General features: G+C 41.7%; 1 protein-coding gene across 3 annotated transcripts; it reads left to right on the forward strand.

Annotated features, from left to right (window-relative positions):
* The first annotated feature begins 956 nt into the window (after positions 1-956).
* On the forward strand, positions 957-46250 carry LOC111865746 (Krueppel-like factor 2). Of its 3 annotated transcripts, none has more exons than XM_023854012.1 (3): positions 1077-1158; positions 42658-42722; positions 45193-46250. In XM_023854012.1, exons 2-3 carry the CDS (start codon positions 42672-42674, stop codon positions 46147-46149), a joined length of 1008 nt encoding a protein of 335 aa, XP_023709780.1. In that variant the 5' UTR covers positions 1077-1158; positions 42658-42671; the 3' UTR covers positions 46150-46250. The 3 variants fall into 3 exon arrangements, with proteins under 3 accessions (XP_023709779.1, XP_023709780.1, XP_023709781.1); XM_023854013.2 differs by lacking the exon at positions 1077-1158 and adding an exon at positions 41445-41501; XM_023854011.2 differs by lacking the exon at positions 42658-42722 and having other exon boundaries at positions 957-1158.
* Positions 46251-72089: the final 25839 nt, after the last annotated feature.

Consider the following 72089-nt stretch of genomic DNA (forward strand, 5'->3'; position numbering starts at 1 on the left):
AAATGTAAGGAGTAATGAACATTTAACCCCGTACATATCACCACGTTTTGGAAAATGCCGCAGGAAACAATTGGCCTGGAATTTTCTCCTTTTTTTTTTCTGTTCAAAATTAAAATGGATGGCATATTTCTTAGTTGAAGTAGCCCCCCAAAATCAAACGATTATTTAAACAGCTATAATACTCTGCCAGTCGGTCACTGCACTCAAAATGTCTCTCTCTGTTCCTTTCCGAGAGTCCACAGAGCCCATATCCCGTGAAGCCAATAACGTAATTTACTGCTCAGCCTAAACGTCTGTCTGGCCTATCCCGCGGACTCACAACTTTAACACGGCGACTGGAAGACGAATTGAACTGCGGGGTAATTGAAAATTCTCGCTCTGAAACCAGTTTTACGTTACTAACCAAGAGTCTGAAATGGATGCACAGGGCTAAGCAGACTAGGCCAAGTAGTGAAATTCTCAAACTCAAGGCACAATGGTAAATATGAGTACCATCTATATTAACATAAATGAACTCTCAATTCTGCCCACAGTGTATGCTTGCGTGTTTCTTATTATTTTCCGAACAAATGGCGATTATCCCCATAACTGAAGTAACAATTTCGTTCTGTGATGGAGACTCACTGTATTCTGTGACAAAGCAACTGAATTTGTAAATATTATTTAATTAAACTGCAGGTTTCAGAAGGTTAAACAATAGCAAGTGAAGTTACAGATTTATTTACGTCGCCTTGCCTTTCATATATATACTCGTATAGAAGCAACTTTCTGAATGAAATGACAAAAAAATGCGGGCAGGGGGGGGGCTGAATGAGCCGATACTCCTGCCACCTGTTGGCAGCTTAGAGCAACAACGGACAGGTGATGAGGCATCTGATTGGTCGGCGGTGACATCATGCCTCGCTGCCATGTGCGGCAGGCGGGACAGCAGAGGGAGGGCCCCTAGACAGCGTACTCAGATGAAAGATGTTGAGTGGGGGATGCGGCAGTTCAGGGAGACCATGCGAAGTGTTCCTTCATATGTAGTGTTGACAGTTGGTGTGACGGTGTGAACCAGTGTTTGTTCCCATGACGTCGTCGTTGATGGTCGTCGAAGAGAAACTGGCGCTGGCTCTTCCTCTGCCTCGTGCTCGACACATAATGTCCGACTTTACGGATGTAAGTAGATCACTTCCCGCAGTCCCTAGGCCTCGTGCACGGCAACAGGTGTCCGAGAGAGATCGCGCTCGGGTCGCGGGAGATGGAGCGGCGACTTGCCGGTCACGCGACCACCCACACTCGCTGACTGCGTGCACTCCCGCACGAATTACAAACCGTGACAGAAACGCCGCTCTGAAAGTGTTCAACAACTGATAAGACACCAGTCGCTTTAAAGAGTATTCTGTAACCCTGTAATCAAGCAGATGTCACTTAATTACTTCGTTTAGCTGCTACTTCATTCGTTCATCAATGGCTCCACAGCTCTTTGTTGGGCCGTGACCCGTTCTTCAGTTTCGTAACCTTTTTTTACGGTAGGACTCCTTGGACCAGCCTGTCGCAAGGCCTCTACCTACACACAGGGCAACACAAACACAGAATAAACGCACACACAGACATCCATGCATCGAGTGGGATTCGAACCTTTGATCCCACCGTTCAAGCGAGGGAAGACAGTTCATGCCTTAGACCGCGCGGCCACTGTGATCGGCTGTCATGTGATACTAAACGCGACAGTCTTACAAACTGAAACTCATTTGTGACACTAACCTGTGAAGAACATTCCTCAGAGACGTTGGTAACCAACTATCAGACTACACGGTGGCATAACAGATAAGAATCTGCACACTCTTTCTGTAATGGGAAGTTTAATAATATGGCGGTATGGAATTTCCGTTGAGTTTTCAACAGGTTATAATCCCTTTCGTGTCTTTGCTCCTTCATTAATGTATAAGTACATATGTCTGTGTAAATGTCTATTTCTTTAAAGATTTTTCTTTATTTGTTCGATGTTAATGGCGGTTGTCGATTTTAACAGGACAACTCGCGACCTATGCCATAAAAGGCCTGACCGATTGCTAGGCAGAATCTCAAGATTTCGTGTATTTGAAATCCGAATAAATTTTTACAAAATTACATAATTATACTGGGTGATTCTAAATTATTGTCGGAATTTCCGTGGTATATAATTTTCAAAACGCCAGAAAACAAACAAAACTGTTTGCAGAATATGAAAGCGTATCTCAACAGTTTCAATAATTGTAGAATAAATGCTGCACAATGCTAAACAACTTCAACATGCGCCCCTTTTGTGTCACGTAAGATGTCCAAACGGTATTCAATTTCCCTCCAAGTGTTCTCCAGGATTTGCGGTGTAGCTGTTTGGATCGCAGGAAAAATTCCGAGCTTCAGTTCATAGAGGGAGGTCACAGGGATCTTGTAAACGTGTCCTTAACGTATCCTCAGAGGAAGAAACCTAGCGGCTTACTATCGGGTGAGCGCGGAGGCCACGGAACTGGTCCAGCACGTCCAACCCAGCGCCCGGGAAAATACATTTCAAGAAATTTTCTGGCAAACTGTGTGAGGTACGCTTTTGTATTCCGTGAGCTGTTTAATTTTTTTTCCTCAGTTTGAAGAATATAGGACACGGAAACCCCGACAATAATTTAGAATCACTGACATAAAGACTGAAAAGAAAACTTTCAGAATTTTGAGTCACTCGATGACATCTGTTTAACTGAAGAATGTATTGACTAACCCCATTAGAAGCATGAAGTTAATTTAAATAAAATTTAAAATTTTGGTTCATGTTTCACAGGGAACTGAATTCGTTTTCATAACGAAACCGATCAGCGAAATAACCGCCCTTTCTTGTGAGAATCATACACAGTACGTGGGCTAAATGGGAGCAGTCTATATAGCGACAACTTCCTGTAACAGGTGAAGTTACTTTCATGGGCTGAAACCGCTAAGTTAACGCGAAGCACCATGACCCGAAATGTTCTCCTCGTTACAGAAAATTAAAAAAAAAAAAGCACAGATAACTGAAACTTGTTACGAGTTCATGAACCCCTGCCCAATATAATAATAATAATAATAATAATAATAATAATNGACCGAGGGGTCGGAGTTCGAGTCCCGGTAGTGACAAGAATCTTCTGTTCTCCAAATCGTCAAGACCGGCTCTGTGGTACACCAAACTTCCTATCCAATGGGTTCTGGGGGCTCTTTCTCCGGGGATAAAGCGGCCGGTGCGTGAAGCTGACCACTCACCTGCAGCTAATGCCGAGGTCAAGAAAATGTGGATGTATACATCAACTCCACCATACGCCTTCATGGCGTAGTGTTTAATTCGTTGAGCACAGGGACAGCTTTACCTTTACCTTATGTTTTTTTAAAGGTGAGAGTGAAAAGTAAAAACACTATGCCATGAAGCCATAATGAGGGACTGGAGACAGCTCCACCACTCTTGACCTTTGCAGTAGATGGAGATGAATAGCCAGCTTCACTCCCCGGCCGATTTACCCCTTCTAAAGAATCTCCGTTTCCAACTGCATAGGAAGCATGATTTTTTTGTCACGTTTTATAACTTCGAGTGTTGGGATGATTAGTGAATAATAAATCAGAAATGAAGAAAGACGTTGCTCTTGTTGACTAATTAAATATAATATCCTAATATACGAGTGGACGGGCCGTATCAAATCAGAAAAAAAAATCCATTCATTTGAGCCGGCGTCTTGCCCGGAAACTCCTCTTTTAAACATTCGGCCATGAAGATCGCTCTAATTTGTCAAATTACTGCAGTCCATGTACATTCAGACGAGCCAATGCCATATCATGGCGATTATATACATCGGCTGTGAAGGGCTGAAGAGCTTTTCCCCTTGTCAGAAATTGCAGGTATGTAACAAATATGGTTAACCCGCGGAAGTACCATGTAAGCGTAGCCCTGCAAAAGATAAAATTGTTTAACCGGATATGAAGATTTTGAAGTTTACGTTTGGGGCCGCAAATCGGGGCGTGTTTGCAGAGACCAGCTCACGCAGAGTTATGTACCAGAGCTGCTAGAATTTTCTCCTGTTTCTTCCATTCATTTTCTCTTCGATTTCATTGCAAAATGTTATCGATGTCGAGCGAATAAGTCGATTTTATATGCGCATGGCAGCGCCTCTGACATAGCGGTGGACAGTTTGATAATCAACGAATAATGAATTATATATGGCTTGAAGGAAAGCGTGTCCATAATGTGAACGTCGCTAAACAGCAAAATTATACAACAGAAAGGAAACGAAAGTGGTCTGAGGTTAGATGCTGTTCCTAAGTCTGCCTACAGGGAAACCCCCGTTGTGCCTGATTGAATATAACCGGCACTGGGTCGACATGACAATGTGAACATTGTTATATACTAAGTAATCAGTGATAATAAAATACGTTAATTGTTGAAATAATTTCATTATAAAAATAGCAATAACATTGCATAACGATTGGAATACGAGAAATGTAACTCATGGAAGAATTTTGAAGTAACATAAGCGTAATGTATTTGCTTGATGATGGCTTTTTTGAGGACCGAAACATGTAGCAAAAGCATCTCCTAGAGCTACTTACACGTATTACTGATTGTGTTGTGACGTTTTCAGTAAGAAATAATATTAACATAAGCATGTTATTGTGTCTTTCTTGGCACCATCGTGAACGTCTGAAATAATGATTTAAATTATAATGTTAATTATGTTAATTTAATGTTTAAAAAACTGCATATCTTCTCTACAGGATATAGGATAGGGGCCCATATCTCGTATGATTCTCAAAATAGAAAGCGTGACAATTTCTCTAAATATTATCAACTAATTGTTCTTTTTAATGGAAAAGTAATGTGTTTGTTGTGAAATAGAAACTATTTTTTTTTTATTTTATTTTGCAAGGCGTTTACGTTATATGCGGTTAAACCAACCACCAAAAAAAAAAACTCCGTGGATTCGGTCCGTAAGCGAACTATAAACCAACCACCAAATATGAAAATTTATGCCTAATATTCAACGTCGCCAGATCGGAAAACTTGTTGTCTTAACAATCCGTTTGTCTAAAAGTATCTTTATACTGAGCACAGAAAGCGAAAGATTTATCAGAAATTTACCCCTCAAGAGCCCCTCCACTTCTGATATATAGGCCTCACTCACAGTAATTTCTTTTGTTTAATAATGACATGAAAACCGTGCAAATTACATACTTCCTCTTACACAGTCACCTCCACGCTCTGCTTGTCCCATATCTGTCCCACAGTATTTTGTTTTTCAATGTACTATGCGTGTTCCCTTAGCGCAAGGAATTTTATAAAGAGTGAAAAGAGCGGACCAATCACAGGTCTATGACTCAAGTCCTCTAAAAATTTTGCCCAGAGAAAGTAATTTTAAACTGAAAGCACAAAATATCACATATTCTTTGACAATAAACCTATACTGCATCTGTACGTAGGTACATCTAATTTCTGAAACACTGAAAAATAAATAAATTTGTGTGTCCTAGAATCTGACGCCGTGTAGTCTGATAAATATTTGTTTCTAACAGTATGAGTAAAGTGGGACAAAGTCCCTTTGGACTGTGGTTCCAAACGGGCCTGTGGGTCTGGGACGCTGGCGGAATCATAACTGGAAGAAGAAAGTTGAAGTGCTCGGAGAAATGCTTGTTACAGTGAAAGTTTATCCGCCACGAAACTCATACTGGAATTGAACTCTAGCCCCCCCCCCCGCGGTAAGAATTCTGCTGCTAACCGCCAGAGCTATAACACACCCTCGGATAGTGGTTACAAATATTTCGGTGGATACCCTTCCTCAAATTTCCGGGCAAAAGCAGAGGAATTCTACCCGAAATGTGAAGGTAGCAGGTGTTTCCGAAACGTTGGTGTCATGATAAGACCAAGTGAGGTAGGAACTAAGTTAACAGAGAGTTGTCTAGATGAATACTCCCAGTTGCTTTTGTTGTTGAGGGAATCAAATAATACAAGGGTGATCAAGTCAAGGATAGATGGGCGGAGTGCATAGCATGAATAAAGGAGATTAATAATACATATTGATATAAACTTTTGTTATAATCCGTAAGAGAAGTGACCACTTGAGATAAAGTAAAGTAAAGCTATCCCTGTAACAAGCCGTGAAGGCCCATAGGGTTGTGAGACGTTGAGGCTCCCACATTTTCTAGACAATCGGCTCATAGATGGCGGTAAGGTTGTCAGCCCTACTCGTCGGTCGTCCTTTACCCCCAAGAATATTCCTGATACTCATTTCTGTTAGAGGCTGAGTGAACTCTAGGGACAGAGTGCGGCTGGAAGGATTAGATCAATTGAAAAAAATCCAATGACCTCATCGGGACTTCAACCCGCGACCTTCCGGCTTGTAGCACAGCCTTGAGATACATACCCTTATATTTGAGGATAATATTAAAATTAATCTCTGTCGGACCGAGCAAGTTTTCTGAAACGGTATCGATCCTGAAATATTTTGTCACGTGTAAGGGTTTGTTGCGTAATTTATAAGACGGATTTTGGATTGGATGATTGGATTTATTGACACCTTGTTCACACAATACTTGGAACTACTGACAATACAGCGTTATCGCTGCTTTACACCGTTCACCGTTGCACACTCACTAGGGTTCTCATTCTTCACTAGTCGTATCCTGGCAACGGATTTATAAGTGTCACTCTCATTTAAAACCACACATGAAGTAGTCTTGTCGGAACCTAATTCCTTTCTTGCCACCATTCTGCAGCTGCCAATTCCGAAGACTCAACTCAATTCAATTTCTCTGCTCCCGAGCTCATATCCCGGCAGGCTGGCGTCTAGAAACTCGACCCTTCACGGCTGCTCAATTGAATTCCTCTCCATAATCACTTTGCACGGAAACACCTATTTTCTCGTGTTGTTTTGGAGTGCTTACCCCATTACTGCACAACAACGGTCGCGGGGCGGACAACACAACAAACAGCCACTCTATTGTTGAGATGTTCTTACTGCGGACACGTGTTTACCGAATCGTTGCCTAGCAAGAGGTTTACATGTCACAATATTTAGGGAGCGCCTTCTTCGATTCTCTCGGTCTGACTGAAGTTTGTTTCTTGCTTTGGTTTTCCTCAGTGCCGCGAGAAAATCCTTGGACAGTGGCTATTTTCGATCCGCATTCTATATAGTTCATTATTCACTACTATAATATCATTCTACACGGCTCAGCCCGTTTTGCTAGTAGCGTCGTTAAATAAATAAATAAGGTTAGGTGACATTCAAGCTGGGCGACTATCAGCTTTATAATTAGGAGTATGCTCCAAGGAGTTATTATTGTTACGATATACACTGATATGATAAACTTTTCACCTATTAGCCTTAGTGATTACCGATAGACAGCTCAGAAGTGACAGTTGAATGTTAAACTTCCTGCAAACCTTCCCATATCCACAAAGGAAATTACCGACATCAATATTACAGCTCAGCAGTCACTGACATGCAAGCTGTCATGTCCTGATGACATTTTTATCACATTTTGAAGATTCCCCATTATCACTCATGAATGTAGCGGGGAAAATTAAAGATAGTTGCATCTCTTAAATTCTCTGTACTACGTTCAGATAGGCCTATGTCGTTGTGATAAAGGTCCTTCTTCCACTTACGTATTTGCTGAAAGATATAATTGAGAGCAAAACATATCGCTTTTAAGCTATTTGCACCATCCCTCAAAATAAAATTATTCTGTATCATAGAAACATGTAATAAAAGAAGAAATTTAGCTGAAAAAGTCTCAGTATTCAGACGGTTAAGTTACGGTGATGAGTAGAAAGAAGAACATCGCATTGCCTTCAACCGAAACACAATAGAATTTTCAGGTACCAACTTTGCGACACAGAAAGTAGACCTGGTGTAACATGGATCTCCTCCAACAATAGAGATATGTACAACTGAGAATTGTCTATCTTCCCTTATTCTAGAAAGTAGAAAAAACAAAACGTTTCGGAAAATTCATCTGTTTCCGTCCTCAAATGAGCAACTGCTAAACACCTACTCCGTTGGGTCCATTAGAAAGAGCTCACCTCAAACACTGGACAACCCCTGTCACATACACTACAGCTATTTAAACACCTCAGACCAGGCTAATTCGGAGGGAGATAACAAGAAAATATGCAATAAAAATTGTAATAAAGCACACACAAGCGTGGAACTAGGATAGAAAAAGAGGTAGAAATTTTTGCTATAAACCTAGCCAACAAAATCAAGTGCATTAGCACCAATGCATAGAAAAAGAGAAAGTAATTCTGAGCATTGTGCGCCACCGTCAGAATCCTTCAGAATCTTGAGGTACAACTGTTTGTGCACGCCAGTGCGCAGTGGTTACTGGGCAAAGGAATTTCTGTATTTCTGTAAGACTCAGTTTATTTGTTGTGATTCGCATATTTCGTAGTTGGGAGTGGAGTCCAGCTGGGTCCACTCGGCACGTCGGCCACTGATTGGTCTATTGTACCTGCCCCGGGTGATTATGATGATGGAGAATTTCGTGGAATGAAAATTGATAGGTGAAACCGAAGTACTCTGAGAAAACCTGCCCCAGCGCCACTTTGTCCACCACAAATCCCACTTGACCAGACCAGGGCTCGAACCCGGACCACCGCAGTGGGAAGCCAGCGATTAACCGCTTGAGCTATAGCGCGGCCTATTTATTTCATATAATAATAATAATAATAATAATAATAATAATNTGAAGATGGAGGAGATACGTTCCTCCAAAACGTCGGTTAACACCACATCTACACGATGCCACATCGCAGAAGACTGCTTTCTTCAATTGTTACGTAGTCTGAAATTCAAAATATATAAACTGCATAAAACCATGGCACAAATCTAAACAGGCATACTCACTGCAACAAAACTAATTTTAATGTTGCAGTAATTTGCAGTGACTCAAACGCATAGTGGGAATATTTTCCTATGCAGTGCACGTCCAGCCCATGTTGTGTATTCTGTATACAACCGGCGTTCTTTAGATTGAAGCTCATTTTTCAAAACACACCAATAAACGTTGTGCCCTTCTTCATGGGATGAGATGTCACATTTAAAAATGGTGACATTTTAGTTTCCACAAAAACATTGAGAAGAGAAAGTCTTACTTTATAATTACTGGGGAGTACAAATGGACAAGAAATGTTATTTGGGACTTTTAAGGCAAAAGCATGTCCCATTTTCACAACTGAGTTTGAATGAAACGGCAAACTGAATCATGTGTCTAAAGGCGATAACCAGAATTCAGGATTATGATTTTACAACGTTTTGTATTATTATTTTATTATAATTTGTACCCAGGTTATATAATCGTATATCTGTAGCTATTCAATAAAATCTTAAATTTTGTTAAAGCTAATTATATTGACTGACTGCAAATGAAATATAAGGAAATGCCTCCGAGCACTGCGACACTCACTCGTCATGTTGCGCGCACGCGTTGCAGAAGTACAGAATGACATCACAGTATATATATACTTATCACACTTATAAGCGTCACCTTTTACATCACTTACATTCATAAGGGAAATAAAATTGTCTCAAGGGAAATACAAATCCTACAAGCACAAGGAATTACATCTTCTTACTGCAAGGGGAAACACTTGGCACCGAATTCACACAAATTCAGACAGGTAAAGCAGCTAGCTCTGTATTCTAACATACACGACACAGGTGTGAGGGACGAGAAATTCAACTCCACCTGTTTTTTTTATTGCTAGTAGGGTGGGACTAAGTCCCTTGTACTGCGGCCACTTCTGGCCTATTGTACCAGCCCCAGATGATAGGTGAGGGTGATTGTGGAGCAATTGGTGGAATGAAGATTGGCAGGGGAAACCGAAGTACTTGGAGAAAACCTGCTCCAGCGCCACTTTGTCCACGACAAATCCCACTTGACCAGACCCGGACCGCCGCGGTGGGAAGCCAGCGACTAACCGCTTGAGCTAGGGCGTCTGTTGCAAAGATCTCTTATTTTCCCTATATGTACCACTACTTAAACGTGAGCATTGCTTCTCTCCAACACGTTTTGTTTGTGTGTTTCATATATTTCCCAGAATTCACCATACTACAAATCGTCACCTCCAGAAGACAGTCATATTATAGCAACGAATATAATAACATTAACCTGACAATGTTTGAATTAAATATGCGCTGTTTTCTGTAAGGCAGAAACTGAAATAATAACAGTAAAAGCCAGAAATTGAAAAGCGCGTTTCCTCTGATGCAATATTAATTCTGAGTGAATATTCTAAATCACTGATACACACGTTTTATTCTTTTAATGTAGTCCTGGAATTAAACACTGAAATTGTAAGATTTGAGGCTTTCACGGCGGTGACTATGAAGAAAGCAGTCTTCTGGGATTTGGCACCGTGTATATGTGGTGTTAACCGACGTTTCGGAGGAACGTATCGCCCCCATCTTCAGGGTAGAAGAAAAAGTATAAGAAATCTGCAAGCGACAACACCGTGAGAAACGGTAACCGTTTCGGTTTCAAAAGAATCCCTGTCTAGGAGCTCTCAGTGCGTTCTGGCCATTAGTTACTTATGGTGTTTGAATACAAAACTCTACTGCAGTCAGTAAAACTCATTACTTTTTTCTGTTAAAATAATTACATGACTTTTTGTATCAGCACAGCTCTGACATGTGACTTTCGGTAAGTTGCTATAGTGACATACATGCGTATATATTTGGATGGTGTTCATATTTGTACCGTATTTTTTTAAGAATGCTGTCTTCTGGGAAGTGGCGCCATGTAGATCTTATTTGAAGCGACGTTTCGGAGGAACCTCGGTTCAAATAAGATCTACACTGCGCCACATCCCAGAAGACGGCATTTTTCATAGTCACCGACGTGAAAACCTCAAATATTACATATATATTTTTTTTTTCACGACGCCGGCGTAAGTGTCTAGACAACATAGCGTCGATAATTTATAATGAATGCAAGCGGCAAGAAAATGCATTCTGAAAAGTTTCATGTTGTAGCGCCGGGGAATGTCAACATGATAGTCTTCTGAGAAAGGACGCTGCAGAATTCGTTGTGTAGATACAAGCTTTCGGCGGAAGCTGCTGCCTGAATCTTCAGGGTATCTTGTGCCAGTAACTACTTGCCATTCCAGGAAACGATACCTTAAAATATTTTGAATAAATCAGAAACGTTTTGCGGAACTCAATGAGTTCTGTGTAATTTTTTTTTTCAAACAATACATGTTAGCCATACAGTTTTTATCCGTAATAGAATCTGTTATTTGGCTTCCTAATTAGAATAGTTCTAATGTGTAATGTTATTTTATAAAACGCATGAGTTAACAGTTCCATCAATATTAACTCTTGAGTATCATTTTTGCTATGAAGTTCATTGTTTCTGACACATTTTTGAATAGGAAATTCAACTTGCTAGAGTCCGACCTAACAGAAGGGAAATCTACGATGGCCCTAACTAGATTTTCATAAGCAGCGCTGTAAAAGTATGATAATTTAGTAATGATTATCAACAGATATATAATCAGCTCATACGTCCCCATTACAAAAACAAGCCATGTTAATGCAGTTCAGGGAAACAGTGGTCATAAAAAGCATATGATTTTAATGTGTAAAAGAAAATTGCACAGGTTTGAGTGTTAGCTCTGGTGTCGCACGGTGGTACCACTGTTTTAAGTTCTTCTCCTTCTCCTATGCCTGTTGCTTCCACTAGGAACATATAGCAACCGTGAAACCCTTCGTTTCGTTTTAGTTTCTTAATTCCAGACAGTCGGTCCAACTCGTTGGAGGTGGAATCAGCCCGTCGCAGGCAGCTACATAACACAAACACAGAATAAACACAAAAAGATATTCATGCCTTCAGTTGGATTCGAACCCACGATCCCGTGTTCGAGCTGGAAAAGATATTTTATGCCCCAGAAGGGGCGGCCACTGTGATCGGCTTTTTAAGATATTAGTATATCTTAATATATCATCTCATTATACGAAAAATTGAGACAATATAGATCATATGCTCACAGAAAACATATTTTTTAGGATTTCATTGCTTCCAAATAAACTTCGGAGGAATGACAGCATATGAATTCGTTTTGTCACGTTTTACATCTCGCTTTTAAGTAATTTCTTCCCAACGTGGTCTCCATATGTGGCCTATTGGCCTAAGTGAAATAGTAAATGAATTCGCATACAGGTCTAAGTGCATGGGGAAACCCACCCTCTCCAATAACTAACTAACTAAATGAATTCGCAGAAAAAAAGAACCTTCACTAACGACACGACCTGCATAATCTCAGGTTTCAAGTATACGTCTTTATGCATTTTATCCAACCTTACTTGCCTCGTTATTTATTGTCCGCGCCATAGCTCAAGCGGTTAGTCGCTGGCTTCCCACCGCGGCGGCCCGGGTTGGATCCCGGGGTCTGCTCAAGTGGGATTTGTGGTGGACAAAGTGGCGCTGGGGAAGGTTTCCTCCGAGTACTTCGGTTTCCCCTGCCAATCTTCATTCCACCAATTGCTCCACAATCACCCTCACCTATCATCTGGGGCTGGTACAATAGGCCAGACGTGGCCACAGTACAAGGGACTTAGTCCCACCCCACTAGCAATATAAAAAATTGGGTTTATATATCCATAATTTACGGAAAAATATGGGGCTACACACCAAAAATCAGCATTTGCTACTACTGGGCTGTACTACCCTCAGAAACTTGTCTCTTAGCCTCTACGCTAACACTCGGATGCATCTTATTGGCTACTGGCTTTAGGCCTATTTGTTTGTTGTGTTTATTTCATTAAGGAGCAACTTGGGCTTCAGTAAGTGTTAACTACTGCCGTGGTCGCCTCAACCCCACATTTCTCATAAATTCCTGCCGTCATCAACCGCTGTTGCATTGACATAAGCCTTTGGGTTGCTGGCAATTTACTCTAATTTAAATACAATAGCAGCTGCTACTTCAAGCTCGTTATATGTACATGTAGGCCAAGCGTTGTCAACAATCGAATAAATGAAAGATATGTTAATTTAATTGCAGATTGTAACTTTTCTGTTGTATTGTAAAATAATCGATGGAGATTTGGAAGTATTTCCGGGTCATGCACGGCCTCAGTTCTGGTCCTTTCCGTGTTATTCACTTGCTCGTTTAGGATTTCAGCTCATAAAATTAAATAATTAAGTCCTTAAAATCCTTATATTTTTAATTGGTGAAGACATATTCAGTGGTATTAATTATATAAACCAGAAATCATCTATACCCACTCGTTCAATTTTATTGTTTTACATAAATAAAAAGATGAAACTATCCCTGTAACAGGCCGTGGAGGTCCATATTGTTGTGAGACTTCGAGGCTCCCACATTTTCTAGACAATCCGCTCACAGATGTCGCTGAGGTTGTTAATATTAAACACAAGACGTCCTTTACCCCTAGGAAGATTCCTGGTACTCATTTCTGTTAGAGGCTGAGTCGACCCCAGTGCCAAAGTGCGGCTGGAAGGATTAGGCTAATTAAAAAAAATCCAATGACTTCTTTGGGAATCGAACCAGCGGCCTTCCAGCTTGTAACATAGTGCCGCATAACCAAACGCTACCTCGTGCCCTTCTCTTGTTTTACATGCCAAAGAAAAGCCTTTACCAAACTATATGTTTCTGTAGCCGTCTATTAGACTACACGTAAATATTTTTGTTGTCGCACCTACCTCACAAGTTAGCCCGGCAGCCATCTTGTTACTACCGACTTAAGATGCTAAGAAGGGGGACCATATAGTCTCTAGCGCCATGAAGTTAAGATTTTCAAAGAAATGGGTCAGCTGATTCAAAAGTTCAAAACAGTGACACAAACAAAGACCCGCACAGACCTCATGGTGATCTCAGGAGCCTACGTTTTTTTTTTCCTTAAGAAGGGAAAGTAGGCTAAAAAGTGGTCAAGCATAAACAATATATCAGTTTAATGTTCTAGTGTGTTCTGTGATATAAAATTATGGTTCCTCTTTAGTTTGTAGCCTTACAATTAATAAATCCTAGTTGGAACTGTAATAAAAAACCTCGAATGCGGGCAAAGGCTTGGATAAAGCATTTCTGTGGGCGGACAGGATGCCTTTTTATTGGGACGCTCTATTTGTTCGTATTATATCGAACTGAAAACTCCTGCCGTCCTACTGTGTGTCATATTTTAGCTATAGAGCCTTGTCAAAGCAATCTTTAAGTTAAGAGCTTATTTGGACTCAGCTAAGTTCATGTGTCCACAGGAGAACAGGCATCGCCAGCCACTCACAGTCTGGAACTGTGTGTAAATCGCGTCCACATTACTCGTCTTCGTCGGGAGACTCGTCTGGCTTTTACTTGTGCTCGTAAATCTCCGTCCACACTACTTCAGTTGCTTGCAAGGCTTCGACGGGTGAGGATCCGTATATTTACTCGTAGTATGTATAGGCTGTAGTCGTATTTTAATTTATTGGCTATAGTTTTTAAATTAAAAATTTGCTTGTCTCGTGACTTGTCATATCGTCCACATTACTCGCGAGTATAGCGAGTCACACGAGCACGAGTAATGTGGACGCGCCTTTAGCCTCATTTCGCGATTGAAGATTCTGATGAAACAACAGTAAACTGGCTTTTCATTTCAACATTGATGCGCCAAAATCTACGAATACTGCTGTAAACGAGTTTACAGTGACCTGAATCACGATATTCTGGCATGTGACGTCATGTAGTTCCGTACATATCTAGCAATTGTACAGCCTGTTGTCCGACAAGAGAGGGTCACGTTGATGTTCACACCACCTCAAATTACTTTACTGTCAGGAAAATCAGCACCGACGGTTCGAAAATCTTTTAGGCCATCTTTTAAGATCCCTCTACATATTTACACCTCTTACAACTCAGTTAATGAAAAATAGTGAAATTATTATATTTAACAAGCCATCGAGACACACACTTCAAGCCCATCACAGTGAATACTTTTGAAAGAAGCTGCACAGTTTAAAAGTCTCTAAGGCCGCGCCAAGCTCAAGCGGTTAGTCGCTGGCTTCCCACCGCAACGGCCCGGGTTCGATCCCGTGTCTGGTCAAGTGGGATTTGTGGTGGACAAAGTGGCGCTGGGGCGGGTTTTCTCCGAGTACTTCGGTTTCCCCTGCCAATCATCATTCCACCAATTTCTCCATCATCATAATCACCCGGGGCAGGTAAAAGAGGCCATTCAGTGGTCGCCGTAGCGAGTGGACCCAACTGGACTCCACCCCCCCTCCCATCATGCCAATTATTAGAAGTGTCTTGTAATAAACGCTCATGAAGGCAATGACATATTTGTTAATGGAGCACGGTATAGTGTACTTGGTTTAGACACTATGCTACAAGCCGGAAGGTCGCGGGTTCTATTCCCGAGGAGGTCACTGGATTTTTCAATTGACCTAATTCCAGCCGCAGTTTTCCCCTGGGGTCAACTCAGCCTCTATCAGAAATGAGTACCAGGAATCTTCCTGGGGGGTAAAAGGCGACCGGCGCGTAAGGCTGACAACCTCACCGCCATCTGTGAGCCGATTTTCTAGAAATGTGGGAGCCTCGACGTCTCACAAGTTATGGGTCTCCACGGTCTTTATCTTTATCTTTTAATGGCACGCCCATAAAAGTTTAGTCAACCTGTTTATGGAAACGTCTGGAGAGGTTCTGTCCTTAATTTATGTTAAACTTTTCCTTAACCAAGTAATTTGATGCCCTAAATATAATGATGTCATATCAGTGAACAAGTTATTAACTGTGTTAACTGATTAAAATTTAGTTATGTCGGCATGTACATTTTATAGCTCATGAAGATACGTGTCCCAGAAGAGTTTGAAGCATCATGTTCGTGTTTGCTTCCTAGTACTTTGTGCTGTGGAAGTAACTAATAACATTAAAACGAAATCCCCATGTTTATTCGTTGAAAGATTTATATTATAGGGTTAATCGAATATGCCTTTCATTGTTATGTACCTGTGAATTCATGCAGTTCTGTAAGTTGCCGACTGCAAATAAGAAGGGTCCTCTTGGGTTAACCTGTTGTTCCGAGACAACAGCTCTGTGGACACATTGGTATTTAGTTGGAAAATAAGGCTTAAATCCAATATATATCGTCGAATTCACATTCCACGCTAAATATGAAATACATTTTATAATTCGGAATAGCGGAAGATCTGCATCACTCACAGAACAGAAATTACACATTGAAATAAAAACTTTTCCTTCATTTCTGACGTATTAGATTACAGATATTGTTCCAGGAGGAAAGATCACTATTCTGGGAGGCCAAAATATCGGGAATTCTAAAAAAAAAAATGTGTATATGTACATATGTCCTATTCCGAACTGTTTCCGAATGTATATATGTACGTGTGACCTACTCCGAACGATTTCCGAAATGGAGATATTACACTATACAATTCCAAAATTGCTGATAAGAGAAAGATATTACATACTGTTTCTAATACCGGTATTTATTGTTCAAGTGACAAAGTGGGTACAGTATACCTAGTGCAATACAGTTTCGAAAATTCCGCCGTCAACATCAATGCATTTTGCAACTCTTGTGAGGCCATGGCGTGTTGCTTGTCTGTACAGTGTACTGTACAGTGAAATAGCTCTATCTCGGAAACCGTTCGGAATAGGCCATATGTACATATACACTTTTGTGCTTAGAGCGACGAACATTATGATCTCCCAGAATATAGACTCTTCCTCTTGGGATATCCTATATACTCTTACATAATGCTACAAGAAATTCCGTACGTGAATAAAGCTGTTTTCTGAGACGTGGCGCCGTGTAGATATTGTATTGACCGACTTTTGGAAGGAACGTATCGCCTCCATCTTCAGGATAGAAGACAAGAAGAAATCCGCGAGCGAACCAGCATGAACAGGTGCAACCGATTCAGTATGTTCCTCTGAAACGTCGGCTAACACAATATCTGGCACAGCGCCACATCCAAGAAGACTGATTTCTTCTTAGTCACCGCAGTGGAAACCTCAAATCTTACAATTCCGTAAATAAGTTACTTTAATAGTACGTTATTGCGACTTCCGGTAGATCCCGCAAATTGGTCAAATAAGCCCCCCCCCACTCGCCTGACATTTTGTTTACATAACTTTCCAATTAGTGGCAGTCCACCTCTGCGTGTATATCCCCTTATTCATAATTGCAGCCAGCGGAAAACCCCCTACGAATTCTATACAGACATTCCTAGCTTTACGGCAGTCAGCTCATACGAGTTTTATAATAAGTGCATATCCTCCGTTTGATTTTCGTCCTAAAGTCAACTCATTCATTCATTCATCAACGGCTGCACAGCCCTTGTGGACCTAGGCCGCTTTTTCAGACAACCAGAACTTATTCCGTTCGAACAGATGTCCTAACTTTAAATCGCTTCACACACTGATCATGCGCTCTTCCTGTTCAGCAGCCCCATACATACTCGTATTGTCTGTCGAAGTTGCAACACGAACAGAAAGTTCTCAACAGTGCTGTCTGTTCACAGCAATACGAGAACACCAGAAGGGTAAACGTGTTGATAAACACTTTCTGATCCGTCGTGTAAGACGCCATCTTGTTACTCAATTCAGCTTTGCCAACGCCAACAAACAAATTTCCCTTTTGTGAAAGTTACATAACATTGCGTTCAGTTGTACCAACTATACAGTGTCGAATGATAAAAAAACTTTCTATATTGATGCACAACGCCGAGGTTCATTTCGTCTACTACCGTGGCTGCTTCATACTCGAGAGGAAGCCAGTTTGACTTGTGACTAAAATTTTCTGCTCTGGATCAAGGTTTTTATGTGCGTGTGAGATCGGAGCTGACTCGGAGAAAAATACTCCCGTTCCAATTCCCCTCCAGGCGAGGATCAGGAAGGAACACAGAACACTATGTCTGTTTGTTCCGTCCTTCATCCCTCGTCTTTTTTAAATTGCATTTACACTCATTAATTGCCCCTTTGAAGTTAAGAGAGAAAGAGAAGGGGATAGTGAAGGAGAGACTATATTTATTAAGGGGGCAAACCGATACAATATTTTCTGTTCTGAAATATACGAGGCGCTGCCTGAGCGTCCTTCTAGTAAACATAGATCGGAGGGGAGGTAAAGCATTCAGCGTGGACTGTTTCGTGGTGTGCAGCTGAAGAAAGAAATACAGTTGGGTACTTACCGCTTAGGGACTGAATTATATTGGCATTGAGAGCGATATATCACGGCGGAATTTTGATGTTAACATTGTGGAAGGGGGGGTTCAAGAATTTATGTAATGTGACGTGGAATTTTGGTAAAACGTTGGAATTTGCTCTGCGACTAAGAAAACTTTGGTCGAGTTGGCTGGTCGCAGGACTTTACGGACTTCTAACCCGTAGTCCAGCATTGAAATACACGTACAGTAATGGTACTATATCGGGGTGATGTTTATTTGTTTTGAAAGAAAAACAAATTTAAATTACAGAGAACAGTACAACGTATGCAGTAACAGGAGCAAAACCCAACACAGAACATGATACACAAATATATGTAGGAAGAATGCTCACATAAAAGAGGATTGGCGTAATTCGCGTGTTTGAGTGCGACGTAGGAAGAATCCTGAAAAGTTTTATTATTTAGAATTCATCGTCCTATATGACGAATACAGATTTTAGTCATTTTAGAATGAAGACATCATGGCATGCAGTACAATAGTTTAACGTGCATTAAGACACCTGAGGATGGCACATTAATGCTGAAACATGTAGTGTGGAAGTGAAGAATAAGGTGAAAAAGTGTATACACTATAAGACGGTCAGCATAAACCATGGATACAGAGAACCATTTTGTGTCTATTCCTTTCGTTGAGCAACGAACAGCTTTAGGAGAAATTATCTTATTTGTAATACTTAGAAACCTAATTCCTACATCACAGAACACATACAATACAATTCTTAAACAAGTAGTAATGTATAGGGAAATACTTTTGTGAAAATTATAGAAAAATTTGAATAATATACAGATCAATATGTGAAAAAGTACAGAAATGTTTGGTGTTACAATTAAGTAATATATATAGTTGTCATTACGTTTTAAAGAGTTAAACTGAAGTAGTCACTACTTGGCATGATCCGCAGAAAGTAAGGAAACTCTGAAGGCGCTTACCTTCTACCAAAATTGGGGCCAAGTTTCTCTGAATTAATCCAAAATGTTCCCATTGTTTTTTCTTGGATGTAGGATGCCAAATTTACAAAATCCGCATCAAACTGACATCTTAAATCGTATACTTGCTGTTCATAACATGTTTAAATGACATTTATGCATTAAATTCGAAACAATTCACTTGACTATTAACGCACATTAAAGAATATCTACCCGCTGTAAGGTGTATAGATTTGTTTACTAAAGGATGTAGGCCTACAGATTTTTCCTTGTCACATTACACAGGTCTGCATGATCACTAAAAATCACCACACCACTAGAACTTTCCCTCATTTCTGCTCATTTTATAAAAATATTTTCTTTGATTATATATTTGTCAATATTTGTACAATTCTAGTTATTTGACACAATTTAACATTTAAACTGCACAAATCATTTCACAACACACGTAAACATCACAAAGTTCATTCGAAGCTCCAGGTTGTTTAATGCCTTGCTGGAGTTGATCTGTTAGACTGGCATAAATTCTGCTCCGCTATTCGAGTAGGCTAACCTAATCGATAAGAAGAAAGACATGTTATTCCCGCGAAACCTGAAAGCGGGACATTTCATAAAGCGCGTATGAAATTCAGAAACGTGAAATCAAATATATTTAACTTTTTTATCTACAGCCTCATTTAGGCTTGGACTATTTGTGATACCAATTAATACCAAAAGCGAATCCATTTTGCTTTCTACTCAGCCTCTAACAGAAATGAGTACCAGGAATTAATTAAATAATTTTCCTGGGGAGTAAAGCGCAGCCGGCGCGTAAGGCTGACAACCTTACCGCCATCTTTGAGCCGATTGTCTAGATAATGTGGGAGCCTCAACGTCTCACAACCCTATGGGCCTTCACGGCCTGTTACAGGAATAGCTTTACTTTTTTTTAATAAAATTTCGTAACATTTTATACTTATAGACTTTAGACACGTCACATATTTATACATATATTATATACAAGTTATTTTGTGGATGAATTTTGTTCAGGATGCCCTATATACTAGGCATATATGGCTTACATTATCAAGTAATATGTACGAGTATAGACGGAGTTTGGATTGGTGAATAGATTTACTGGCCGCTTACAGGGCGTAACTACAAACGACTATAACAATATCGCTATTTCCACACTTTACAGTATACTAAAGCACATAGTCTAGAGTTCTCACTCTGTTACTAGACGTTTTCTGCTAACGGCTCCAACAGTGGCTATTACTCTGCCTCTGGTTCAAGCCCTCTCTTCGCAGACTCCTGTACAGAACTGAACCAAGTTCCGCTTCTGACATGGAACACGTAGGAAACACAGCTCTTCCGTTGTTTGGGCCAACTCTTTCATTATTAAGAATCTGCTGCTAACAACGGCCTTTGTTCCCATGTTTGTTTATCGGGAACGTGTTTACAAAGCCGTTGCTCAGAAACGGTCCTGGTATATCCGCCCATTTCACGGTCGTTGCCAAGCAACACGCTAAAATTTTTGGCCGTGAGACATGAAAGGCAATAGTTCTGCTGCTACTTATAATAATGAAAATACTAACAATAAAACCAGTTAAATCTATATTTGTACATGTGTCATGTTCTTAATGGGGCCCGTTATGTGCCCCATTAGTATGTATGTTCCCACTAGTCGAGTGTATGTCACCTTATGTTGTCAGTGGGGCACATAAAACTAACAACGATAACAACAGCACTCCGATATTGAGACTGTTGTACAAAACAACAAAAAACAACACGGACACCACAAAAATAAGTTAGCGCAAGAAAAGATATAGGGAGTGACGTTCTCAAGCAAATGAATTTTAATGAGTTACGCTTTGCCCAACTTAGTATCTATTTATTAAAAGACACGGCATCACAATGGATTGGATATTGGATTTATTTACCGCTTGTAGACACCACTAGGAACTAAATTTTACAGACACTGACACACACAAACTAACGCTCTCAGTCTATTACAGTTTCCACTGGCCGTTTCCTTTCAACGGCTTCTACCAGTGGAAATTCTTCATCTTCCCGCGCTCAGGTTCGCTTGTCTCAGCCGCCCGTGCAGAATTCTTGTCAACTGATAAATCAACCAACTGGTTCCCAGGCTGGCGGCCATTTCGCACCAACCTCCTAACCTCCTCCTCACAGGATGACTTTCAACTGAACTCTCTCTCACTATCCAGCTACTTCACGTCACTTCACTTCACTGAACTGCTGAAAACACACTGACAATTCAACTCGCTGTCAGAGTCACATTGCATCTGACGGCCCGTCAAAGTCTTGGTGTCGAGCCCCATCTAGTGCTCATGACCAGATACTTATTACTGTTTGACTGTTACGGTCTTGTTTTCTTGTGGATCACCCTCTCTGACGAGAGGACGGGTCTGTCTTTTGAATATGCTACTGGTCCTTGCCAGCGCAGTCTTTCTAGGGTCCGAGTCCCTTGGGACCCGCGACCACATTTTACTGTCTCAGATTTGAGACTTCCCTTTTCGTCGCCTCCTACGACTCGCAGGGTCACGGTGGAGGTATTCGACCCCGCCTCCACACGGGTTTTCAACTCGTTGGAGAGCAGAGCAGAACAGAAGCTTACTGTCGCCACTCAGCCGGCACAGTTACTCCTGGCATCAGGCCCCGCTGGGACCCATGGCCATATTTTGGTTTAGTATCTATAGACCTTCGTTTTTTCCTCTTCGTTGGTCCTCCTTAATGATAAAAAGGAGGTGTCAACTCGTTACTTCAAACTTCCCTGCTTATAACATCTCGGAACGGACCACATAGAAAACGATGTTTTCTTCGTTATATTCCAGCAATAACTCGACCGTTGCGTGCATATCCGTTGTCGTAGGAATATTTTTATGGAGCTGTTGCCTAGAAATGACTGTTTAATGACTGTTAATCTACATTTTGCATAGCAACGTCTGTACTCGTCCGTTTCGAGGTCTTTGCCCAGCAACGGGTTTCGAGTCACTGGTAAAGCAATGGGACAAGTGTATCAATGTTGGTGGGGACTATGTCTAGAGATAATTTTTTTTCCAGTTTCGAATATGACATGTTTTACGTTTTATATCCATTTGTGACCTATTTACTGACTCTGCCTCGTACAGTCACTAGTTCCAGTTTTGACCTTATATTCCAGTACTTAAGAGGACGATTAAGCATTACGTATTTTAAAAGTAAACATTTTGGGGGTGAGGCATGGCTGTTACGGAACAACCTCCTTTATTATGATGTAATTACCGTGTGATAATTATCGCATGGTTAATGACCGAAACTGAGAAATTTCTAACTCGGTTTCAGCATTAATCTCCGTTCATTTTAAGAATGAATCTACCTGATGTTATCTCGGAGGTTGTTCTTCACTTGACATGCGGTTAGGACATGAAGGAAGGTCGTTAACGTCCTGTCTGCTCGACGTTACTGCGCATGTGCAGCCACCACCAGAAGAAATCACGCTCAGAGCGGTACTTAGCACGTGTGGATACGCAATAATTTAATTGCGGGAAGTGGATGAACCTTAATCTTTAATCTAATAATCAATAATGAATAAGTGTTTATTTATTTCTTTGCTCAGCTCTACAGCAAGGGAGGAATTACAGAGTTATTTTTATTGTTAGTGGGGTGGGACTAAGTCCCTTGTACTGCGGCCACTTCTGGCCTATTGTACACGTCCCAGGTGATAGGTGAGGGTGATTGTGGAGCAATTGATGGAATTAAGATTGGCAGGGGAAACTGAAGTACTCGGAGAAAACTTTCCCCAGCGCCACTTTGTCCACCACAAATCCCACTTGACCAGACCCGGGATCGAACCCGGGCCGCCGCGATGGGAAACCAGCAACTAACCGCTTGAGCTTTGGAGCGGCCAATTACAGAGTTAGTATGAGGACAAAGCAACAGCGTGAACAGAAACAAACACAAAGACAAAAAAGTAATAAAAGAGCTTCATCAGTTAAGGTTATTTAAATCTAAGAATAAGTTTCTAAAAATATCTGTAGATTTATTTGTACAGTCTGCGTTAAAAGCAGTAGTACATCTATCTGAGGGAGAGTCACTGGAGAGGCAACAGAACACAGAACAGTTTGCTTCATTTCAGTTCTTTGCGTATTTTCATACTGAGAGAGGCAACCAATGGCCAGTTACAGAGTCACCAAGAATACGTGAGTAACAGCAATAAGACAACAGAAGAAAAAGACAAACAAACGAAAACAACTGAATCAGTTACAGATTTTTAAATTTAAGCATTTTATAATAATAATAATATCACGGGTAGGGGGTGTGTGTGACTTAAAGAAGGGTTCTGGATTAGATGATTCGATTTATTAACATCTCATATATTGAACTCAGGACTACAGACAGTACAGCGCTATCTCTGATCTTACAGTTCACCGTTGCACACGCACTAGGATTCTCAGTCTTCACTAGTCGTATCCTGGTAACGAATTTATACCAGCCGCACTGTAACATCAACTCAAATATGAAGTCTTCTTGTCGCAGCCTAATTCCTTTCTTGTGTTTACTGTCGACTCAGTTCAACTCCTCTGCTCCCAAGCTCATATCCTGGCAGGCTGACATCTAGAAACTCGACTCAACAGAAATCTTCTTTATAACCACTTTGCACGGACCATGCAGAAAATACAGCCTCTTTATTGTTGAGAAGGCATCTTTACAGCGCCGTTCCATAGCAACGTAAGTTATTCGATTGTTGCGTACCTATTCGTTACCGCGGTAATGTGTTTACCGAGTCGTTATCTAACAATGAGCGTCTATTCTGATTTCACTATTGCAGCTCTCGGAAGTCATGTCACAATAATAATAATATCATCTAGCATGTTGTCAGACATATGTAAAGAGAATGCCCCATTAATACATGCCATACTTTTACAGAATGGTATCTGAATTATTGTTGCTTGATTTCTTATGCAGAATCCGTTAGACATAAGTATAGTGTGGCATGGCGCCCGAAAGCCAGAATAGACGTTTATTACAGAGTAACGATTCGGTAAACTCATTCCCGCGGCAACGAATACGCAAATAACAATCGAATAACTTCCATTGGTATACAACAGTACTGTAAACACGCCTTCCCAACAATAGAGAGGCTGTGTTTTCTGCGTGGTCAGTGCAAAGTAGTTATAAAGATATGTTCACTTGAGAAAAATTAGTCGAGTTTCGAGATGCCAGCCTGCCAGGAAATGAGTTCAATTTTTAGTTGCAGGATAATAACAAGAATGGAGTTAGAATGTGCAAAATAGAAATAACTTTTTTCTTGACAAAATTGAACATATCAGTTCACAGGGTTTTAAGAAAAAAGAAGTAAAAGGTAAAGGTATCCTTGGAGGGCCATAGAGTTTTGAGACGTCAAGGCTCCTAATTATCCAGACAATCGGCTCACAGATAGCGGTATTTTTTTAGCCTTACGCGTCGGCAGCCCTTTACCCCCAGGAATATTCCTGGTACTCATTTCTGTTACAGGCTGAGTCGACCCCAGGGGCCACAGTGCGGCTGGAAGGATTAGGTCAAGTTGTCCTGTGCTTAACTAATTAAGCACTACGCCATGAAGGCGTATGGGGAAGTGGATGTAAAGACCTACATTTTCTTGAACTCGGCACTAGTTGGAGGCGAGTGGTCAGCTTCACGCCTCGGTCGCTTTACTCCCGGGGAAAGAGTCCCCAGTACTCATTGGGTAGGAGGCTGGGTGGGTCCCAGAGCCGGTCTGGACGACGTGGAGAAGAGAAAATTATTAACCCTACTGGGACTCAAACTCCGACCCCTCGGTCGTCCAGCCCGTAGCCAGTCGCTACACCGACTATGCTATCCCGGTATATTGGAAGGATTAGGTCAATTGAAAAATCCAATAACCTCAATAACCCGCGACCTTCAAGCTTGCTTCAACCAACTGCGCTACCGCGTGCCCCCCAAATAAGTAAAAACCGTACTATTAAAAAGAGTAATAATAATAATAAAAAATGCAAAATGTATTGCTTTAAACATAATTTTATGTGAAGAAATCAGTCGTCTGGGATGTGGCACGGTGTAGATGTGGTGTTAACCGACGTTTCGGAGGAACATATTGCCTCCATCTTCAGGGTAGAAGGAAAAATAAGAAAATCTGCAAGCGAAGAGACAGTGAGAATAGGTGCAAGCAGACTGATGTTGGAAATAAACTCAGCTTGCAGATTGTCTTATTTTTTCTTCTACCCTGAAGATGGAAGCGATACGTTCCTCCGAATCCTCGGTTAACACCACATCTACACGGTACCACATCCCAGAAGACTGCTTCCTTCATAGTCACAGCCGTGAAAACCGCAAATCTTACATAATTTCAAGTATTCTCATGGATATCATCAGAAGTAGCAGTTAGGAGATAAATTTTTGAGGACCTGAAAATGAGATGTCTCCTCGTTTCTAAGAAACAGTGTTTGAAGGATCTCGCCTTATATTCGGGCTAGTGCGGTGTATGGACTCGACTTCTAGTCGTGTGATGGGAACGTTCAGTGGCATCGAGCAGAGAGCGTGTTTGTTGAACGCGGGTTGCCTACAAGCAGTGGAAACCAGTTGGTGTCAAACAGGCTTGGGTTTATGGTGACCCGAGTCGCGTGCTCACTGATGGGGCGATGGAAAGACATAAGCAAAACAAAATCCTGAAGTCAAAGCTCAAAATCAAGGGCTGGTGTGACAGGAGAAAGGTTTCGCTGCAGTAAACTGCGGCTAAGAAGCGAGTTCTCATTATCCTAGTACCATACCCGCTTTGCTTCGTAATAAAGCGACACGTACCTGTTCTTGGCCCGGAATGTATCTGTCTCTTTTGTCAGTATCACAATGCACAGCAGTCAGGAGATTAAAGGAAGTAAAAAGTAAAGTAAAGCTATCCCTGTACCAGGCCGCGAAGGCCCATAGGGTTGTGAGACGTTGAGGGTCCCACATTATCTAGACAATCGGCTCACAGATGGCGGTAAGGTTGTCAGCCTTACGCGCCGGCCGCGCTTTACTCCCCAGGAAAATTATTTATTTAATTCCTGGTACTCATTTCTGTTAGAGGCTGTGTCAACCCCACGGCCATAGAGCGAACGGAAGGGTTAGGTCAACTGAAAAGAATCCAGTGACCCCATCGCTATTTGAACCCGCGACCTTCTGACTTGTAGCATAGTGCCTTAACCACTACGCTACCGCGTGCCCAGATTTTTATTGCTAGTAGGGTGGGACTAAGTCCTTGCACTGCGGCCACTTCTGGCCTATTGTACTAGCCCTAGATGATTTGTTGGACATTGACCGCTTTTTCAATATCTTAATCTGTACACAGTCGGTAGGATTCCTTGGATGGGGGATCAGCCAGTCTCAAGGCCGATATCTAACACAGAACAACTCAAACACAGAATAAACGCACACACAAACATCCATGTCGCACGTGGGTTTCGAACCCGCGGTCCCAGTGTTAGAGCGGGAGGAGACGTTTCATGTCTTAGACGGCGCGGACACTCTGATTGGCTGCAATCTTCATGTTACATCCTAACGTCTGTGTATCCACAGTCCGTCAATAATGCAATTAATCTTATAATTAGCGCAAACAGTGGGGCCGATGAACAAAAGCGGCAAAAATATATTACCTCCACAACCCCCCCCCCCCGCAAATCAGTCAAGCGGTTCTCGAATCTTGTTCAGCTTAATAATGGCTTTTATTCATGAAATCCATTAAAGTTACTGAAAATGTATATTGTGCATAAGATGTGTGTTTTATTTCTCTCCTGAATTCTTATTCGACAAGTCTTTCGCTCCGATAAATTTTGTGCAAATTACCGGGTGACATGAACGCAGAAAGTGATGTATTTCTCGTGTAAAATGTCTATCTGTGCCCTTCGATTTAAGCCAGCATCTGAATATACTGACACAACTGAATGTGATCACGCAAAAACATTTATTTTAAAACAAAATTCTACCTGTCAGTAAGGGGCTGCCAACTTTTCAACCCTACTGTCCCACAGCTGCAATGTTAGCCCACACTACTGGGCTATGGTAAGGTCAGCCAGATGGCCGGCCAAACCTGAGCTTGCCCGCAGGACTGAACTGAACAAACGGTAAGGCCCAGACACAGTGCAATGGATGTCAAGGTCACCATTTCATTCAGTCGAAACGATTTCAGAGCGATATGGCTCGCCTGTAGGAAACAGTCGGGTAGTTGCCGCATCATCAGGGAGTCATGACGGTATTATAATTATTATTATTTTTTTCGTTGGGTGAGACTGAGGCCACTTGGTACTGTGGCCACGGTTTGGCTTATTATACCAGACCCAGGTGATGAGTGTGGAGCAGTCGGTGGAATGAGAATTGGCAGGGGAACCCCAAGTACTCGGAGAAAACCTGCCACTTTGTCCACCACAAATCCCACATTACCTCATGCTGGCTCGAACCCTGTTACTGTTGTTGTGTTGTCTAGTTTATGTGGTATGTTTTGCTGCGTGCTCTATACGAAGAGTACAACAAATGTACTTCAAGTATTTTACTTTTTTTTCCCCCTTGGCACTACAGCCCCAGTGGGCCTAGGCCTACCTCCATGAACTTCTCCGTTCACTTCGGTTTTTCTAGATCTTAGACATTCGGTAGGACTCCTTGGGTGGGTGATCAGCTCGTCGCAAGGCCTCTACCTGTACACAAACACAGAAAAACGCACACAAACATCCATGCCCTGAGTGAGATTCGAACCCACGATCCCGGTTTCCGAGCGAGCGAAGGCAGTACATGCCTTAGACCGCTGGGCTACCGTGACCGGCGTATTTTACTTTAAAAACGACATAACTAATTGACAACGCAAAAGCGTTTAATATTATTAGATGCATGATACAAATACGGCAGATGCGAAAAAGACGTGGATATTTGTGTTAAAAATAATGTGAAATATAAATAAAAATTTAACTGCATTAAGAAAATCGTCTTCTGGGATGTGGTACCGTGTAGATATTGTGTTAACGGACGTTTCGGAGGAACGTATCGCTGTCAGCACCTGCTCACGCTGATTCCTCGCTGTGGGTTTTCTTTTTTCTTTTACCCTCAAGATGGAGGGGATACGTTCCTCCTAAACGTCCGTTAATACAATATCTACACGGCACAACATCCCAGAAGATGGTTTGCTTCATAGTCACCGCCTTGAAAACCTCAAATGTTACAGTTAAATGCATGATTGATAGCACTCAAATTTCAGTTTTGTATGCCTAGAAACACAAGGGGCCCGCTTGAGGCTCAGAACCCGAGCGACTGGCCTCCCCAGCGCATCTGTCCCTACACCCGCTGAAAATAAACATTTTAATTGAAGAACAACCATGAAGGCAGTTACAGAACTACACCACAAGAGATGAAAGCTAAGTGCGTGGGAGTGAGCATGACTCAGTCAACATTTCATTATTTTTTCTCTCCTGGAATAGTTCGACTCGCGTAAGGGAAACTTAATTTTACGATGTTTGCTTCAGCATTATTCCGTCACTAATAATTACCTCGCGGTGGAACTCCACACGGAAGCGAAGCGGCGAGGAATCCATTGTTTGCATGTGCTAACTCAATGATGCATGGGCTCCGAGTAACAGACAACGGAAATTTCCCACGAAACAAACCAGTCTTAAATTAAGTTTCTTTCCAGAGGGAGAGGATATTTGAATTTCTTCAATATTCAAAGCTGTGTCTGTCATCTTAAAGCGGACTTTAATGGAGTTTTACATTGTAACGAAATTCAGAACTTAGAACCAAAGTAAACTTGACGTGCTCTTTCCTATTCAAGTTTACCTTGGTTATAAATTTTGTACTTCTCTTCTGGAAGTTTCTGGTCTTCGAGATTCTGCTTGGTATATCAGAGACTCCGCAACGTCCACTACCTGCTCTTCAAGCAAAAAATGTCCTGCGAGGTGTGCTCAAGTTGCTGATGTTTCTGAAGCTATTGCTACGTGTAGTGTTAAGGTATATGTGTTCGTCGATATAAAGTTGTGTAGTCGTTAATACATCCGTAGTCTAGGGGTAACGTTCCCACCTCATGACTCAAGGTACGGGGGTTCAAGCCCGGCGGAGGTCGTGGAATTTTTAAGGGCGGAAAAATTCAGGGAACAAGTCCTCCGGGAGGGACTTTAAGCCGTGTGTCCCGTGTCGTAGATTTACGGCACGTGAAAGAACCTCACGTCTCTAGGAGACCTCTGAGCTAAATTAGGCAACAATTTCCCGCCAAAGTAGTTTTCAATGCCTCTGGTAGATGGGGGAAGTATCAAGGTACCGAGGGCCGACCTCGTTGGCTCAACGGGGCTGGTAGCACGCACCAGTACCGATAGGGTATGGAGACTGGTAGAATATCAAAGGGGAACCTACAATAGATCAACAACTGGTCGCGGTGCATGGGGAAACCTACCCCCTCCAATAATAATAATAATAATAATAAATATTTGTATGGGTGTTATTGTACTTTATTGTACTCAGCTCGATGTATCACTGCCTGATGATGGTCCTATGAGACCGAAACATGTAGCAGGAAATAAATATTAAATTGTAAATTACTGAGTATAAATCACTTTGTTGTGGCGACGGCTAACCTAACTCTATAGGCCTACATAAGTTGAAGAAGTCTTAAAATAGTTCTTTAAAATAACACCAAAAGACCGGAAGAGACCCAGTAAGTTACGTATGTTGATTATGGTGATACCGAGCACATCCAAGCCTATTGCACAAGGTGAAATCAATAGGAATTTTGGGCTTCTACAAAGCTCAGGAACTGATCCAATATAAACGAGGAATTTATAGAAATGACAAAGTGATGTTACAATATGTTATCTAAATCTATAATCATTTATCTTTCACTTTATTATTTGTGTCTTATCTTTCATTAACATTTAAGAGATCTGATACTGCTAAGTTACCGCATATAGAAAAATTTAAAATTAAACGTTTAAATACGCTATCGCAGTTGTATAGTGTCTTCGTGATACGTTACACAATTAAATATACGGTGTTCCATGTTGAAACGTAAAATTCGGAGAAAATAGGATGTTTCGGAGATATATAGTATCATTTCAGGGTGAGGCTTTCTCTGAAGTATACTTCATTAAGACCCAGAAGCTGTATTCTTCATAGTCACTCTGTACCAGCTTGAATTTGGCTTCAAATTCGGGTGGCCTTTGGTGATTCCCGAAGAGAAATAGCCTACGGACTTATGCAATCCGTCCAACAGGAACGTCGTCAGAGGAGAAGAAAACAGTTTCGTCATTCCAACCGCCTTCATAGTTCGCGTCCATCTTAATTGTGTCCCACGTCAGCGATCATGGCGTTTTCTCGAATTGCGCGTGGGCGAGACTGCATCGAGACATGGAGGGAAGCTGTCTATATATCGAATGCTCACGGATAGCCGACAAGGGATGGTCTCCAACTTGTGCTTTAGGCCGCGCCATAGCTCAAGCGGTTAGTCGCTGGCTTCCCACCGCGGCGGCCCGGGTTCTATCCCGGGTCTGGTCAAGTGGGATTTGTGGTGGACAAAGTGGCTCTGGGGTAGGTTTTCTCCGAGTACTTCGGTTTCCCCACTCTCTTCGCTCGCTTGGAAACCGGGATCGTGGGTTCGAATCCCACTCAGGGCATGGATGTTTAGTTTGTGTGTGTGTGCGTTTTTCTGTGTTTGTGTAGAGGCCTTGCGACGAGCTGATCACCCGCCCAAGGAGTCCTACCGAATGTGTAAGATCTAGAAAAACCGAAGTGATCGGAGAAGTTCATGGAGGTAGGCCTAGGCCCACTGGGGCTGTAGTGCCAAGGAAAAAAAACTTCGGTTTCCCCTACCAATCTTCATTCCACCCATTGCTCCACAATCACCCTCACCTATCATCTGGGGTTGGTACAATAGGCAAGAAGTGGCCGCAGTACAAGAGACTTAGTACCACCCCACTAGCAATAAAGAAAACTTGTGCTTTGGGAGTTTGGGTAACACTCCTCACCGTGAAAGAAAAGTGAAACAAAATTACTTAAATATTACACAGAATATGGAAATTTAAGTGGGCTCTTACGAACACGTTAATGAAAGGCTAGGAATTTCTTAATTAGCTAAGGTATTTTTTAGCTTTTTAAGGACTTTGTTGCCGAACATAATGGCCACCGCTCGAACGCTGGGATCGTAGATTCGAATCCCACTCAAGGCATGGATGTCTGTCTATATTTATTCTGAGTTTGTGCTAGGTAGCGGCCTTGCGACGTGCTGATCCCCTGTCCAAGGAGACCTACCAACTATCTTAGATTAAGAAACTGAAGTGAAATGAAACATGTCAAGGATGTCTTATGCTTCAAGTGAGAGAAACAGGAATAAAGGCAGGAGAAGAAGAAGATAAAGAAGGACTCAGCTTCATTGAGTTAGTTAAAGTGTCTGTAGCCGTGATCCTTACGGAGATACGTTTGACGGGTGTTGTCCATTAGGGTCACGAAAGTTAACATAGATAAAGATTGAGAGATGAAACGGCGATTTTATAGGTGGTTACCAGTGTTTCGAAGAAACAAACTGCTTCCATCTTCAGGACCGAATCCATGTATGGCAAGGGATTGAAGTGAAATAATTGTCATATCTCCTACTTTTACAATCTGCGACATGTAAGCATCTTCACTATGCACTGTGTGCTTTATAATGACGTCATGGTTTGCACGTTCGAGTGCAACGGAAGAAGTTGTTCAGAATGGTGATGTCTAGCTCGTTTTAATTGCAAATCGAGCTAGGCAAAGACGCTGATAATATCAGGGGACTTTGTGTCGAGCATGTCAATGTAGCATAGCACAGTGCTATAGGGACCTACACTCCTTAACTCTTTAAAGCACCCTGCCATACGCTACGATGTAGTACAGTTCTTCCATACGGTGTTTTCTATGATTCTCACTGAACAAGCATTGAACAATTTGCCTTTGTGAGGTAAATGCAATGTGCTTTGTGTGTTGTAAGGAAAGGGATTCATCAGAATTATTCAGATGAATTTTAAGCTTCAGAAAGTTTAACATTGTCACGTATTAGGGGTTTGCCTGACTTATGAAACGGGGTTTGGATTTGATGACTGAATTTTTTTTCCCCTTGGCACTACAGCCCCAGTGGGCCTAGGCCTACCTCCATGAACTTATCCGTTCACTTCGGTTTTTCTAGATCTTACACATTCGGTAGGACTCCTTGGGCGGGTGATCAGCTCGTCGCAAGGTCTCTACCTGTACACAAACACAGAAAAACGCACACACACACATCTATGCCCTGAGTGGGATTCGAACCCACGATCCCGACTTCCGAGCGAGCGAAGACGGTGCATGCCTTAGACCGCTCGGCTACCGTGACCGGCGAAGATTGAATTTATTGGACCTTTTTACATCTTGTTACAACATACCACAAATCATTACCTTGGACTGGACACGCTCGACTTCTAACCACACTACACTAATCTACTTCTCTCCACTGAACTACTGAACTGTCAGTTATTGTTGCTTCTCGTTATATATCCATTGCTTAGCAGCGGATGTCCTCTATTGTTGTGTATTCTTTGTCGCGGGATGTGTTTACTTAGTCGTTGCCTATCAATGGATTTATGCGTCCTTATGAAAGGTGAAAGGCAAAGATTTTTTTGTGCTTAATTAATTAAGCACTATTCCATGAAGATATAGGAGTAAGTGGTGGTATAGCTCCACCATTCTTGACCTCGGCACTAGGAAGTGATGAGCGGTCAGCTTTACGCCTCTACCGCCTTACCCCGGGGAAAGGGCCCACGGTACCCATTGGAGATAAGGCTGGGTTTCCTCTGGAACCCGTCTGGACACTGTAGATAAAGGCAAAAAGTCAAAGTTGACCCTGTACTTAACTAATTAAGCACTAAGCCATGAAGACGTATGGGGCAGTGGATGTATAGATCAACGTTTCCTTGACCTCGGCACTAGTTGGAGGTGAGTGGTCAGCTTCACCCCCCGGCCGCTTTATCCCTTTGGAAAGAGTCCCCCTCCTCTTACCCATTGGAGAGGAGGTTAGGTGGACCCCAGAGCCAGTCTCGACGATTTTGAAAAGAGAAAATTCTTGACACTATCGGGATTCGAACTCCAACCCCTCGGTCGTCCAGCCCGTAGCCAGTCGCTATACCGACTCTCTCGGCTACTCTGGACACTGTAAAGTAGAGAAGAATCTCTTTCCTCTACCGGGAATCGAACCCCGACCGTCCAACTCGTCTCTATACTGACTGAGCTACTCAGGCTTCTTGGTTTAATTGTAGGTGTATACCATAAACTTTTATCACATAGTATTTTGCTGAGAGGCATCCAAAGAAAATCAATGTATGCAAGTAGACCGGAGATAAGTTAATGCTATTAGCATAAAGTAGAGGAACCAGTGAAGTCAGGTAATTTGATTGTATCTGACAGGACAATAAACTGCTGCAGCATTTATAAGATTTGTTTCAACATTTGCGGCAAAGAGGCACTGCTAGAGTCAAGCAGTCTGCTCGCAACCTTTTTCTGACACACAGACACACTCTGCTCCGCATTAGAGCGGTCCCGGGTTTGAGTCTTGTCCCGGATTCCATCTGCACGTAGATTCTCTTAGAGCTTTCGAGGAAATATCTGGATAGTCTCTGAGATTATCCTTTCGGATGCATTATTCACTGGTCACACTATCATTCCACGTTGTAGTGTGGGATATCACAGAGTACTGATAGACCAAAAGTAAAGTAAATATCACTATTATGCGTATGTGTGTGATTGCAATCCAGCCACTGCCGACACAAGTTCTATCGTGTCTAGGTGTGATTATGGACCGGAATTTTGGATTGGATATTGGATTTATTGACCACCTATACACACAACTCGGAACTACGACTAACTTCAGCGCCATCACTGATTTCCATAATTTAATAATCACCCCAGCACAGGCTAAGTCTTTTCCAGCCTGCTGTCTTCACGAGCCTTTCACTAGTAACGGCTTCTAACAGTTGAGATTCTTCAGCTTCCGCTTTCAGGTCCTCTCTGAATGGCGTCTCCCTTCTAACTGACTCTTTTCTTCACAGATTCCAATACAGAACTGATTTCGTTGGTGCACAGAGAAAGAAGAAAGAAAGAAAGAAAGAAAGAAAGAAAGAAAGAAAGAAAGAAAGAAAGAGCATCGATTTAAGAAGGTTCCCAGGCTTTGCCGGCTCGTCCTTCCGGTAAGAGTAAAGTGAAAGTGTAGGCGTTAAGATGATTAGAAGCAACGACTTTAGAGAGTTGAGAGAGAGGGGCCGCGGAGCTTTAAATTTCAAAAATTAGAGTTTACGTGTATAATTTGGTAATTTTGACAGCAAGGGATCGTAATTTTGATGAATTTAAATCGGGAGGGCTGCATGAGAAGCATGCAGTAGCAACTTGGAATTTGGGAACCATCTCAGCATTTGCTTATAAGACAGAGGAAAACGAAGAAAACCTGTGTCGAGATGGCCGGTCGCAGGATGCAACTGATTTCGTTGCCGCAATTATCTTCCTTATAACTCATCAACACGGACCACGCAGAGAACACCGTTCATTCTCGCATGTGTTGCCGCGGAAACATGTGGGAGGGCTACATTAAGGCGCGATTTTAATACTAACATGAATTGTGCTTTATGAGAACCACACAGTGCAACGTAGAATTTTACTACAAACTCAGCATTTGCTTTCGGACCGAGGAAAGTCGCGGAATAAACTTCTCGCACAAACGATTGCAGGCTATTGTGGTATCATAGTGACTTCTAGCTAACGCCGCGGCTTTCAAATGGCCGGACTCTGTGCATAGTCCTCAGAGGTGCTGTTGATTTGTTTTAAACCTTACACAAATTATGTATTTAAATTTGCATATTATTTCTTTCTGTCTGTTTCTTTTGACTAGTAACGAACTGTTCTTAGATCCATGCAGAGAGAGACAGTGCAACTGCCAGCAATGTTTATTGATTTTACCGGATTCATATTCATAATATACGAAAATTTAATAAAAAACCTGTAATTCCTATACAATCTGTAGTATTGCAGAGGGTTTGTCCCTTAGGTCAAGATATATCATCAATTAGCACGTAATTTTTGCTTGTTTTAGTTCTCTTAGGGTTCTCGACGCTTCCAGCCCTTGGTGGAGGGAAGTGCTCAATATGACAGCCTAAAGACTGTGCCCTCTGTGAAGCCCTCAGAAATATGTTACTTTGTAACTTCTACGCTACCGCGTGCCCCCATTTTGGCTTTAATACATTTCAAAAATAGCCCGTGGTCCATATTTTATCAGATTCTCTGTATTTTGAAGTAATATCAATGAAGATCTGTGATCAAATTGATTATGATGAGATGGGACGGTCATTTAGCACGAGTGGTGATCAGAAATACCAAAAAATAATGGTTGAAAGAATGAAGTGAGAAAATAGAAGACCAATCTGTATGGGAGAATAATATTAAAATGAATATTAAACAAATAGGGTGGGATATTATGGAATGGATTAATCTGGCTCAGGGCAGAGACAAATGTTCTTATGTACACGATAATCTCAGATTTTCAGAAATTTAGAAACTTTGTGGCAAAACTGAGTTGCGCCCATATTCTCAAGAGGAACCCCGCTCCACAGAAATGGCTAATTAATCCGTTAGTGCATGAAAAGTACGAAGTTGCTGAAGTAAGTTCAAAATTTACTCTGCAGTTAATGTTTCTCTCTTCGAAACCAGCCGCGCTCTCTTTAAAAGAGGAACCATTTTCTTTATTATTAACATAATGGTTGAACGGTCACTAGAAAGCAGTGCAGGCACTGCTGCATAACTTGCAGGAATATACACAGTGACGTGTAAGTGCAAGACAGAACAATGGAAGAGACTTGCGTCCACGCAGCATGGCATCCCGTGGTGATGACAGACAGCCCACATCATGTGACCACGTCAACAGTATAATGTTCGCAATGATGATATTTGTGAAACACCCTGTTTCCCCACCCGTTCTCTTGTTCTTCCACTGATGCATTTAACCCTCAGAATCCTGAAATTCATTACATACTTATAATTCTTCAGCAGCTAAAGCATTGGTAGCTTCTCATGAACAACTCATTTCCATGGAGTGAGTGAATATTTAGAAATTCCGTTATCCTTCCAAAGATCATTGGTAAAGTTTTGTACCTTACTCACTCATGGAGCTGAGCCCTTCTGGAAGAACCGCCAAGTCTGCAGCTACTCAAGAATTTCCCAGCATTTTAAGGAACCCGAAGGTTCTTTACCGTGTTCACAAGAGCCCTCCACTGGTCCCTATCCTAAGCCAGATCAATCCAGTCCATCCTATCTCGCTAAGATCCATTTTAATATTGTCCACCCACCAACGCCTTGGTCTTCCCAGTGGTCTCCTTCCTTCTGGCTTTCCCACCAATATCCTATACGCGTTCGTCTCCCCCATGCATGCTACATGCCCTGCTCACTTAAAAAGTTATGTACCACCTATTAAAATGAATGAATTGTGATTTGTGCTTACAGAGTGTATTCATTTGTTTCATATGCTTCCAGCAATAAGCAATGATTTACTCCTTAAACAAGAGCAATAAATTAGTTTTTTGTGAAAGAGACACATTGTGTTTCCTGTTACGCAAGAAATGAACTTATAAATGTTATGTAGATGCTTTTCAAGCTTCAAAGGAATAAACGTGAGACAAGACATCTTGTATGATCAGGTGGCCTAGGGTTCGAGTGGAAAAGCGTTCCAAGTGCGCATCATTGCGATGCAGACGAGCGCCTGGATGATAGACTGATATGGTCATTGGCGTGAATACAGACACTGCAGCAGAAGAGAATGTGACATGGTAAACACAGCGCTGCTGCAGCATACAAAACAAATGATTTAATATAGACTTAACATTCCTACCAGAACTGACTGATACAACTTCAATCCGTATATGGACAGTTTAGTTTCCTTATTCCCTACTAGCAAAGTACATATTCTTCGCCCTGGATATAGCGTCTGCCCTTATGAATGAAGCTCATCATTTTTCTTTTATTGCTAGTGGGGTGGGACTAAGTCCCTTGTACTGCGGCCACTTCTGGCCTATTGTACCAGCCCCAGATGATAGGTGAGGGTGATTGTGGAGCAGTTGGTGGAATGAAGATTGGCAGGGGAAACCGAAGTACTCGGAGAAAACCTGCCCTAGCACCACTTTGTCCACCACAAATCCCACTTGACCAGACCCGGGATTGAACCTGGGCCGCCGCGGTGGGAAGTCAGCGACTAACCGCTTGAGCTATGGCGCGGCCAACATGGAAAGTTTCCTGATTCCGTACAAGCAAAGTACATATTCTTCGCCCGGGATATAGCGTCTGCCCTTATGAATGAAGCCTAAGTACCAGAGAAGTAATAATTATGCCCAGAAGCTGTAAAGCAGTACTTGACTATCCGCTTGCATCCATTTCTACGGTACAGATTGTCAAAAAGTAGGGGACATTTCGTTTTCAGGCCTACAGCTGCCAATAAGACAATAATACGAAAGTTACATTTCGATAGATGCTAGACTGGGATTAAACTGGTTGAAAGTTTGGTCGAGCAGTTGGTTCTTATAAGCATGCTGATGAAGCTCTGGTGTCCTAGAAAGGGTGAAGAATTTATTCAGTAACTGAACAAGTATTAACTTCTGAAGAGTGACATGCTCCTTGGAGTTTAACTAACACGACAGCCCCGATAGAGTCAAAATTACCATCTACAAGACAACACGGGAATTTTCAATATACCACATGATGACGTCTCCACGGGAGTCCCACTACACCCAACTTGCAACCCGATTAAACGGGACACAACGCATGTGTACATAACAAGATTTCATAACGTCATACTCACCTAGGAAGGAATCTTAATTTCTATATTAATTTAACATTAAACTAGATATACAGTAATTAAAATAATTATACCTAATACCAACACAATTATACTTTAAATTACGACAATACCAAGAGATTAGTTACCAAGCGTAGTGTTATATGTTATATAGTCATATTCAAAATACGAATCCACATTAAAAAAAGACAAGTCCAACATCTAAGCACAAACAATTCAACTGATGATGACCGAATAAGGGTCGAATCATGTCATGGTTCAAAGAATTTTATGTAAATATTTGTATATTTTTATAATTTATATGTCGACTGGTTAATTATATTGGTGGCCATCACTAGGCCACCATCTCCATGAAGCTGGCAGCAAGAAATGTTGATTTTTGCTTGGCTTACTCTTCGATCCTGAAGATATGGTCCAGTGAAATATCATTGGCTACCATCAGATTAGACGGCGTTGTATCACCGAAGATAGAATTTTTCATAATCCTGGCTGTAAGAACCTTCAATCCAACATGAACAAGTTTGTCAACCTGCTGCAGGGTATGAAGCTCTATAGTGGAGAGAAAAGAGTGAGGAAATATGAGTTCTTTTTTTCGTTTCCTTAGAACCGCCTCCCAGGTGCGTCTTTCCCCGAAGGGATGACACTAAGCAAGCAAACCACTGATAACATATAGATAGATCTGTTTACCTGGAGCACGGTACTTTTGAAGACAACCCAAAACATAAGATAAGAAAGCAACATGTAGGTCTATTTTGTTATTTGCATGCAAAATTGAGATATGAAGTGGTTACTGAAGCTAACGCTCTACTTAATTCGTTGAATCATGAAGTTTCCTTGAGAAAATGTTTTTTTTTTTAAATTGCTTGAACCGCGAAGAAAACATACTGCGTCTCAAATACCAAGACTGACTTGTCAGGGCTCTTTAGGGAAAGAAACGCTGTTCATTGTGAACATCGTACGAGACACATTCAGTGGGCTACATGCAGAGATTTCAGTGTTAAAAGAGGCGGTGCATATAGTTACCATTATATTTTAGAGGGTTAAACAAACTTCGTGAAGTAGAGGATAAACATGCTCCACGCCACAGTCAGGGTATTCTCGGCTTCTCTCTCTATCTGATAAACTTTCATCTGTTTATTTGCTTACTTACTCATGGAGTTGAGCCCTTCTTGAGGAGCAGACAATTCTGCAGCTACTTAAGAATTTCCCAGCATTTTATGGAACCCGAAGGTTCATTACGGTGTTAACAAGAGCCCTCCACTGGTCCCTATCCTGAGCCAGATCAATCCAATCCCTACCATCCCATCCTATCTCTGTAAGATCCATTTTAATATTGTCCACCTACCTACGCCTTAGTCTTCCCAGTGGTCTCTTTCCTTCTGACTTTCCCACCAATATCCTATATGCATTTCTCCCCTCCCCATTCGTGCTACATGCCCTGCCCACCTCATCCTCGTTGACTTGATCATTCTAATTATACTTGGAGAAGTGTACAAGTTATGAGCTCCTCATTATGCAATTTTCTCCAACCTCCTGTCAATTCATCTCTCTTCGATCCAAATATTCTCCTCAGCACCCTGTTCTCAAACACCCTCAGTCTATGTTCCTCCCTTAATGACAGAGACTTTGATCTATACGCTGTAAAATATTACATAGTATAGTTAGTTTATTTGAAGAACAGACATTTCAAATTTGGTTTACTTAAAATGATTAATGCGATCCATTTTTATGTGTAAAATTTGTTAGAAAACGCAAAGAACGAATATTTTTAAAAACAAAAAAAAACCGAAACTTCGAGCCTTATTTCAAGAAGCAAGTAGAATTTTAAAAATGGGGGTTTAATATAAATATTAAACGTTTCTGCGCCATGAAACAATTAACTTTTCCATTTAAAAATTTTCGGCATAATTCTTCCTGACACATTTTTTGCCTCTTCATGGGAACTAGTGCTTTTCTCCATACATCATTTCATTAATTGCATGCAACGTTTCAAACTATTGACACGTGATAGGGCAGACTATAGACGCAGTTTGGTTTGATAATCAGATTTATTTGATACTTTTATACATAACTCGTGACTACACTTTGCAAGTCACACACAGACTAGTATTCTCAGTCACTCCCTTCATTTCCTTTGCTTGGTAACGGCTTCCAACATCGAACGTTCCCCTTCTTCTGACTCCCCGAGCTGTCCCGGTCCTCAGCTACCAGCTTCTCATTCTTCACAGCTACAAATCTCAACTGACTGCTTACTGCAGGCTCGCTCTCGGTTCTTCTCCATGCTCTCTACTCGACTCTTCTCGGACTGACTGGTAATAGCAGCTGATCCTCCTTATATAAGCTCGGCACGTACCGCTCAGAAAACACCGCTTCCAACATCTCTCCTATTGTTGCGTGCGTGTCCGTTGCGACCTTCAGGTGACGGCAACAGAGCCATTGTCTAGCAACGGTCGTGTTTAGAGAGCCGTTCCCTAGCTACGGATCTTTCTGCTGGCTTCACAGTTCTTGCTTTCAGCAGCTATGTCACAGTATTTTAAAAAGTCCATTAAGACATTTCGAAGTTTTCAATGAAATTCCAAAAGCAAGTTTTAATATATTTCAGAAGATTCCATTCAAAAGCTTCCCGAACATTTTAAAATATTTATTCCAAAACTATCAAAATGATTCAAAAGATTTTGTTCAGTAGTTCTTTGTTTATATAACACTTTGCTTTATTCTGTTCCGAAGTTTAAAATAATTCATACAAGTTATTTTCTTCTATTGGTTTCCATAGTAGAGTTCAACATATCTTTTACATACTTCAGTGATTTCAAGGAATTTGCAATGCGTCATGACGCCATGTTCTAATCTACCTGCGACCTCAGTCTTGATGCATTCATTCATCCACAACTCACTGCATTTTCCAATCAGATATTCTTAGATATCCTTTTGCTTTTCCTTTTTTTTTTTCTGTGGCGCTACAGCCGCAATTTGGGCCTAGGCCTACCTCCATGAACTTCTCCGTTCACTTCGGTGTTTCTAGATCTTACACATTCGGTAGGACTCCTTGGGCGAGTGATCAGCTCGTCGCAAGGCCTCTACCTGTAGACAAACACAGAAAAACGCACACAAACATCCATGAACTGAGTGGGATTCGAACCCACGATCTCGGCTTCCGAGCGAGCGAAGACAGTGCATGCCTTAGACCGCTCGGCTACCGTGACCGGCTAGATATCCTTTACTAATATAAATCCAAACCCATTGCCTACCCTCGCAACCTTTTCGAAATGGTTTTATTTCTGGTTTAGCAATTGGAGACCTCAGCTGAACGCTTATATATTCTTCTTCTTATCTGGCGTTACAACCCTCTGTGAGCCTTGATCTGCTTGATAACAGCTTTCCAACTATCTCTGTCTTGTACCATTATCCACCAAGCTGTCACGTTCTGAATTTTTATATCTTGCAGTACATCATCCAGCCATATTAATTTTGGTCTTCCTTTCTTTTTGCAGCCTCATAGCTGGAAGAAGGTTAATTTTCTGCAGAGGAAACTTTCATCCATCCTTCTGGTATGCCCTAGGCACTTAACTTGTCTATTTTTATTGATTAAATTATATTTGGTTCTTTGAATAATTTATATAATTCATTATATTGTCATATGTAGGGGGGTACGCGTGACGAAAATAACGGGTTCTAGATGCGTGATTGGATTTATTGGCGCTTCTGTTACAAATTCTTATAATCACACTCACTTATAACACTATCGCTATTCTGTACACTTTCGGTTCACCGTTGCAAACGCACTAGAATTCTCCGTCTGCACTAGTCGTTTCCTGACAACGGATCCCAACGCAGAAACTAGCACTTCAAATCAGTATGAAGTCTTCTTGGCATTTCTTGTTCAGTCACCCTGGAACCCCGGAATCCTACCAAAACTGCGTCTACTACTCACTCCTCCAGCTCACTGTTCGGCTTCGGATTCTGCTTACTTATGTAGCCTCAGAACGGACACGCCTCACAGAAAACACACGTCACGTGATTGCTACCCAGCCAGTCCACTGGTGCGCTGGCTGGACCTACAGAAAACGCATGTCACGTGGTCTGCATCCAGCCAGTACATTGGCATGGTGGCTGGGCCAACAGAAACATCACGTGACCGCTACCCAATCTTGTGTGACGCCACCGCGGACACAAGGAAAACACTGCTTCAACATTGTTGGTCGTGTGTGTGTGTTGCGGGCGCTGCCTAACAATGGATTTACATGTCACAATATTTTATTCTCCAAATATTTAGGCCATAGATCTTCCTTAGAATTTTTCTTTCAAGAACTTTAAGTTTATCTTCATTTACTTTAATGAGTGCCCAGCTCTCACTAACGTAAAGTACAACAGATTCTATATGGGTTTTATATACTTTACATTTAGTATATTTTCTTAAAAGTTTTGATCTCAGTAAATTCTGCATCCCATAATAGCGTTTATTCCACATGTTTATTCTGTGATTAATTTCCACATTAACATTTTTATCACAGGTGACTGTGGATCCAAGATACTGGAATTCATTTACTTTTCTATACTCCTTTGTATATTATAATAGAACGATTATATGTATACGAAAACAATTGACCACTTATATAAAGAAATGTGCATTATCGGTGTCTTATTATTTTCATATGATAATTTCAATTATATTATGAATAAATTTGTTCCGTTTAATTATTGCAGAATATACCTTAAACATGGAATCCGTTCCTGCTTGGTTAACGATCGGAGACTCAAACATCGGGAGTGTAAGTAGAACGCACATATGTAGCGAAGCAAAGAGTGCAAACGTCGATCAACCTCCGCGATGCGTGTCTATCAGACGGGGACTTAATCCAAAAAGAAGTTTGAGCGCAAAAATGGGCCAAACTCTTATTTGCTCTCATGAGGTTGTTCCACATTTGCGCTCACAGCTTCCTTTATTATGATTAAATACTTATATATATTCCATTTTCATTTTTATTCCCGGCGAAATGAAGAAAAACACATTTACGTGTTTATTCCAAAATAAGGTACAGTTACCCAATTTTATGACGTACACAATTCGATTGTAACACACTCTGAATATGTCATGAAATTAAAAGTGTGATTTCTGTGATTTGTAATATAAGTCATTCACGGAAAAATGTAAAAAATTAACTCTGGACAGATGCTTAAATTTGTGGCTGCATTATTGAAACATCTGTAGAGAATCGATAAATCTGTGGGCATACTTCTAATTTCCTGGCTCCATCATGGAGCCATGTATGGAGAATTGCTGTGTACACATATCTACATGGCTGTATTACAGCACGATGTACAGAACTCCGAAAACTAACAGCGAAACGCAGACCTAATTTCGCAAACAAACTGTCTTCTCTTGAAATAGGATAACTATATGACGAAATGTACCATTTTCCACTACGCAATTCGTCTCTATAAGACATGCAATAATCTTCGTTGTTAATTTCTGTGATGCAATGAGTTTCTAATATTCAACTTCACTTACTGATTGAACTCAATTTACGACTGACTGAATTATCATACGAGAATATATATACTTTTTTCACACAATTAATTTTCTTACTATCAGTTGATTCACCTTAGTATGAAAGATGAACCAAAATGAGTTCTAAAGGGTTCTGAAGATGGTGCATAACACTCAGAATAACTGGAGTTTTGAAATTTTTCTATCGTCCGGTATTCTAAAAACCAGAGAACATAAAGTTTCGGAAACTGTCTGCGTTTCCGTCATCAGGTAAAGGAGAGACACCTACTCTGTTGGGTCCCTTATAAAGATCCAGTGATTGAGGTTAACTCTTTATCACCTGAAGACGGAAAAAATCCAGTTTCCGAAACGTGTTCTATAGTTTTTATAATACCGAACGATGTCAAAATCTAAAAAAACAAAACAATAATTTTGAGCAAAATGAATTTATATACAAAACTCAATGAGTGTATTGTGAATACAGTATATTTGAATTTCCACCTGATAGTGACCAAATATGGTCGAAACATACAGTAGAAACAATATTATGAAATATGTATTCGGAACCAACACTTCGTTGGTTAGAGGACAGCAAAATATTTATGCTGACGGTTTTTTTAATAATCATAAATTGATACAGATCGCGACAAATATTTAACGCGGTTAGTCAGTTCATCCACACAGCACACTTGATAAGTAACATACACACCAAAACCGACAATACCCTTGGCGTCGAGGAGGATTTGGATTGACTTCAATTAAAAGCATTATGAATATATATTATCATAATTATCAGCTATTTGTTTGTTTACTTTTACTTTTATTCATTATTATTTCTTCCAAGTACTTACCTGTAATTTGTATTTGACTTTTAATAAGTTTGTCTATAATGTAATTCATTCATCTGCACTGTGCTGTGTCTGTAATTGGCCTTGCGGCTGTTGACTCGGCACATTAATAATAAAGAATTGAATTGAATATGAAACACCGATATCACTAACGCGAAATGCAGTGACGAATATTAAAAGAATTTCATTTTATATCCTGATATTGTTTCATGGTGGTCGATATACAACTGAAAATAAATTCTAACCCTTTACATATTATGTATGAGAATATCGCTTTAAAATTCTCCATTCTGCAACGGGTACGGTACTTGAGAAAACTGTTGAACAAATGTAGTAGAGTGGATGAACCTCTCTGAGGTCACTGGACCTTTTAATTGACCTAATCCTTCCAGCCGCACTATGGCCCTGGGGTCGATTCAACTTCTAACAGAAATGAGTACCAGGAATTAATTAAATAATTTTCCTGGGGGTAAAGGGCGGCCGGCGCGTAAGGCTGCCAACCTTACCGTCATCTGTGAGCCGACTGTCCATACAATGTGGGAGCCTCGACGTCTCACAATCCTATGGGCCTTCACGGCCTGGTACAGGGGTAGCTTTACTTTACTCTCTTTACAATATGGAATAGAAACACAAAGAAAGATTTCGGAAACAAGAATAAATTTATAAAACTTTAACCTAAGTTTATATCTCAATGTCACATCAGTTTATTTTCTTTATAAATTTTAGGTTTCCACAGCGGTGAAAATTCATATGTAGTATTTTGTATTACGATGCTGCGTAGTCTACTCTCCTTAAGATGGAGGCGGTATATCCCTCCGAAACACCAGTAATCACATTCCAGTACACGGGGTGTATGGCCTTACAAGCTGAACAGCAAGTAAAAAGGCGCGTGTTTGATTCCAGATGTGGCAGGATATTGAGAGCGTGTTGCTGGGTGAGGGGCAGAGCTACTGTAATCCCGGGGCACCTCCACCACCGGCGCCATCAGCACCACCGGCACCACCGCCCGCGCCAACAGAATATCTGGACTACAGCTACCATCCTCACTTCAACTCCCACCACCCCATAAAGAGTGAACCACAGGGAGTGCCGGAGGACAATCCAGCTCAGTCGGGTTGCAGTGGATATGGAATGTCTTCATCCTACCTGGGACTGTTGGACGCTAAGCAGGCGATGTACCAGGGAGGCAGCTATACCAGCTACCAGACGCAACCCCCCCACTCTGATGCATACAACGGTACCATGACTATAGTGTCGCCCCCCGCCAGCCCGGACACCCCCCTACCGGTCCTCAGACATAATCAGTTCCCGCCACCAGCAACCCCGAGCCCGAACCACCATCATCACCACCATCCCCCCGAAATGATGCATCACCAGTACCCCATGTCGCAACGTCTTGCCCATCACCACTACTCCAACATCAGAGTGATGACGCCACCCTCATCGCCACACCTTGCCAACCTCCGGCACCATCCACACCACCTTCATACATCCCCCCATGCGCCTCCATCCTCCTTCATGCCGGGGGAGCAACAGGCCCCGCCACTTACAAAGGCAAAGCGGGGGCGCAGACGGTGGGGACGCAAGAAAGTGACCACGCATTCGTGCACATACGCGGGCTGCGTGAAGACCTACACCAAATCGTCGCACCTGAAGGCCCATCTACGCACGCACACGGGCGAGAAACCGTACCAGTGCAGCTGGAAGGGCTGCGGCTGGAAGTTCGCCCGCTCGGACGAGCTGACTCGCCACTACCGTAAGCATACCGGCGACCGGCCGTTCCAGTGCCGGCTCTGCGAGAGGGCGTTCTCGCGTTCCGACCACTTAGCGCTCCATATGAAGCGCCATATCGCCGTATGAACTGTGATAAACTCTCATCGAAATATAGATGGAATTTCATAATTGTATATAATACTGTTATGTGTCGGATGACATATAAAAATTACTATAAATTCAGTAAACAGTGTGATCTTTCTATACTTCCTCCCATATATTTCATCTCACATCCCTTGTATCATCACATTTAGTGCTTCAAAATGTGCATTCTACATACTGTGATATAACTGAACTGCCAATATAGATCCAAGATAACTGAGGAAACCTTCGTTTTTACTGATTCCCTGTCTTCAATCTTACATTATACTTTCTATTCATCTGTTGCCTATTTAACGACGCTACCAACAGGTCAGACGATGCCCAGTCAGGTGATCTTACTGAACAATGAACTAGAACGGCCCACATTAATCTAATTTGTGACAAATCTCTGGGTTGTCCCTAAGAGACTGAGAGAACACACGAAAGACCGCAGTGAGGATGATCTGTTTATACACCTAAATTTGAATCAGGGGGCCTCCCGAACACGAGACAGGAATGATATACATTCAATCATTAAGCTGGGTCATTAATCGATACATCGATTCCCAGTCAGGCTCAGGAAGAGTTTCGTACGTCTGATACAGACGCATACAACGCAGGATGGAATTCTCTTACGAAGGACAACATTTAGCTCAGGACACAGAAACATGTATTTTAAGCAGGATCTGCTACATTACAGATGCATATGGGTTCAGAACTTGGAGTGGTCATGTGACGTTCTCTGACAGACAAAAGGAAGATGGAAAACTTCATCCAGCTAGAGGGAGTAGGAATGTATGTTAAATGAAGTTAATAATTTGGTTTCCAAGATGTCAAAATGTGCCCCAAACTATCAGATGTACAGGGAAATATAATTACGGCATTCTGTGACACAATAGCATGCAATCTGATAGGTAGGCAACCAACCTTTAGCGATCTCTCGCAAGGCAGGAAATGAAAGATGCTTCTAAACCGAACATTGAGGAAGCATGTCATTTGACGCTATACACATGGATACACTAACAGAATCATTAAATAAATTACATTTTCATTGAATTTCAGTCAGCGGCTTCATAATTGAAACATAAAAACACCGGCAGATAATACAGACAAACAGTTACACATTTCATGCATTCACTCTACAATTTAACTTGTCTCACAATTAAAGTGGTAAGAATTTATGCCATGAAGAAATGCACTCTAAAGTACGTAAGTGTACATAATGTGGAAACACAACGAGGACACGTGTATCGATATTCATATTAAAAAAGAATGAAGAGAGGATTGCTTATTGACTGGTGGGTCGAAACAGCCTCTCGTCCTAATTCAATAAAAAGTGTTCCAAACCTCTGAATCTAATGCCACAAATCTATCTATCTATCTATCTATCTATCTATCTATCTATCTATCTATATATATATACGGATGGACGGACAGACAGGCAGATAGATAGACAGATAAGTAGATAGACAGACAGACAAGCATATATAGAGATAAATAGACAGATATATATATTTATCTCTATATATGCCTGTCTGTCTGTCTATCTATTTATCTATCTATTTATCTGTCTGTCTGTCCGTCCATACGTTAATCCGTCCTTCCGTCCATCTGTCTATGGCTCTACAGCCCTTCATTGGACCTTGGCCGCTTTTTTTTTCAGTTTCTTCGTTTTTACACAGTCTGTAGAACTTCTTGGACGAGGAATGAAGCCATCACAAGGCCGCTAACTAACACCTAACAACACAAACAGAATAAACGCACACAGATATACATGCCTAGAGTGGGATTCGAACCCATGATCCCAGTGTTTGAGCGGGTCAAGACTGTTCATACCTTAGACAGGACGGCCATTTTGATTGGCAATGGCCACAAATGGCTACATAACATGTAATTGTGAATTGCTCCTTAATTTATACAGTGATTGTTATCCGTTACTCTGTCGTAAGGGTCTCGTTTCTGAACCGAAATTGATCCTACAATGACGCGTTCTGCTACGTTGCCTTTTGCGATGCAAGGCGGAAGAAACTATGGGCCTTAAAGGCGGAAAATGGACCGAAATCAAAGACCAAGTTCTTGTTTGTTTTCTTTTTGTAAAGATTCTGGGTTTTCGTGAGAAATATCTTTTGTTGCTTTCTTTTAATGAGCGTAAAATTAATTAATTACAGCAAAATATTAATATGTGCATTTTAATTGTCTTTCAACTTTGTGCTCAATTTAATATTGAGTCTCTACTCATGAAATTGAAAGGCCAAAATAAATTAGAGTGTATATTAATCTTCTGCTATGTTCAAAAGAGCACCTCTGAATGTTGAAACGTACGTGCAGGGTAACAGTTCTGCGATCTTCACTCATGTTGTTTTATTTGTTTCGAAAATCTTACAAATTATTAGACGCGTACTGGACATAGAACATGTTTCTAACTTTCCTTTAAACCATGGTCTAAAGCCTGTTTCGCTCCGAAAAATATTTCCTACTTACTGTCAGGATGCCCGAGACAAAACATACAATTTATGGTGTAAAGTTAAGGGTAAAAATGAAGTTGTCCCTGTGCTTAACTAATAAAGGCGTGTAGGGGAGTGGACGTATAGATCCACATTTTCTTGACCTCGGCACTAGCTGAGGTAAGTGGCCAGCTTCACGCTCCAGTCGCTTTACCTCCGGGGGAAAGCCCACAGCATCCATTGGGTAGAAGACAGGGTGGACTCCAGAGCCGGTCTGGACGACGTGAAACAGAGAAATTTCTTGAAACTACTGTGACTCGAACTCCGACCCCTCGGTCGTCCAGTTTTAGCCAGTCGCTATCTCGACTACGTTATCACGGCTCCTAGGAAAGTGAAACTGCAAAACTCTTCGATATCAAATGCAACCAAAATATGGGACAGATGGAGAGACAGACTGAGTGGTACAGGTGTTTTCGTAGTCACTCTCCAGTGGTAGCAGCGCGCATATATATGTACACACAAACATTGCTGCCTAGGAATTGTTAGCCGTTGACCAGTGATGGACGTATTATCGTCCGGCCTTCCTGGCGGCACGTCACAGTATTTTGAAGAAATGTTACATGGAACAACAAAACACTCAATTTATAACCAATATAATTTTTCATTAAATGATATATTTCTAGATATAATTACACAAGAAGTAATTGGAAAAAACTAATCCTCTACTATTCTTCTATAAGACAGGGGCCTCATAGAAAATGATGAGCCGAAAAAAGAAATTTTTCTGTTGTGTCTGTATTCGTTGCCGCGCCAACGTTTTCACCAAACTTTTGCCTAGCAACGAAGGGAATACACCTACAGAAGCACAGACAGATGGGCGGTATTCATGCAGTTGAGATGGGCTCAAGTGCCATGGCATACATACCAAGTTTCGTAAAGATTGACTCAGACTTTCAAAAGTTGATAGGGGAGGTTCACAAAGGCACAGATAACATTGTGATTTCATAACCCTAATTTTATTTTATTTTTCCTTCGAAGTAAGGAAAGTAGGCTAAAATGAGTGAGTGTGTTTAGATGCATTCAAAACGCCGATAATTTTGTGAGCGATTTGTCTGCCACTCGCGACAACCCGTGTTTCAGTTGATCATCTACTCAGCCTTGCTCTTTGTGTGGGAGACTGGAAACCTTGAGCGCCGGCATACAAACCGTTCCTGAATTGATTATTTTCTTTTGAAATTATTCTCCTTTTCTCTCGCTTTATATCTTTTCCCTTATCCTTCAACATTTTCTTCCATCCGTTCCTGTGAATGAAATTAAAATTTTACATCTTGAAGTCGATTTATTAATGTACAGTTACATATGCGGACAGGCTGTGGGCGGAAATCCCCTTTCGTGCGTGGGTTCAAGGCTACTCCCTGCGCAGACGTTAAGAAGCGCGCTCGTAGAGGGATAAATCTGTACATACACAAACAATGACTAAACCCATTCAGAAAACACACCCAAATGTAGAGTTGCCGTTTAATGGAACGTCTATTTGTTCCTCTTGTCCCATGCTTGACCAGTACTATCGCAAACCCGGAAGCAGCCCACAAATTATACTCTTACGTGTATTAGTGACTGTAGACGGGGTTCAGATTGGCTAATAAATTTATTGAACACTCACGTGTTGTAACTACAAATGATTATAAAAGTCTCACTTGATTACACGCTCTAAAGATTACTGTAACTGCAGCACACAAAATAAAATGTTCAGTGTCTTCCTTCGCTGGGAGATGTTTGGTAGCGGATCTTGTGTGGTGAACGCTTCACAACTGAACACTGAAATACTGAGCTGCCTTGTTAATTCCCTTACAAGTCGAGTCGAGTCTTATGTTACGACCGACTCTCAGTCGGTCAGTCTGTCTAGGAATAAAGCACCCATTTGGGGCTAACGACAAGATTTTTATTACTGTCAAACACTTGCGGGTTTGTTGATGTGGTGCGCTCTCTCTGATGAGAAGACGGGTCTCTCGTTTACAATTGCTGCTGATCCTCGCCAGCGCAGTCATTCTCGGGTCCGAATCCCATGGGTCTCACGACCATATTTTACTGTCTCAGAATCGAGACTTCCCTTTTCGTCGCCTCCTACGACTCGCAGGGCTACGGTGGAGGTATTCGAACCCGCTTCCACACGGGAAAGTATTCCCTTACGAATTAATTACAACTCCTTTATAACTTCCAGACCACCCGAATATAGATCACCACCCTGAAAATTTGGTGTTACTCTGTTTTTCCCGTTGCTATGGAAACGTGCTTACCGAACTGTTGCCTAGCAAATGAATTATTCCTTGTCTATTCTTTGCCTCTGGAACGTGCTTACCGAACCGTTGCCTAGCAAATGGATTATTCCTCGTCTACTCTTTGTCTCGGGAACGTGCTTACCGGATAATTGTCTAGCAACGGACTTCCACTCTGGCTCCACTATTCCGGCTTTCAGGCTTCATGTCACAATACCATTCCTGGTATTAAAAATTCTACAAAAATTCTATAAATTTCTTTTATATATCCACTTCATTCCATGAAAAACCTGAAGCGGAGTTGCTTACAAACTGCAAAACACCAACGGAAGGAGGTTCCATGTAAATATGACTTAAAAATTCCAGAATCAGAAATTGAAGAATGGGAAAGAGTAGAAAAGTGTTTAATGAATCAGAATAAAAGTAGAAGAAAAAGTAATTTCCCAATTTTCTGTTCTTATTTATTTAGGAAATACCAGGAAGAGTCAGTAAAAGTCACGAAAGGAAATACAACAGCTGTAATGGATGTTATAGGTTTTCTATATGTATCACTAGGTAGCAGCATCATCCATCCATCTATGGCTCTACAGACCTCTGATGGACCTTGGCCGCCTTTTCAGTTTCTTAATCCTCCTTAATACTCCTTGGACTGTGGATCAGCCAGTCACAAGGTCGCCACCTGCACATAGACATCCATGCCTTGAGTGGGAGTCGAACCCACGTTCCCAACGTTCAAGCGAGCGAAGACAGTTAATGCCTTAGACCGCGCGGTCATTGTAATTGACAATTACATGTAACTATTCTGTGTAAACAAAAAATTAAACTAATAGTGTACTGTATTTTGAAACCTGAAGTTCGTCTGAAAATGTAATTATACTTTTGCTGCTTGTTCACAGACAATACACTGAATCTCAGTTACAATGATAAAGCGCGTAACGAACTCTGTTCACTTTGGGAATCCTTTGGAACTTGTGAATGAAAGAAATTCCTTGGGAAAATGTGTATAGTGTTGATGTGAAATTTGGAATTTGAGTCCCAGTAGGGTTAATAATTTTCACTTCTCCATATCGTCCATACATGCCCTGGGGCCCACCAAACCTATCAGAGGGGTTAAGAGGCCAGGGCGTGAAGCTGACCACTCACCTCTTACTAGTGCCGAGGTCAAGAAATCATGGATCTATACAGCCACTCCTCCATAATTCTTCATGGCGTAATACTTAATTAGTTAAGCACAGGGACAGCTTTACCTTTTTTTTTTATAGATAATGCATATATATGTATATAGGACTATATACTCGTATATGAATATGCTAAAATTTAAGCCGTCTTATTGTTGTAACTGTATGTATTCATGGCGATAAGTATGAAATATCTAAGCATATGCGTCCCACTTGAGGAACACGTTGTTTGCAGCATCCGCCCACCCTGTAAGCCATTGAGTCTCATATAAGCGTTATTAACGATTTCTTAAGCGCTGGTGGGGCTGGACATATATGAAGTATTATTTCAGTTTGAGAACGTAAAGTTGTCTTTAGGACGCAAAGGATTTCCAGTGAAACACATCCCACGCAAGTGTTCAGCGTGTATACAGGATACATGATTAAATTTAAGAATCTTGATAATGTTATGATCAGAAAGCAAAAAGGCAAAGAGTTCCTAGCAGAACTAGAAAAATAAACATGACTCGTTCCTGCTGTATCGATTCACTGTTATACAAATCTTTATGTTTATTTTTATTTAATTTACGCTAGAGAAAAAATTATTAATAAGCGCAGATGTAATGCAGGTTAAATATATAGAACACAATCTTCATACATCTCTCTGACTCCATAATTGTAATTATTGAATTACAATATTATTCCATACCAAAATTCTAAGCGCCTCACACTGGAAAATAAACTGAATTTTCCTGGTAGTTAAGGCGGTCGGCGAATAAGACTAACAACTTCATCGCCATCTGTGAGCCGATTGTTTAAAAAATGTTGCAGCCTTAACGACTCATAACCCTATGGGACTCCAAGGCCTGTTACAGGGATAGCTTTACATTTTTTGTAACTCCCACCATACATAATTTCATGACGCTGAAGTAATTGTATCTCGTCTCTATATTATTAGACGTTTTCGTGTCGTGTCGTGCTGTGTCGCGTTCCTTTTCCTGATTGGGGGAAATTAAAATATACAGTGTGATCTCGTTTACATACCTGCTGTTATAAAGGAAACTACACTAAAGTAGGTGACATATGTTGATAGTCGTGGACTGCAGACATTTCTAACGTAAGAAACTGCTTATGCATTCTTCTGCAGGGTCATCAGACCTAAAAAATTTGTCTTCAATGCAAAACAAATTTAACGGCAACATTCTTATGTGTATAATTTGAATCAACGAACTTCATTGTATAGGGCCCTATTTTAGAAGCTAGTTTTGGAAAAAATGTAAAGGTAAATTTATCTCAGTAACATACCGTGGAGACCCACACGGTTCTTAGACGTCGAGGCTCCCATACTTTCTATACAATTGGCTCACAGATGGCGTCAAGGTTACCAACCTTACAGGCCGGCAATCCTTCACCCCTAGGAAGATTTCTGGTACTTATTTCTGTTAGTGGCTGAGTCGAACTCAAGGCCATATTGTGGCTGGAAGAAATAGGTAAATTGAAAAAGAAATCCAATGAATTAACTGGGAATCGAACCTGCGGCCTTTGTTTCTCATTATCTGTACATCAACAAGTCACAGAGGCTATATATTCTATATATTCCAACCTACCATATTTTTTACCCAATTGTGGAAGTCTGTTTATCTATCTATCTATCTATCTATCTATCTATCTATCTATCTATCTGCCTGCATATTTATCTGTCCATGCGTCTATGCCCATCTCTCTACTACCTATCGACCTACCTATCTAATGCTCTAGAGCCCTTGTGGATCTTGGTCGTTTTTTCTGTTTCATAATCCTATACACAGTTGATAGGACTCCTTGGACGGGGGATCAGGCCATCGTAAGGCCGCTACCTACACACAGAGCAACACAAACACAGAAAAACGCACACATACATCCAAGTCTCGAGTGAGATTCGAACCCACGATCCTGGCGTTTGAGCAGGCGAAGACGGTTCATGCCTTAGAACACTGTGATCAGCCCCAATTGTATAAACATACTGTATCTTAATTAGATACTAATATTTCTTTTTGTTCTGATAATATTTTACTATGATACCTAAAGAATAAATTGGAATCCTATAATACCAGAATTTCCCCTTTCTTTAAAAGACCTGCAATTTGAATAACGTTTAATTAAGAGCCTGCCTGTGGCCTCTTATCATCGTCCCCTTGAATGAAATACACATCTTGACAATCTATTAGTGGCCAATTTTAATATTATCATATCAATACAGCTAGGTGTTAAAACTTGTCTGTTTCCGTCAGATTATCTCACCAGAACTCCGTATGCACTCGATATGCATGTGTTCCAGAAAAAAAATAAGGTGTGCCAACATCTGAACACGAAGTTTAGAAACTGAAATGTACCGTTCGGTGTTCATGCAAGTTAATCTTCTTAGGCCCCTAAGCAGGAACATCTTTCAGCCGAAAGGATTTCCATACAGAAAGGAAGGAGAATGTTGTGACACAGCGGCAGTCACTGTAAATGGAACAGCAGAAGTTTTAAAGTAAATTTCGGTTTATTTTTAAAACCACGTTTTAACTGTAAATTATATTCACATGTATAAGTGATATAACAACGGGCTTTGGATTGGCAAATGAATTTGTTGCTCACTCCTTTACTATCATTCGTAATCACAATAAATTATAGCGTTATCGATAATCTACCCTCTTCACAAATCACTAGGACGCGCTAAATCTTCTCAGTCTTCTCTAGCCGCATCCTCGCAACGGATTTATAACGGTCTCACTGTAACTACACCACATATAAAAGTCTTCTCTTTATAGGATGACTTTCAGCTGGAAACTGAACTAAGACTGAACTTCTAACCGAACTGAAAATTGAGTCCGATTCTTGTGTCCTATGTTACGACCGACTGTCAGTCGGCCAGTCTGTCTTACAATGAAGCACCCATCTGGGGCTTACGACCAGATTTGTATTACTGTCAGACAGTTGCGGATTTGTTGATGTTGGGCGACAGACGACAGAAAGGGTCTGTCCTTTATAATTGCTGCTGGTCCTTGCCAGCGCAGTCATTCTCGGGTCCGAGTCCCATGGGACTCGCGACCATATTTTACTGTCTCAGATTTGAGACTTCCCTTTTCGTCGCCTCCTACGACTCGCAGGGTCACGGTGGAGGTATTCGACCCCGCCTCCACACGGGTTTCTCCCATGAACTGACAATAATTGCCTTCTTGTTATATGGCCTCGGTTCGGACCATGCAACAGAAAACACATCCGTTGCACAGCAGTGAATACGAGTATATGAGAACCACACAGAAAACATCTTTCGGCACCGGTTCTATTGTTATGTGCGTGTATTGCGTGAGATCAATAGAAATGTGTCTACTCTTCTGTTGGTTCCGTATTTGTTGCGGGCTTGTTTACCGAGTCGTTCCGTAGCAACGGGTCTACATGTCACATTATATTTATTCGAACTGTATTGTTCTTAAAATATATATTAAACATTTCCGTCAGCAATATTACCAGACCGAACTTTGTAACGGATATAGAGTGTACATCTATTTTTATGCAGTAGGAACCGCGTTTATAAATTTCATTTCGATAACTCCTGGCTTCAAAGTGTTAAAGCGTTCTCTGCTGGAACAGGATACACGTCATATTGTAACTCTGCCCTCGAAGGGAAAGCAGCAACTGAAAACGTATGCAATCACGAGGCAATTAAATCGCAGCGACATCTAGTGGCAGCACGTTTAGCTACTTCCGGAGCGAAATTGTTTGCTCTGACATCCCATAGCCCTGTGTCCATACTTCCCTCATTAATGTGATGCTCCTAAAACAAGCAAAGTCCCTTTCAGTTCCCTTCACAACAAGACGCAGCAAGGACAGGATTTCGCTTGCTAATGGAGTCTTCTGGTGTTCATGTGATATCGACAGAAGGAAGTTCTCTGGCGGTCGATGGAAGAGACGTCACTAACTGACTTGTTTCTGCTTACAGGATACATTAGCGCAGACTTCAGTGGTTTCGCATTTGGTTATAAGACTGATTACCAACTATTTTTTTTATTTTTCTCATGAGGTGAGTCCCCTTGGTACTACGACCACTGTTTCGCCTGTTGTATCAGCCGCAGATGATAGACGATGCTTTTGGAGCAATTGGAGGACTGAAAATTGTCCCTGGCCTCTTCTTCAGTTTAAATCTTTTTTTACACAGACGGTAGGACTCCTTGGACGAGGGATTAGCCCGTCGCAAGGTCGCTACTTACACACAGGACGACACAAACACAGAATAAACGCACACAGGATATCCATGCCTGAGTAAGATTCGAACCCACGATCCCAGCGTTCTAGCGAGCCAAGACATTTGTTGCCTTAAGGGACCCATACACGTACGAGTCTGGCTCGGGAGTCAAACTCGGCTCGGGTTCCAATGAGCCAAACTAGTTCGTATGTGGGTCGCAAAGTTGGGAGTCAGCTCAAGTGTTTGTGGTGAAATTAATCCGAGCCCGGCTCCCGAGTCAAACTCGCCGAGTCAGACTCGTACGTGTATGGGCCCCTTTAGACCGCGCGGCCACCGTGATCGGCAGGTTGAAGCTGCTCGTTTTAATATTCTTTCTGAAGTATGTTAGGCTCTTTAGTCTGTGATGTAACTTGTCGCAGGGACTGTCGCTTGTGCCAAAAATGATGAATACGCAGTTTAGCAAACAATGGCCACGCGACCGACGTTACACGAACCCCACTGACTCTACTTTCAATATTTATCTTCTGTAAATAAAAATTAATCACGTATAATTCATACGGGGTCTCTGTAGCAAATAGCTGCGTGCAGCTGCGAAAGTGGCTTGGACATTGTCCTCAAATGCTGTATATAAAGGAGGCAAACTGGCTCAATTCCCCCCCCCCTCCTCCACCGGCAACTTAGCTCTAATGAAAAACTACATGACGTCTGACGAAAAAATTGTATCACTTTGAAAAATTCATTAAAGCAACAAAGACCCGATACAGCGTGACCAACACAGATGTCAGTAGTGTAGATGTTTCGTGTAGCTTTGCTTAGCTGTAATTAATATTTGAAAACACTAGCAAATTTCAAACAAAAAAAGAAAAGCTATTGATGTCATAATAAGATAAATGTTTAAGGCAAGTCTACAGTCAGCAACGTTTTGTTTACTTCATATTCGTACGTATCTATGTGCTTACTTTGCGTATGCATACAGGCATACCTCGTTTTATTAGGCTTCGCAGATATTGCGTTTTTTGCAAATTTAAGTTCAAGGAGTAATTTCGAATTTAAAGTCTTAATATTTAAGAAATGCACTTCGTAAGGTTACAGCTGCCATAAATAGTGATTCTTCTGATGGATCTTGTCAAAGTAAATTGAAACCTCTTGAAAAGGATTCACCTTCTAAATGCCATTAAGAACATAGGCAATTCACGGGAGGAAGTCAAAATATCAACATTAACAGGAGTTTGGAAGAAGTTGATTCCAACCCTCATGGCTGAGTCTGAGGGGTTCCGTACTTCAGAGGAGGGAGTAACTGCAGATGTGGCGGAAACAGCAACAGGACTAGAACTAGAAGTGGAGCCTCAAGATGTGACTGAATTCCTGCAATCTCATCATAAAGTTTTAACAGATGATAAGTTGCTTCTTACGTAGGAACAAAGAAATTGGTTCCCTGAGATGGACGCTACTCCTGGTGAAGATGCTGTGAACATTGTTGAAATGACAACAAAAGATTTAGAATATTACACAAACTCAGTTGATAAGCAGTGGGAGGATTTGGGAGGACTGACTCCAAGTTTGAAGGAAGTTCTCTTATGGGTAAAATGCTATCAAACAGCATCGCATGCTACAGAGAAATCTTTCGCGAAAGGAACAGCCAATCGAGTCTGCAAAGTTCACTCTTGTCTTATTCTGGGGAATATCCACAGCAACCGCCACCCTGTCCAGTCAGCAGCCATCAGCATCGAGGCAAGTCCCTCCATCAGCAGAAAGATTACGGCTCGCTGAAAGCTCAGGCGATGGGTAGCATTTTCAGCAATAAATTATTTTTAATGATTTTTTTTTTCTGTATTCACTGTTCCAGTTTATAACTGACTCGTAACTGCCCTTGAACGAATTTTGTCACTCTTACTTATATAGCCGCGGAACGGCCATAGACCTACAGTAAACACCTATCACGCGATCGCTATCCAGCCAGTCTATTGGCACGTCAGTCGGATCTACAGAAAACACAGCTTCCTCTATTATTGATTTGTGGACCGTATTTACAGTGTTGTTTCGCAACGCGTTGGTCATATCCGTTAGAACATTTACAAGTCTGATGCCTCTTACCCTCGGAGAAGAGATACCAAAATGAAGACACACAAATACCTGTTGTCCCCGAACACTAAAGGCGCGTCCACATTACTCGTGCTCGTGTTCGTGCTCACCAGGCTTGTGCTCGTCGGAAGACTCGTCTGGCTTTTACTTGTGCTCGTAAATCTTCGTCCACACTACTTCAGTTGCTCGCCAGGCTTCGGCGCGTGAGGATCCGTATATTTACCCGTAGTGTGTATAGGCTGTAGTCGTATTTTAATTTATTGGCTATAGTTCTTAAATTAACAATTTTAAATTTGCTTGTCTCGTGACTTGTCATATCGTCCACATTACTCGCGAGCATAGCGAGTCACACGAGCACGAGCACGAGTAATGTGGACGCGCCTTAAGGAGTCTCTATAGCAAGGTCAACACGTGTTTGTGGAGCAAACTGTTACACATGCAGTCAGTAAAGCGAGAGCCCGTCTTGTTTTACGTACAGCAGGTTGCATATCCCTCTTCTCCTCAAACAGGAGATATAAAAATAGGAAGAAAGATCAAACGCTTTGCCGTACGTCATCATCTGTCAAGCGCGAAACATAGGCTTGATAACAAGCCTACACGGATCGGCTGAGAGCCAGAATAACAGGCAGTTCCTCCTCCATTCAAGCAAAATCGATTTCACCAGGAAGAATGTTTGCGCAGTCGCAAACCGCCTCCATTTACATCCGGCAAATATGAACGACCAGACTGACAAACATTTGACACTGTCATCAGAAAGGCCCTATTTTCCAGGTTGTATTCCCCTTCACAAGTGGCAAGTATCAGTGGGAGGGACTAAAGTAAAAGAATTCAATATCTCGATGCCAGGACCCGGGCTGGTTAAGGGAGCCCACCGCAAAATACATTATTCGCCTTGACGATGGGTACTGTAATGAATGTCGAAACGCTGAAACAGATTCAGTACGGGTGCTTATAAACATCTAAAGCCTAAATTGTGCATTATACACAGAACATGAGGACCCAATGTCCATCTCTTGGTAGCGAGACTTAGATCTGTCCTGTATTTGTGAAGTATCAATTCCGAGTTCAGTCAATTTTTCTAGTTTTTAATTAAAACCTTCAATTTTCAATTTTTTTTTCCAATTCGCATAGTGGGGTGTGGAGTCCAGCTGGGTCCACTCGGCACGGCGGCCACCGATTGGTCTATTGAACCTGCCCCGGGTGATTATGATGATGGTGAATTTGGTGAAATTAAGATTGGTAGGGGAAACCGAAGTACTCGGAGAAAACCTACCCCAGCGCCACTTTGTCCACCACAAATCCCACTTGACCAGACCCGGATTTGAACACGGGCCGCCGCTGTGGGAAGCCATCGACTAACCGCTTGAGCTATGGCGCGGCCCTAATTGAAAAGTTACATTAAGACATAACCGCATCATCAGTAATATATTTTTTCATCCGTCAAAATTTCCATATACGCCTACAGTTCAATCAATATCCAAAACCGCGAAGTGAGTTCTCCAGACACTTGCGCTGTGCATTATGGATCTGTCTGACCCGACAGCAAGAGCGGCCATCACCTCTTTATGAATTCTCTGTGCGTTTGGTAGACAAGTTCAAGAATTCAGGGCTCTTTCACGCTGAGGTCAATCCTGATTTTCTGTGATGGTACCGTTGAGAAATGGGCTGTGCTTGTGACATTTCAGGGGTCATCCCTTATTCATCTTCAAGGAAAAGTGACCATCCTTTTCCATTTTCTGACACTTCTAGCACATGTTCGCACTTATTTCGTTCAATCTGCTTTCCGTAATAAACGAGACAAAACTTCGTCCTCATAAAAACGTCAATTACGGGTCTGTGTTCTGCGCCCTCTGTCAATAAGTTATTTGAATCAACATTTTTAAAACACTTCAGTTGGAATTTTTTAAAATAAATATCAGGTTTATATTTCACGGTTACGTAATTCCCTCTGCTCCCCTTCAACATAATCTGAAGTATCACTTAATCTCTACTAAACACAAGATGCAGATAGAAGACATTTGAATGGTACGGGATTATCTTTATAAGTGTCTCTATTTCAGAACAATTGAAATTTTCACTGATATATAATTATCTGTTTGCTGAAACGACATAGGTTAGAACAATTTGAAAACTTCACCGGTCACAGTAAACAAAAAACTAATAAAATATTTGAGGTCTATTCCTGTTGAAACCGCATTCATTTGGTTTGTTCATTACACCAGCTCCTGCTGAGTAGATCACATGGTGTGCCCACATGTATGACGGGTCCTCTGAATATACTAAATACGCAGCCGCGCGGAGCTGTCTTCCAGGTTTGGGTTTGGGTGGAGGACTGACAAATGCTCAACTTAGGAATGAACTAACTTGCTATGAAATATTGGGCAGGATCTGAAACTTACACTGAGGGTAGGGTTCAGCGGCCGACGGCTGGGAATGTTACATGAAATGCTGTAACAAACCAACTTCACAAAACCGATTCCTTTCTGAGAATCTAGCAGTTTACCAGTTGGACAAGATATAGCCCCCAATTTTATGGAAATTGAATGTTCGTAACCATATTCACAAGATCCTGTAGCTGAATCTGAGATGGAAAACTCCATTCCACATCAATTTTCCGTTGCCCAGTAAAAGACGTCGAATTCTCTCAAACTGAATCACAATAAATTTCCAAAGAAAAACATCGCTTCAGGGTTCTCAGACGGAACCTCGTGATTCATGCTCTGTCCACCTCTTCTCCCTTCATTTAATAAATAACATTGTGGCGGAACAATACATTGCTAGGCAACGGCTTATTAAACACTGTCTAAAAGCCGGAATAACAGCAGAAGCGGAAGTTAATTTGCTACGTAACGGCACACAAACACTTGTTTCCGCGGCGGCGAATATTAACACACACATTCCCATTACAACAAACAGAGTAACAGAGGACAATCAGCTGCTCGACATACTAACATATTTTGCCCGCGTGGCATTTACAGGTATAAAAGGGAGTACATTCGTGAATTAAAGTGATTCAGATTAGTCCGAGATTCTGGATAGAGATTCGTCAGACAGACGTCGTGCAGAAAGGGTTCAATGTGTGAGTAGCAATTCTTTTTCTTCATTCGTCACAGAGGAAGAGAAGACACTCCTATTTCAGTAAGGAATGGAGCGAGTCTTAGATGGTTTTTGATTGTGAGTTCTCATAATTGACTGTGAGTGTGAAGAAGTGCTAACAGATCCAATCATCAAATCCAGAACCCTTTATAATTAGTCACTTACTTACTTATGGAGCTAGCGGCCTCCGTAGTCTAGAGGTAACGTTCCCACCTCATGACTCGTAGTGCGCAGGTTCAAATACCCGGCGGAGGTCGTCGAATTTTTAAGGGCGGAAAAATTCAGGGAACAACTCCTCCGGGAGGGACTTTAAGCCGTGGGTCCCGTGTCGTAGCTTTACGGCACGTAAAAGAACCTCATATCTCCAAAGGAGGTCACTGAGCCAAATTACGGACGTTTCCCGCCAAACGGCAGTCTCTAATACCTCTGGTAGATGGGGGAAGCGTTATGGATACCTCTCAGCTAGTAGAGCCGGTCTCGCTGGCTGGGCGGGATTGATGGTAAGCACCAGTACCGGTAGGATCTAGAGACAGGTAGAATATCATAGAGGAAAGCACAATGGACCTATACAGGTCTAAGTGCATGGGGAAACCCACCCTCTCGAATAAGTAACTAACTAACTAACTAACTACCTATCGAGCTGAGCCCTTCTTGAGGAGAAGCCAAATCTGCAGCTACTCAAGAATTTCCCAGCATTTTATGGAACCTGAAGGATCACCACCTTGTTCACAAGAGCCCTCCACTGGTCCCTATCCTGAGCCAGATCAATCCAATCCATACCATCCCATCCTATCTCTCTAAGATCCATTCTAATATTGTCCACCCACCTACGCCTTGGTCTTCTCAGTGATCTCCTTCCTTCTGGCTTTCCCACCAATATCCTATACGCATTCCTCATCTCCCCATTGCTGCTACATGCCCTATCTACCTCATCCTCTTTGACTTGATCAATCTAATTATACTTGGAGAAGGGCACACCTTATGAAACTCCTCATTATGCAGTTTTCTCCAACCTCCTGTCACTTCATCCCTCTTCTGTCCAAATATTCTCCTCAACACCCTGTTCTCAAACACCCTCAGTCTATATTCCTCCTTTAATGTCAAGAGACCAAATTTCACAACCATACAGAACCACACGCAAAATTATAGTTTTGTATATTCTAATTTTTATGTTTTTGGACAGCAAACGAGAAGACAAAAGGTTCTGGACTGAATGGTAGTGAGTTCAATGTCTTCTAAATTTCCTCCTGAATCAGGTTTTGATTTGTTATCTCGTTCCCAAGTATTTAAATTGTGCCACATTTTCAGAAGATCTGTTTCCTATCGTTGTACTCTTCTCCAAGTATAATTAGAATGATCAAGTCAAGGAGGATGAGGTGGGCAGGTCATGTTGCACGAATGGGGGAGACGAGGAATGCATGTAGGATATTGGTGGGAAAGCCAGAAGGAAAGAGACCACACGGAAGACCAAGAGGTAGGTGTGTGGACAATGTTAGAATGGATCTTAGAGATATAGAATGGGATGGTATGGATTGGAGAGATCTGGCTCAGGATAGGGACCGGTGGAGGGCTCTTGTGAACATGGTGATGAAGCTTCGGGTTCCATAAGATGCTGGAAAATTCTTGAGTAGCTGTAGAATTGACGGCTCCTCCAGAAGGGCTCAGCTCCATGAGTAAGTAAGTATATCACGATTTTACCCTTTACTATTATTCACTCGAATCCCGTACACGTGACAATATTTTGAGGTGAATAAATTACTATTAAACTTTACACTTATGTTATATTAGTACATAATGACGTAGTTATAAGTGCTGTGGAGCTACCCAAATTTTCCTATTATGCTGCTCGGCGCTCTGTCATACGCACTTTCTATCGCCCTCTGCAAATATAACATTGTAATGTTATGTATTTTTTTATCGAATGTGTAATTAAAAGGGTGAAACTCTCCCTGTAACAGGCCGTGGAGGTCCATAGGACTGTGAGACGTCGAGGTTTCCACACTTTCTAGACAATCGGCTGACAGTTGGCGGTAAGGTTTCCAGCCTTACGCGCCGGCCGCCCTTTACCCACCAAGAAGATTCCTCGAACTCATTTCTGATAGAAAATGAGTCCAACCCAGGACCATAGTGCGGCTAGAAGGATTAGGCCAATTGAAAAATATTCAACGATCTCATTTGGAATCGAACCTGCGATATTCCGGCTTATAATATAATGCCTCAACCAACTAAGCTACAGCAAATATATAGGTACTGTGTCTTATTTTCTCATGGCTCTTCCAGCCCATTCAGGGCCTCTTATTCAGTTCTGCAATCATTTTTCACAGACGGTAGGACTCCTTGGACTGGGGATCAGCCTGTCGCAAGGCCACCATCTGCACACAGGAAAACATAAACACATAATAAACGCACACACAGACATCCATGTTTTGTGTGGGATTCGAACCCACGATCCCAGCGACTAAGCGAGTGAAGAGAGTTCATGCCTTAGACCGCGCGGCTACTGTGACCGGCTATTGTGTCTTATTTAAGAAATATAATATATTTTGAAGAAAGCAGTCTTTTGGGATTTGGCGCCGTGTATATGTGGTGTTAACCGACGTTTCGGAAGAACGTATCGCCTCAATCTTCAGGGTAGAAGGAAAAATATAAGAAATCCCCAAGCGAAGAGGCCGTGAGAACCGGTAAAAGCAGACTGCTTTATATTTTTCCTTCTACCCTGAAGATTGAGGCGATACGTTCTTCCGAAACGTCGGTTAACACCACATATACACGGTGCCAAATCCCAGAAGACTGCTTTCTTCATAGTCACCGCCGTGAAAGCCTCAAATCTTACATAATATATTTTATTTTATTTATTATAAAGTTTTATTCAGATGGATTTTGAAGTTTTCTTTCAATAACCTGTGTACCCTGATGATGGTCTGGTAAGACCGAATCATGTGGCATTCTCTCGCAAAGTACAGACTACTCAGACAATAAACAAGATATGCTTGGATGGTAATCTGCATTTGATTAGATAGCAAATCAGGAAATTAATTCTGTCATAATCATTTGGTGTTTGTATTGGAGACGACGTGTGTTTTCTGTGGGGTAAGAACTGGATTCCTAAGTATTGTAGCAGATAGACCCGTTGCTGAGTAGTGACCCTATAAGCAACGCCCGGTGTTATGTAACAAACTCCTAATAAGCAAAAATTAAACAGCAACAGAATAATGTTGTTTTCTTTGAGGTCTGTGCCGATGTTATAACCAGGAAAGTTAGTGAGAGGGTGCAATGCAATGAAACACAGGGAATTGAAAAGTCTTGAGCTGGAGTCAGTGAAGAAAAGAGTACAAATTTGGTGTGAAATGGCCACCAAAATGGTAGTTATTCAATTGGAGCAATGAGTCAGTTATGGAATATTCGCCAGCCGTTAAGGACGTAACCGGAAGACATTGTTAGGATCCGTTACAAGGAAACGATTATTGAAGACATAGTATATTTTATATGTTACAGTGACCTTTAGATTATGTAAACCAGTGAGGCTCTTATAGTTACTATTAGTTGTCATCATTAAGTGGTCAATAAATGTAGTTACAAATCCAAACCCCGTCTATGGTCACTCATGCACATGAAAATATTATTCAGAACAGATTTAGAATACAAGGGTTAAATATACAGCATATAAATAAATATTACATGAGTTGGATCACTGGGAAAGAAACCATCATCCGTGACATGGACGCCATTTCTCAAGTTCATAAGGTCATGCTTACAGAAGCTTCGTTATTGATACCTTCCGCTAAGCTTCCCCTAGCAAACAATGTAATCAAGCAGTGAAATTACAGCGACTATGGCCACAGGATTTATTTCAATGCCTTCACACAAGGCTGCGCCCGGAAAGTCATTTGCTATAAAAGCTATTATAAAATGGCCGCACCCTGCCGGATTCGCTTGCTTGCATAAGACACAAGATTTAAGTGCCTATATGACAGTAGGGAGGGAGGTCGAAACGTTTTGAAGGGAAATTAGTTAGTTGCTCGAGCGTGGTGAACTGGCAACATTCAGGTGTATGCGTGTGCAACCCGGATATACTTATCCATAATCATCTCAGTTCACTTATACGAGAAATTCGTTATTTATCACATTCTATGTATTTATGTTCACGATAGCTCAGTCGGTATAGGTACGGGCCGGATTCGATACCTGGAAGACTTTTACTGGGGCCTGGTGTGTACTGCGGGAGGTATCCCAAGGAGTAAAGCAGTCTGGTAGTAAAGCTGACTACTCACCTTGCTTAAATACCGAGGTCAAGAATGGTGGATCTGTCCCTACACTCCCCCATACATCTTAATGGCATAGTATTTAGTCAAGCGCGTGTAGCTGCTGCTATCGAGTGGAGTTATTCTCGAAATGCTGATAGTCGGTAAGCTAGTAAAGAAGTTACCAGACTTCTGTGGAACCCGGAAGTGTATCGCTGTATTCAGAATAAGCCGCCAATGGGTCATATTCTAAGCCACCTGAATCCAATGCATACCATTAAACAACATGAATTGATACAGAACTCTCTGAATATTATCATCCCATTTAAGTCTAGGTCTTCCAAGTGGTCTCACTTTATTCCAAATTTGGATTTATGCGCTTGTACTCAGCAACGTACCTGAGACAGAACCAGAGATCATTTCTTCTAATGCGATTTATCTATTCTTGTTCAATTAATTGATTTTTCAATCCAAAACTCTCTGATCCATTCCGGACGTAAATTAAACAGTAAAAGTGAACTAATCCCTGTAACAGGCCGTGAAGGCCCATAGGGTTGTGAGACGTTGAGGGTCCCACATTATCTAGACAATCGGCTCAAAGATGGCGGTAAGGTTGTCAGCCCTACGCGCCGGCCGCCCTTTACCCCCAAGAATATTCCTGGTACTCATTTCTGTTAGAGACTGAGTCGACCTCAGGGCCATAGTGTGACTGGACGGATTAGGTAAATTGAAAAAAATCCAATAGACTCATCAGGACTTGAACCCGCGAACTTCCGGCTTGTAGCAGAGTGCCTCGACCAACTAAGCTACCGCGTGCCCCCCATTCTGAATGCAACAGGGTACATAACAACCACAGGATCCATGAAGATCTACAAATTAGCACGGTGCTCAGTGAAATGAAAAGTGGAACACCAAATACCACACTCCTGCACTAGCAGTGAACCTACTGGACAATATCGGAACTAAACACAGACTGAACAGATACACCGTCCGAACTATCAGAAAGTCTGCTGGGAAGAGTTGGTGCCATGTTTTATGTTTGTATCCGGGAATTTAGTTGAAGAAACTGAGGAAACCACGAAACCTATCAATCAAGATACTCAGTATCCGGGCCCAGAATCCGCACCGAAACCACAATAGCTAACCACTCAACTGCGAGACTTTCAGGTAGCTATGAGCTGATGTTCCTGTAGCAAGAGTTTCCTTATCAGCTTTTGAGACTTGTTCCAGTGTAAACTCTTCAACGCATGAGTAAATACTTCAGGGCTGTGATATACCTTGAATCAACATTCCCAAATAATGCATAGATTATGCTAGCCTGATAAGTCAGGCAATATCAACCAAAAATACCTCTTTACTTCACGCGAATAATGCAGTATTACTGGTCACTTAGTAGCGTAGATGGTTGAGGCACTATGCTGCAAGCCGAAAGGTCGCGGGTTCGTTTCCTGATGTGGTCACTCATCTTTAAAATTTACCTAATTATTCCAGCCGCACTATGACCCTGGTGTAGACTCAGTTTTTATTAGAAATGAGTACCAGGAATCTTCCTGATGGTAAAGAGTGGCTGGCGCGTGAAGTTAACATTATCACGGCCATCTGTGAGCAGATTGTCTAGAAAATTAACTAACACTAACTAACACTCGCTCCATTCCTTACTGCACTACGAGTGTCTTCTCTTCTACTGTGACTGACTGGGTTCTGATTTACGAATCGGTCACTTCTTCAACTTCTGTTGTCCACCGGTTAACACTCAACTACTGAATTCTCTTACGACAGACTTACGAATGAATCATTGAACTCAAGTCAGAGTCAAAGTTACATTGCCACTGACGGTCAGTCAGCCAGTAAGACTTGGTGTCGAGCCCCATCTGGGGCTCATGACAAAATATTAATTATTACGGTTTGACAGTTAGGGTCTTATTTTTGTGGGCCCTCCTCTCTGACGAGAGGACGGGTCTGTCTTTTGTATATGCTACTAGCTCTTGCCAGCGGGGTCTTTTTCGGGTCCGAGTCCCTTGGGACTCGCGACCATATTTTACTGTCTCAGATTTGAGACTTCCCGTTTTGTCGCCTCTTACGACTCGCAGGGTCACGGTGGAGGTATTCGACCCCGCCTCCACACAGGGGTCCTTCGTCGGATACGCATTGAACTTCCTTACTAACTCTCTTTTATAACTCAGGGCGAACCGAAGAAAGATCACTACCTCCAACAGTTAGTCATTTACTGCGTTTATTCTTTGCCACTGTGACGTCCTTGCCGAACCGTTGCCCAGCAATGGATTATTCCGCTTCTATTCGGTGCAGCGGGTAGTTGCTTACTAAACCGTTGCCTAGCAATGGCCATATTAGTTTCAATGTTATTCTCCCTGTAATCTTAGCTATAGTAGTTGGTCTCTTTCCTTCAGGCTTTCAGGTTATATCCACCCCCTTCTCTCACCTCTCTTATTATTTAACGACGCTGAGTCTATCAAGTCTACACTATTTCCATTTTGTCCACCACAAATCCAACATGACCTGACCTGAGTGCGGAACAGGGGCCGAACATGTAGGAAGCAGGTGACTGCCTGAGGTATGGTGCCTCCCCCCCACCCCACTGTGTCTATCTCTTCCTCCCTGATGTGAGAAACGCATTAAATTTGGTGAGGAGTACGCTCGTAGTTAAATGCCCAAATCAAAATCTACAGTCTACAATCCAAAACACTGTCTACAGTCACTCAGAAGCGTGACAATATACAGCTACAGATTTTAAAAACGTAGATTCATAATTTAAATTTCAAATAGAAAAGTAGGATTTTAGGATCTCACACCGGTGGTTATGAAGAATATTATCTTCTGGGATATAACATCGTGTAGTTCACTGAATGTCAACCGACGTTTCGGAAGAACATATCACCTCCATCTTCAGGGTCGAATAATCCGAGAAAGATACCGGCGTGATGATGAAAAATAATATATTTCTTCGAAACGCCTATTTGACATTCAACGGACTATACAGTGATATATCCCAAGGGATAGTACTCCTGAGAAAATTAGGAATTCACCTATAAGGCATAAGAACCCCAGATATAAACAGGCGTTGCTTTTAAAAGCTTAATCCAAACGAGAAATATAATATATAAGCATAAATCATAAAATATGCTGGAAGTACCTTCCATTTCACTCATTGCCCTAGGCCATATTTTGAGAAATAATTGTTCTTTTAAATACCTTACTCTGTAGATAAGGCTTCCGTAATGGTAAATCAAAGTAACAGAAAATATATTTATATAATGATATCATGTTTCTTTGGAGGAGGGGGGAGCTGGATGAAGAATCGGGCTACTGAAATCATAGACGTGACCTCAGGCGGTCAATAAATCTGACCCGACAGTTGTGCTCCTCAAGACTGCAGTCAGCCCTATCTAGGGTACAATAAAGCACACAAAAAACACGAGTCTTAGGGGAACTTAGTCCACTGTTGCATTCAAAAGCGGAATGAATCCGCAATTACAGGGAATGCGTTCAAATATTCAATAGAATTTCGGGTACGTATTCGCATGTACCAATCTCGCACGCAAATATACTGGCATGTGTATTAGTGACTATAGACGGGGTTTGGATTGGTGAATAGATTTATTAACACCTTATACAATCAACTCGTACTTACAAGCACTACAGCGCTATCGCTGGTTTACATAATTTATAGTTCACCGTTACACACGCACTAGGATTTCCAGTTGTCACTAGTCGTATCTTTGTAATGGAATTAAAAGAATCTCACTGTGACTAAATCTTCTAATCACACGCTAAGTCTCCACAGACTGACTCCTGACTTTTCGTGGCTATCTCCTGCAGACAAATGAACTCAATTCTTATTCTGTTTTACTCCGTTGTATTCTCATTCTCTTGCCTCTTCCGAGCTCCCAATTCAAATTCTCTAATCCACCTAGCTACAAACTGTCGTTTTATAGCCCCGGCACGGACCATGCAGCACAGAAAACGCACGTCACGGATTAGAACGCCTGTATATGGGCCCGCTGCCTAGCCCTGGGTATGGTGCGGACCATACAGAAAACACATCTTCTGTTGTCAGAATTATTGTGCTACCTAGCAACGAGCTGTAGGATGGTCCTATTGTTGTTCGTTGGAACGTGTATACTGATTCGTTGCCTAGCAATGGATATATGTGTCACGATACTTTAAAATCTAAGAGTACTCTTTTCATATTTCATATATTAAATTTCTGAGTTTCCCCGTGCCTGATCACCGAAGTATAAGGGCGTAGAATGGCATGGAGGTAAAATTTCACGCAGAAAGCCCAAAATTCACTGTCGTAATCGGCAGTTCCCGTATTGATAACCCATCCTGTAGACCCACTAACCTGACTGTGGTTTTCTTCAGTCCCTCCAGACAAATATTAGTATACCTCATATTAGGTCATGGCCCTTTCCTGCAATTTGACAGTATATTCGACGCTATATAGCGTCGTGTAATGTGTTGACGCATTACCGAGGGCTCCAGTTGCCTTCAGACTACAGCCACATATGCCCGGAGCGGGGACCTCAGTTTCAATTGACTTGGACGCTGTGTGGGATCCTGAAATATTGTAGCAATGGCAAAAAATAAGAAAAATTCCCAATACTACTGTCAGAACTCGAACTTTCGTCTCAAATTGGCTGCGGCCACTTCACTATGCTAGTCACGGACTTCAGTAAGCTATGATCTGCTGAAGAAATGAGGCATGGGTGTGAATAGAGGTGTTGATGTGAAGCTAAGCTCGGAGGTGTGTGGTAAGTTTTAGCCTCCAGGTAGAAGAGCGGCAGGTAAGTCGACAATTAGTTACAAAGTCTGCAAGCAGAGGTTCTGTGACTGCGGTGATGTCAGATATTCCGAACAGAACTGATTGGCAGTAAAACCGTCGGTCGTAAAGTAGCTCTCTGTAACGGAGTTCAAAGAGTGGGCAATGATTCCTCGTTCGTCAGTCGTCACAGCGGATCAGAAGACGCTCCTATTTCAGTACGGAACGGAGCGAGTCTGAAACAGTCATTGAACGTGAGCTATAATTGTAATAGAGCTGCCAATAAAACCAATCATGGAATCCAGAACCCTGTATTATTAGTCACGTCAACACCGTATACGTGACAATATATTTATTACCGTGTTTCGCAGAGTTAAATTTAGAGGTCGCTTTAAGACGATCATAACTCTAAATGAGTATACAAACATTAAATCGTTGAGGCTGGCAGGGCCTTCGAGTTCAGTGATAAATTATGAACGTAGACGAGTGATGAGGCTACCCTCTTCTACATATTCTAACAGCTTAAAATGCATTCCAATTGTAATTAGTTTGATGCACCCACCTACGGGATACTGTGCAGAGAATATACGTTACAGAATGAGGACAGATTAAATTTAAATTAGTCTTTTTTCTGAGGGGTTACAAAAGGGCCGCATTGCCCTCGGGCGTCGGAGAGTGAGAGCAGTAGCCCATTTTGACGTGACATGCTCGCTGTCAGAGTGAATCCTATGCATCGGAACACACCACATTTGTCAATTAGCTTTTCAAATTATTGTCTCTTATTTTAATTCCAAACTTATATCCTTATTATTCTGCATGTAATACCCCAGTACAGCGGTTCGGAACAGGAGGTGCGTGTACCCCAAGAGGATGTGTCAAATATATTTTTCATGCATTGTCAAACACAGTTCCAAAGGAACTAAATAAAATTCCTTGAGAAGTTTGTCTTGTGAAACTTATTCTGTGCTAAGAATAAAATAAAATTCGAAATGAAAAATGGGTTATGTGTTATCTGTATTTTTTACACTCTACACTCTACTTTACATAAATGAGAACAAATATCGCCAAGAAATATTTCTAACGTTATTCCGAGGTCGAGATATTTTTTCCCCTTGGCACTACAGCCCCAGTGGGCCTAGGCCTACCTCCATGAAACTCTCCGTTCACTTCGGTTTTTCTAGATCTTACACATTCGGTAGGACTACCTGGGCGGGTGATCAGCTCGTCGCAAGGCCTCTACCTGTACACAAACACAGAAAAACGCACACACACAAACTAAACATCCATGCCCTGAGTGGGATTCGAACCCACGATCCCGGTTTCCAAGCGAGCGAAGACAGTGCATGCCTTAGACCGCTCGGCTACCGTGACCGGATCGTTAATCAGTTTAGCCTGCAATAAAGCCTAGCGCGTTTGCAGAATGCGTGTTTCAGATTGGCGCATTCTGTGCCATTGTTCTTTTTAAGAAGAATCAACAAGTCAGATCAGTGGGAAATGTATACGGGCCATTTCGCAAGTCATGGCGCCACAGCGAGTTCCCTAAAACTGCATTATAAGCCCGTACAGTTGGCTGTAAATTGAGATACGTTCCAGGGCATTGGAAGAATATGTACAAAACTCTGTTTATACTATAATTTTATAGTTTATGCCTCGCCATAGCTGG

The sequence above is a fragment of the Cryptotermes secundus genome, unplaced genomic scaffold (assembly GCF_002891405.2).
Source record: "Cryptotermes secundus unplaced genomic scaffold, Csec_1.0 scaffold183, whole genome shotgun sequence".
In the NCBI taxonomy this organism is placed as follows: Eukaryota; Metazoa; Arthropoda; class Insecta; order Blattodea; family Kalotermitidae; genus Cryptotermes; species Cryptotermes secundus.

What these genes read in the sequence shown, in the direction of transcription:
- LOC111865746 (XM_023854011.2), top strand. Translation starts at nt 1,069, where the DNA reads ATGACGTCGTCGTTGATGGTCGTCGAAGAGAAACTGGCGCTGGCTCTT. An exon ending in TAATGTCCGACTTTACGGAT is followed by an intron (nt 1,159 to 45,192) that starts GTAAGTAGATCA and finishes GTTTGATTCCAG; the next exon opens with ATGTGGCAGGATATTGAGAG.